Source organism: Symphalangus syndactylus, chromosome 8 (genome assembly GCF_028878055.3).
Source record: "Symphalangus syndactylus isolate Jambi chromosome 8, NHGRI_mSymSyn1-v2.1_pri, whole genome shotgun sequence".
Taxonomy (NCBI): Eukaryota; Metazoa; Chordata; class Mammalia; order Primates; family Hylobatidae; genus Symphalangus; species Symphalangus syndactylus.
The window spans coordinates 77,557,513-77,629,601 of record NC_072430.2 but is presented as its reverse complement, the minus strand read 5'-3'; the positions used below and the strand labels follow the sequence as shown (position 1 = coordinate 77,629,601).

General features: G+C 40.9%; 1 pseudogene; it reads left to right on the top strand.

Annotated features, from left to right (window-relative positions):
• Positions 1–17,619: 17,619 nt before the first annotated feature.
• LOC129488777 (heat shock protein HSP 90-beta-like) lies at positions 17,620–63,543 on the top strand (annotated as a pseudogene).
• The last annotated feature ends 8,546 nt before the right edge of the window (positions 63,544–72,089 follow it).

Here is a 72,089-nt window from a genome sequence, read left to right as displayed (position 1 = left end):
TCTATCAGCAGTATTTTGCAGTTTTTAGTGCACAGGTCTTTCGTATTTTTTGTCAGATTTACTTTTACATTATTCTAAATGGTATGCTTAAAATTTTCAATTTTCAATTGTGCTTTGTTGGTATATAGAAGTACTGATTTTTGTATATCGATCCTGTATCCTGCAACCATTATTATTACTTCTAGCAGCTTTCTTGTAAATTTAATTGTAGTCCATATAGAGAGTCAAGTTGTCTGCAAAGACAATTTCACTTCTATCTTTCTAATTTGGATCTCTTGTGTTTCTTTTTCTTGGCTTACTCCCCTGCCTAGAATCTCCAGTGCACTGTTAAATACCAACATTGAGGGTGGATATCCTTGTCTTGTTTCTGATATCAGGAGGAAAGCATTCAGTCTTTTATAGTTAGTTGTAGATTCTATATAGATGTGCTTTATCAAGTTGCAGAAGTTCACTTTAAAAAGTCTTTTAAATGGACAAATAATAATTGTACATATTCATGGGATACATAGTGATGTCTTGATATATATAATGTAGAGTTATCAGATCAGGGTAATCATATCCATTATCTCAATATTTATCCTTTCTTTGTATTGGGAACATTCAATATCCTCCTCCTATCTATTTGAAACTATATATTATTGTTAACTATAGTCATCCTCCAGTGATATAGAACACTAGAATGTATCCCTCCTATCTAGCTGTACTTTTATATCCTTTAACAAATCTCTCCCAATCTCTTCCTTTCTCCTACTTGTCCAAGCCTCTATTATCTTCTGTTCTACTTTTTACTTACATGAGACTAACTTTTTAAAAAAAGTTCGACATAGGAGTGAGAACACGTAGTGTTTAACTTTCTGTTCCTGGCTTATTTCACTTAACGTAATGTCCTCCAGTTTCATCCATGTTGCTGTCAATGGCAGGAATTCATTCCTTTTTATGACTGAATAGTATTTCATTGTGTATATATACTACATTTTCTTTATCCATTCATCTGTTGGAAGTTCAATTTTATTCCTAGTTTGTTGAGAGTTTTTTTTTCAGGAATGAATATTAGATTTCATTCAATGCTTTATCTACATTTTTTAGGTAATCTTAGGAATTTTCTTTTTATAGTTTGTTAATATTGTGAATTATTTTGACTGATTTTTATGCCTGAGTCATGCTATCTTAGCACATTTATATATTATTGAATTAGACTTGCTTTGTTTATACTTTTTGTATCTGTATTCATGAAGTCTATTTGTCCATAGATTTCTTGCAATGTCTTTGATTTTGGTATCAGGGTAAGTCTGGTTTCATACAATGTGTTTGGAAGTCTTATCTTCTTTTCAATTATTGGAAAGTTTGTATAGAATTGGCATTATTTTTTCCTTAAATATTTGGTAGGATTCTAGTAAAGCAATCTGGGCCCAGAGTTTTCTTTTTTGGAAGATTTTTAATTCCAAATTCAATGTCTTTAATAGATATAGGGCTATAAAAAATATGTATTTCCCAGCACTTTGGGAGGCCGAGGTGGGTGGATCACCTGAGGTTAGGAGTTCGAGACCAGCCTGGCCAACATGGTGAAATACAAAATTAGCTTGGCATGGTGGCAAGCGTCTGTAATCCCAGCTACTTGGGAGGCTGAGGCAGGAGAATCACTTGAACCCGGGAGGCAGAGGTTGCAGTGAGCCGAGACCATGCCACTGCACTCCAGCCTGGGTGACAGAGTGAAACTCTGTCTCAAAAAAAATATGTATTTCTTCTTGAGTTAACTTTGGTTGTTCATGTCTTCCAAGGAATTTGCCCATTTCTTCTTGGTTGTTGAATTTTTTGGCATGAAGTTGTTTATAATATTCCCTTATTGTCCTTGTAACAGGATAGGTCATGAATTCACTACTCTCGTTTCTCATTTTGGTAATTTGTATCAGCACTTTCTTTTTCCTGATCAGTCTGACTGGAGGTTATAAATTTCACTGATTTTTTTCAAACATCCATCTTTTTGTTTTATTGCTTTTTCTGTGTTTTGTTCTCTATGTCTTTTCTTTCCTGCTCTAATCTTCATTATTTTCTTTCTTCTTCTTATAAATTTGCTTTTCTTTGTATAGTTTCTTAAGCTGGAAGCTGAAGACATTGATTTGAGATCTTTTTTCTTTTCTAGAACAGGCATTTTACAAGTTCCCTCCAAGTACTGCCTCAGCAGCATCCTACAGATTCTATGATGTTGTGTTTTCATTTTCATTTGGTCCAAAATATTTTATAATTTCATTTTTGATTGCTTATTTTCCCCATAGATTATTTAGAAGTGTGCTATTAATTTCCGAATATTTAGAGATTTTCCAGAAATCTTTTTGTTATTGAATTTAATTCCACTGTAGTTAGAAAGCAAAACATGTATAACTTGTATCCCTTTAACTTTAATAAAGACTTGTCTTATGGCCCAGAATATGGTCTATGCTATAGTCTAAATATTTATGTTCTCCTCAAATTGTTACAGTGAAATTCTTACCCCAGGGTGATGATATTACAAGATAAGGCCTTTGGGAGTTGATTAGGTCATGATGGCAGAGCCCTTATGAATGGGATTAATGCCCTTATAAAAGAGATCCCAGAGAAGCCCTTCCATCTTCCACCATGTGAGAACACAGCAGGAAAGTGCTGCCTGTGTACCAAGAAGTGGGCTGTCACCAGATACTGAGTATGTCAACATCTTGATTTTGGACTTCCCAGCCTCTAGAACTGTGAGAAATAAATTTATGTTGTTCATAAACCACCCAGTTTACAGCATTTTCTTATGGCAGCCTGAATGAACTAAGACAGTCTATCTTTAGAACTGTTCTGTAAGTACTCTAAAAGAGTGCATATTCTCCTGCTGTTGAGTGGAGCGTTCTCTAATGTCAATTAGGTCTCATTGGTTGATAGTGTTCTTCAAACATTCTATATCCTTACTTTCTTGTCAACTTATCAATTGTTGAGACAAGGCAGTTGAAATCTCTGACTATAAATGCATATTTTTCTATTTCTCCTAGAAGTTCTTTCCATTTTTGCTCCCATGTATTTTACAGATATGTGATTATGGGCATAAACATTTAGAATTCGTAAGTCTTTTTAAAAAACCCTTTATCATGATAAAGTGCCTTTTTAAATCTCTGGTAATATTCTTTGCTCCAAAATCTACATTGTCTGATATTAAATATAGCCACTTCAGCTTTCATTTGAATGGTATTAACATGGTATATCTTTTCCCATTCTTTAGCTTTTAATACATGTGTTTTAATATTTTAAATGCCTTTTCTGTAGACAGCATATAGTTGAGTCTTGCTTTTAAAAATATATCCAGATAGTCTATTCCTTTTAATTGTAGAATTGAGACCACTGTATTTAATTTGATTGCTGATATGTTTCGTTTTAAATCTATCACCTTGCTATTTCTTCTCTATTTGTCTATTTTCTGTATTGCTCCATGCTTTCTTTGTTATCCTTTTTCTCTTTTTCTGTCTTCTTATGGATTTATTGATTTTTTTATGATTACATTTTATGACATTTGTTAGTTTATTAGATATAACTTTTTGGTTTGTTTTTTAAAAATAAACAGTCAAGTATCTTTTAAAGTTGCTTTATATAGATTTAAATAATAAGAAAAAATACCTTGTGTATTCTACTTACCATTTTTGACGCTTTTCATTGCTTTGTATAGATTCATATTTCCATGTATAATCATTTTCCCTTTGCCTGAAAAACTTAAAAATATTTTTTGTACTACAAGTCTGCTAGTAATAAATTCTTTCAGATTTTGTATGTTTGAAAATATCTTATTTTGTCTTCATTTTTGAAAGATATTATTGCTGCACATAGAATCTAAATTGACAATTTTTTTTCTTTCAGTATTTAAAGATGCTACTCCCGTCTTCTTGCTTGCATTCCTTCTGCAGGGAGCCTGCTGTCAACCTTATCTGTTCTTCTGTAGCATGCCTGTTTATTTATTTATTTATTTTTCTAGCTTCCTTTGAGATTTTCTTTCTATCACTGGTTTTGAACAAGTTGACTATAATGTGCCTTGGTGCAGTTTCCTTCTTGTTTCTATGTTTTGTTTTGTTTTGTTTTTTGAGACGGAGTCTCACTGTGTCACCCAGGCTGGGGTACAGTGGCGTGATCTCGGCTCACTGCAAGCTCCGTCTCCTGGGTTCACGCCATTCTCCTGTCTCAGCCTCCCGAGTAGCTGGGACTACAGGCGCCCGCCACCATGCCCGGCTAATCTTTTGTATTTTTAGTAGAGACGGGGTTTCACCGTATTAGCCAGGATGGTCTGGATCTCCTGACCTCATGATCCGCCCGCCTCAGCCTCCTAAAATGCTGGGATTACAGGCGTGAGCCACCGCGCCTGGCCCCTCCTTCTTGTTTCTTTGATTGCTGGGGGTTTGTTGAGTTTCTTGAATCTATGTGATTATAGTTTTCATCAAATTTGAAACCTTTTTGGCCATTATTTATTCAAATATTTTTTTCTTTACCCATCTGTGTCTCTTCTCTTTCAGGAACTCTTCACATGTATACTAGGCTTCTTAAAGTTGTCCCACAGTGCACCAAATCTCTGTTCATATTTTTTAAATTATCTTTTTACTCCATGTTTTATTTTTGACAGTTTTTATTGCTATGTCTTCAAATTTACTAATCCTTTATTCTTTATGTGAAATCTACCATTAATCCCATTCAGTGTAATTTTTTTATCTTAGATATTGTATATTTAATCCCCCAAAGTTTGACTGGGGCCTTCTTAAAAAATATTTCCATGTCTTTACTTAACTTTTAAAAATATAAATCACAATTACAACAACTCCTTTAGCATCCTTGTCTGACAGTTCTAACATCTGTGTCATGTTTTTTCTCCTCATTATGGATTGCATTTCACCTCTTCTTTGCATGTCTGGCAATTGTGATTAGATGTCAGCCATTCTGAACATTACTTGCTGTGTACTGGACATTTTTGTATTTCTATAAATATTATTGAGCTTTGTTTTTGACATAGTTAAGTTACTTCGAAAGAGTTTAATCTTTTTAAACCCACTTTTACCAGGCAGGATTGAAGTGGTGCTTGATCTAATTATTGTTAGATGGTTAGTGTTGCTAATTATTCTGCATTACTGAAGCAAGACTCGGTGTATACCCTACCCAAGCCCCAATGTATCTTGAAATTTTCCAGTCAGTCTGGGTAGGGGAGAGGGGAACTGGCACTATGCCTGGCCCTATTTGTGTGTCAGGCAGTGTTCTCTCACTCCTGTGAGTGGCCTCAGCTAATTTTCTCATATGCATGCACAGATCATTACTCAGCTGAATACTCAAAAATGACCCGCCGCGTATTTCCAGTTTTCTCTCTGTACAGCTCTCTCTTTTCAGATGCTCTGTCCTGCAAACCCAGGTAGAGACCAGTTGATTCTATGAGTTGCAGAGGTGGAAGAGAAAGTACTTTCTGCCTGGGTTTCTCCTCCTTGCAATGCAGTCCAGAAATTCTCAAAGCAGTAAGCCGGGAAGGTAGCAGGGCTCACCTCATTTATTTTCCATTTCTGGGAGATCACTGTCCTATGTTGACAGGTGTACACATAGCATCATAAAAATTATTATTACTATTTTTTTTTTGAGATGGAGTCTCGCTCTGTCGCCTAGGCTAGAGTGCAATGTCATGATCTCAGCTCACTGCAAGTGGTTCAAGTGATTCTCCTCCCTCAGCCTCCTGAGTAGCTGGGATTACGGGCATAAACCACTGCGCTTGGCCTGAAAATTATTTTTTATACATTTTGTCCATTTTTTGGTTGTTTCTGACAGGAGGATAAATCTGTTTGCTATTACTCCATATTGGCCAGAACCAGAATTTTCATCCATTAATTTTTTTTAATTTCAGTGTTTTACTTTAATATATTTAAAGAATTTATTTTGACATAAAAATGACTTTCACAGTACTATTTTAAATGGCTGTATAGTATTCTACCATTTGAACAGACCAGAACTTTCTAAGACAATTTCTTATTATTCTATATTTATATTAATTCCTTTTTTTCCTACCATTAAAAAGAATATTAGGATAAACATTCCTGAAGCTAAATATTTATAAACTTCCCTAATTACTTCCTTAAAAGGAATTCCTAGAAATTGACATCCTGGGTCAAAATTATATATATCTTTGAGGAATTTTGTGTGTTTTGTCAAAATTCTCTCTGGAAAGTTTATGTATTTTTTTTGGTTCGTTTTACTTATTTCCTCTCTAATTTGTTAATATATCTAATCTTTTCCTCCTTCCCTTGATTTTTTTATTGCCTACCACATGTTCTTACAAAATCCTACAATTTATGTTTTCCCAGAAAAGGAAGGGAAAGCCATGTTGATTGGAAATGTGATATTATTCAGGCTGCTTTCATGACCTCAGGAACCGCAGCAAGCTCGTTTCAAGATCCTGCTGTCCCCAGCTGGTGTTTGCTCAGTGGCGTCTACTCTCCCACGAATCTCCTTTCCAAGTTCAGGCTTTATGGCTCAGCTAAAGAAAAATGTCACCACTCTGGGAAAACAGCAGGATGACTGGTATTTCTAAAGTGAGCAAGACAGCGGAGCATGACAGGGACAGTGTTTGGTGCATCAGAAGACTCACTTGGAGGGATTTTTTTTTTCTGTGACTCTTTCTTGTCTCCCAAATGTGCTGTGTCTAAATTTCATATTTAACTCTCTGGGCGAGACAGAGAAAGCTTCAAGATGCTCATGCATCCCTCCCACTGGGGGAAAGACAATTCTTGGCAGCTTTACAAAAAGAGGAGATCAAGAGTCACTAATGGGAAAAAAAATGTGGAAAAATCCTGAAATGAAGGATTGATGATGGGGCCTCACAGGCAACTCCCCTTAAAAGAGAATTTTTAAGTCTCCGAACAAATGATAATATGACAACACAGACTAATTGCTGCTTTCTTTTTAAAAATTACAAAACTATCCTATACTTATGGGAGATATTTTGTAAGATTTGAAACTGCTGTAGATGGGCATTGTGGCACATGCCTGTAGTCCCAGCTACGCGGGAGGCTGAGGCAGGAGAATCGTTTGAACCCAGGAGGCAGAGGTTGCAGTGAGCTGAGATTGCGTCACTGTACTCCAGCCTGAATGACGGAGCAACACTCCATCTGAAAAAAACAAACAAAAAAAGAAGCTACTTTAGTGATTATAATCAAAAGAAAATAGGTTTTTATTTACCTCTATAACATTTGATGAAGAACTATCTGATGTGTTTTCCTTCTTCTTCTTCTTCTTTTTTTTTTTTTTTTTTTTTTGAGAGGGAGTCTCGCTCTTCTTGCCCAGGCTGGAGTGCAGTGGTGTGATCTTGGCTCACTGCAACCTCCGCCTCCCAAGTTCAAGTGATTCTCCTGCCTCAGCCTCCCAAGTAGCTGGAACTAGAGGCACGTGCCACCACGCCCGGCTAATTTTTTGTATTTTTAGTAGAGACGGGGTTTCACTGTGTTAGCCAGGATGGTCTTAATCTCCTGACCTCGTGATCCACCCTCCTTGGCCTCCCAAAGTGCTAGGATTACAGGCATGAGCCACTGAACCCAGCCGTATTTTCCTTATTCTTAACTGCAAGGCATGTGCACCTTTTGAGGGTGGGAGGTTCTAGAACAGTTGGTACAGGATCCAGTGGGGTTGTAGCTTGGAGTGGCCTGGGAGTTGAGAACAGGTAAGAGCTGTCTTTGGAATCAGATAGACATGGTTCTGAATCCCAGCTCTATCCCCAGAGTGGTGTGACCTTGCACCAGTCATTTCACTGTTTAAGCCTCAGTTCCATATCTGTAACATCAGATGATATTCTTATCAGAAGGTTTTGTGAAGAATAAGACAGATAATGCAGGGTGTCTATAATGACCAGAAACAGGCAGTGTTCTTTTTGCAGCTTGAAGACGCTGTTGATGATATCATATGCCCAAGATGATGGTCACCCTGTGCATGTGGGCACTTATCACTTAGCACAGAGCAAGCACTCAACAAAGTGCTACCTCTCATAAGTAAGGTGGCAAAATGAATGCATTGGTATTATGCCTCTTTTTAGTAGTGGGGATATAATTTGATTCTTTGAGGACTGCCAGTGGAATTATTGGTAGATGACTTGTATATTAATATAAGAGAGGGGAAAAGTGATGTAAATCTCCACTGTGTGGAATCTCCACTGTGAGCATCCTTGAAAGTGGATGCTCACTATGGCTGTTTAGTTCTGCAGGTCCCTCTGGAGAAGGCACTTTTGTTTCACTGAGCCTTGCAATGGATCTGGAGTTGAGTTTGCTGGTAGAATTAGAGCTGAAGTCCTCTGGGTGATGAAGGAAGAAGAGTCCTTGGGGAAAAGGCAATGGTGGTGGAAGAAGTGGAAGGAAAGAGGGGAAGAACAGTCAACACAAAGGTGCCTGCCTCTACACTCTGTGCAATAGTGCAGGCTGTGATAAATCTACTTGGCAGAGTGGCCAAAGGTCTTTTAAGAACAGAGGTACCTAATATTCTATGTCAAGCTGTGGTATAACTCCCCCATCACCTAACACCTTCAGGGAATTTCTGTCCTATTCACTGGTCCATGATTCTTCTCTGCTTAAACCCATCTGAGTCCATTTTCTCCCACTCATAGCCAGGCACACTGACCTCCTGTCTGTTCCTGACATGTGGCAAGCAAACTTCAGGTTTGCAGGCATTTGAAGATGCCATTCCACCTGCCTGGATGGCCACAGAGCTCACCCCTCACTTGTTTCGGGTTTAAGTTCAAAAGTCACTTTCTAAGCCAGGCACAGTGGCTCAAGCCTGTAATCCCAGCAATTTGGGAGGCTGAGGCAGGCAGATTGCTTGAGCCCAGGAGTTTGAGACTAGCCTGGCCAACATAGCGAAACCCTGTCTCCACTAAAGACACAAAAATTAGCCAGGCATGGTGGCGCAGCCTGCAGTCCCAGCTACTCGGGAGGCTAAGGTGGGAGGATGGCCTGAACCAAGGAGGTGGAGGCTGCAGTGAGCCGAGGTCATACCACTGCACTCCAGCCTGGGCAACAGAGTGAGACCCTGATTCAAAAAGAAAACAAAAGTCACTTTCTAAATAAAACCTTCCCTGACCACGTTGTATAAAATAGTTAAGTCCCAAAACAAATAATAATATGGCAACACAGACTAATTGCTGTTTTCTTTTGAAACCTCCCCCTATGTCTTATCTTGGTGGTAAGTTGGAACTAGCTCATATGGATATGTAAGAACTGATTGCTGAATTTTTAGGAATTTTGAAAGCTGGTTATTAAACATGGCATTTAAAAAATTGAATTATATAAATTTACAATTAACTAAATTATATATACTAAAAACAAAGATAGTAAATTCTCAAAAATTACTTCCTATTTTGTTACATTTTACTATTACCTATGCTTTTGATGTACTTGGCACAGTTGTTATTTTGGGCCAAATAATTCCTTGTTTGGGGGTCTCCTCTGCATTGTAGGATGTTTAGCAGCATCTCTGGCCTCCACCCACTGGATGCAAATAGCATCCCGCCCAACACAGTGTCTAGTGACAACCAAAAAAGTCTCTAGACATTGCCCATTTCCCCTGGGGTACAAAATTGCCTCCTGCTGAGCACCACTAATCTATATGGCTGAAATACCACACAATGATGTGCTACTGTGTCTCTCCCAATTCTTGGTGAGTAGCATCAAGCTGATGGTTTGAAATCAGTCACGGTAAGAGTATTTACACCATGGAAATCTGTAAGTGCAAAGTAGGGCTTAATTTTATTGTTTTGTTTATTGCCCACATTTAGCGTTAATGATGCAGATGTGTCATATCTATAGTAATTACATTAGGGAAAGTACAAAACATTAGAAAATATCCTTTTGATATTTAAATACTATTTTCCAATTCAGCAATGAAGCCATTCATGTCGTTGCTGAATGGGAGTAGTTTTGACATACCTCTTTATTATTTCATTTTTGTCTTCTCTTAAAATAAATAAAATTATCGGTTAGTATTCATGTTGGAATGACATTCATTTGTCCATTTCAACCAGAGCATAGGTATGGATGTAAAAGTTTGGCAAAAATCAGAGCATCAGTAAGCTATATGGAATTTAGAATGAAGAGTATCATGTATTTTGTTATTATTTGTAAACTGTGTGCTACAAATTCTTTATATAGTAAAATTCATAACAAATATAAAATATATAATCATGATATATAATACATATTTAAATAAAATGTACAATTTATAATGTACACATATACATCCACACACTTTTACCCAGATAGCCTGTAGTCAAACATTTACCATTATTCCCTTTCCCCTTTTATCCACCTAATAAATATTCACCACCATGTGCCAAGTCCTATTCTAGGTGTTGAAAACAGGTTAATGAACAAAACAACAAAACAAATTCCCCACCTTTATGGAGCTGACATTTTCATGAAATGTTCTCAGTCTCTGTAGCGCCAATACTATCAGACAGACCATGTATTTACTTGTTTATTGTCTTATTGCTTTATTGCACATCTTCCTTCAGTAAAATGTAAGCTCCATGAGAACATGCATGATTTATGAATGGATGGATCACTGAAGGAACTTGCACAGTACTTGCGTGTCAAGAAAAGAAGCTGAGTTTCACACCCAGGAGGGACAGTACCCATGAGTTGACAAAGCAAGCCATAAATTGAACTAATTTAGTGGTAGCAGAAGCTCATATAGAAGTGAGTATGAGAATTTAAGACCTCCGGGATTTGCAGAAATTTCAAAAAGCCCTTGCACTTTCCACACTGGTGTTTGGACTAAGTTTTACCATAAGGAGCAGTGTGACTTCAGCTGATACTGAGCCGCTATCTATCCAGGAGAGTCTGAACTGGAGGCAGTCCACAGGTACATCTCAGTGTCAACCCCTCCCTTACAACTGAGCCAGGGGCACACGCTCCTAGTGAGTGCCAAATTGTAGATCCGTGATACAAGGGACACAAATAGACCCAGCACAGGCTGTGATGGACCCTGGAATAGCATCTAGTGTGAGAATAAAGTTGTGGAAATGTCTTTGAAATCAGCTTCACTGTGATTGAGGGCAGCAGGAGGTTTGAGACTGGAGGTTCCTGATAGAAATCCATACAGAAAACCAAGCAAAAAGGTCCCTGGAGGTTGGCGGGTAAGCCAACATCAATAGGCTGTTTATTTAAATGTTGAAGTACTTCCTGAAAGGGCAACAGAGGGTATTGGCGAATTTGCATGGTCTAATCAGCGACTCGCACCCCCGTTCCATCTGCTCAAACAATATCTGTAAATGGCTAAGCTCGTTCAGGATACCAGCAATCAGTCAAGTGTTGGTTTTACCGGTAGAGGCCACAAGCTCCCAGAAATGGGTGTGCTTTCAGGAAATAGTGGACAGGGCCTGGGAGGGCATTTGAAATTCAGGCTGGACTGTGCCACAGAAACATTGCAGAAGAGGCTGCCCGAAGGAGGAAGAGCGATAGAGGGTGCCAGAGCCAGTGGAACATAGTGTTACAGGCAGCCTGGTCTCAAGCCCCTCAGAATCGATGGCCAAAGGCTTAACAAGACTAAAACAGATTCTCACTAATGAGTCCACATCTGACTATGATCCCTCGGATAGGGCCAAATAACATTGTACATGTAGTAAGATTGGAAAGATCTTTGCAGAGAGGCACAGAAAGTTGCCATTAAATGGAGAAAGGAAGCTGAGTTGGAGTAAGGGAGGGGTTCCTGGGTTTATTAGAAGAAAAATTATGTTCTAGAGCAAGCTTGTCTAACCCGCAGCCCAGGACGGCTTTGAATGTGGCCCCACACAAATTGGTAAACTTTCCTAAAACATTATGAGATTTTTTGCGATTTTTTTTTAGATCATCAGCTATTGTAGGTGTTACTATATTTTATGTCTAGCCCAAGACAATTCTTCTTCTTCAATGTGGCCCCGGGAAGCCAAAAGATTGGACACCCCTGCAAAGACTTGGGCTGCTTAAGGGACATGGAGGACCACAGTCTTCCTACTCTTGGAAAGGTTAACTGGGAAGGGGAAGGAGGAGATGGCGAAGTAGAAGGAAACAACACCTCTTCTCACAGAGTAACCCAGAATGAGCCTAAGACGCAGAGTTGTCGTGAGCTGCCTTGCTGTGGGGAAGAGTGGCCCAGCAGGCCACGCCTCCCGCCATCACCCGCTGGGGAACTTGGTCAGTGACTATGCCCACACGTTTGCTACTCATGTGGGATCACCAGCCTGACAGTCCCCATCACCGTTGTCTTCAGTGGGAGGGGATGGAGCTTGTTCCCGGATACCCAGGCTTGCCTGCCTCTCTGGCCAGGGTCCCACCCAGCTTTAGAAGGGAATGCTCACGGGTAATGCTGGTGGAATACCTTTGGACCCCATGACACAGAAACCCCAACCTTTTGTTTTTGTGTGTGTGGAAAAGAGACATTTTTCTTGGCAAACAGCATCCATGCTGAGAATCTAACACAGTTCATGAAAAAACAACAACGTCCTTAGAAAGGGTGAAGAAATGAGAACAAGGCCAGAGCCATTCTGACCCTCTGAAAAAATCGGCTCAACGACGAACTTTTCTCCTTGCTGAGAGGGCAGAGTACTCTGAGGACAAGACCGCCAAGGGCCTGGCATCCTGTTTTTTTCCTCACTACACCCCATGGGAGAGTCAGAGATGGAATATACACTGCAAGTGGAAGATAAGGACATTATCAGATTCTTATAAACAGTATCGTTCTTTCCCTTCTCTGGGTTTGCCATGGCCACAGGGTTCCAAAGTAACATGGAGATTCAAGAACAACAGTCTTGAGTAGCTTTTGATGAACATTCTCAACTCTGTGAAGCTAAGGAGAGCGGCTCAGGCAGGCCTGAGACTTTCAATTCTTCCTTCCCAGCTCACAGCTTTGTTGGGATGGGCGCTCCATCCCAGCAAACTCTGGCAGGACACTCCACTGGGGCCCGCGGCGCCTCTGCTCCAGCTTCAGTCTGTGGTGTTTGGGTTCCTGTTCTGGCTTGGTTTCCAGGCCGCCTCTTCCACGCCAGCTCTTCTTTCTCCAAAACCAACAAAGATAGACTGTCGTCAGGTGGGAGAGTGTGACCCCCATTGAAATAAAAGCTAGAGCTTTGATTCATCCAAATCAGTGATGCTTTGGAAAATCGTGGGGACAAATTTATCACTAAAATGAATGCAGGGATGGGGTGTATGTGTGCCACTGGCATTTACTGAGAGTGGGGAGCTGGATGTTTTAGCCCCTGTGCAATGAAAAATTGCTGCACCTTCTGCTCAACTTTCAAATATTCCCTACTAGACATTCACACTGGTAAAAAACCATCTATAATCACCTGAAACTATGATGGACAACCTTTTAAAAAATACATATACCCTCTTATGCATAAGCATGAAGTATTTTGTATAGATTTAGAAATGCTTTTTTTTTTTTTTTTTAGGAATATTGTGTAAACCAAGGGAGGCTGCATTTTGTTTCATTTGGAACTTGACCAGAAGTTGTTCCCAATTAGAAAATCGCACCACCAATTCCAACACAGCTGATAGTATTGAATGCACCAATACAATCCAGCACTCTAAGTCTGTTTGCAGCTCTCACATTCAGGGTGCTTCTACATGTAGTTGATAGGAGTCTCCAGGCCTGAGCATCTGTCTATTGAAATACATCTCATGTTATTATTCATTACTGCCTTTTATATGCCTTCATGTTATGGTTCATCCATTTTATGGGCTTTAAAAAATTCTTTGTCTAGATAGGTTGAATTTCATGTTAAGATAGTAAAGGGCGCATTATAAGAGATCCATCCTAGAACAGGCATTGGCGCTGGCTTGACAGGGCTGAGAGCCGCTGGCCTAGAAGCTCTAGAAGGCTCAGCAGGGCTCTTTACAGCTGTAAATGATTTGCCTTATCAGTGAGGCCAAGAGGGTCACAGAATGGCTTTTACCCTTTTTCCTGGGTTTCCTGCCTTTCCTCTTCTCGTCCCTCCCCACCCCGAATGTTCATTGCTGCCCACTGTTGCAAAATGGAACAAGAGCCTTGGCGACTCTGTAAATGGCCTTGTTGGAATCAATCAGCAGGCCTTGCTGGTTTCCTGCCTCGGTCCCTTCACGACAAGAAGCAATTTTCACGCTTTCCTAGTCTTTATTTCACCCTCTTGTGTTGTGGTGGCCATGTGGGGTCAGACAGCTGGAGTGCAGCTGAGGTTACAAAGTTCACTCATTTTGAAAAATGTAGAAAATCTATATATTTGACATGTAAGTACCACTGCTCCTGATTTCGTGTGGGCTGATATAGATAATGGTACATTAAGGGACCCCTGTATTTTGCTTTTCATCTGGAGCCTTTCAAACAAAACCATTCCTTCTTTTTAGTTTTTACCCACCTTGCCAGATTTAAATTTTATCTTCCACTTAAGCTAACATCCTACCTCATTTCTGCTAGTGATATGACTATTTTGTGAGTGTAAAGAAGTGCCTGGTGAGATAAATAGGAATGTATATCTACAATTTCGGTTTCATAGAAATTGGTGCTTTTCTCACGTTAAAACTGCCGCCACAGTATTTACTCAGTTTTCCAATTATAATTCTGATCTTCATGGTAGAAGTTTAAATCTTGCAGCTATAAAGGCAGTTCAACATCATTTCTCTTCATTTATGTCCATGTTGTATTATTTCAACATAATCACAGTGGAGTTGAATGATTTATGTTTATAGTATGCCATTTATATTTGAAAATGTGCATATGGATATTGCAATAATTCTAATAACTGCATTTCACTCTATTTTCAGTGGCAGGAAAGTGCAATATTCCACCACATTGAGTTACAAAAGCTACATAATGTAATCTTACTGGAACATTTATTCAGTGCCTAATCTGTGCACTGTCAAAAATTTTTCATTGTTATTGGAAAATTAAGACGATAACAAGCCTCACATTGGTATATATGTAACTGTTTTACATTTCTAGTAGTTAAAGCTAACATAATAAATAATTCATTTTTTTCCTCACAGCATGGTGACAGCAGGAGGTCCGTGTGTCAGTGTTGCAGGAATGAGGCAGAAGCTGCCTGCCTTTTCCAACCTGGCCTCAGAAATCACACAAAGTCACTTTCACCACATTCTCTTGGTTGCAACTAAGTCAAAGGTGACCCATGTTCAAGGGGAGGGGTGTGACCCACACAGTTCTGCATGGGAAACGAGTCAGTGACACAGGGCAAGAGAGGAAATGGGCTGTGTGCTTTGGCGCCATGGTCACACTCCTCCTCCACCCGTGAAGCCCTCTGGAGGCTGTGTTTTCACAAAGCTGCAAGTTTTGCTTCTGCTGCTCTAGCCCAACTGAAGTTTCATACACATCCAAAAAAAAAAAAGAAAGCAAACTTCTAAAGAAGAGGCCCTCAAGCAGCTGACAATCTTTGGTAAAAGACTATAACACTGTGCTAATATAAGTGATCACAGATGACACGGTGCAATGCCACGTTTTAATGGGGCTGAAATGTATTTTCAGTTATTTCCTGTAGGAATATTGGTACCAATTTCACAGCAGTGAATAGATGTAACTGTGTGGTAGGATTAGACAGAAATTTACTCATAAAGTATGTAAAAGTCAAATATGTTATATTTGTGTGCATATTTTTATTTTTTATTTTTAGAAACAGGATCTCGCTCTGTTGCCCAGGCTGGAGTGCAGGGACACGATCATAGCTCACTGCAGCTTTGACTGCCCAGGCTCAAGTGATTCTCCCACTTCAGCCCCCCGAGTAGCTAGGATTACAGGCCAGGGCCACCTAGGTAATTTAAAAAAATTTTTTTTTGTAGAAAAGGGGTCTCACTATGTTGATCAGGTTGGTATGAAACTCCTCCACTCAAGTTATCCTACCTCCTCAGCCTCCCAAAATGCTGGGATTACAGGTGTAAGCCATCATGTCTGGCCAACATGTCGTATTTGAAAACAATGAATATCAATACTCTGACACTTCCCCCTCTGTCCTGCATCATCCATCCATCCATCCATCCATCCATCCATCCATCCATCCATTTATCAAAAATACAGATGCATCTGTGTGCTAGTCACTGTGCTCAACACACCTGATGCCTAGGATAAAATTGTTACAGTAGTCTCCTGCCTGTGGGGTGGCCTCATTCCCATCTGACCTCCCGGCACTGAAGATGGCTCATATCTTCCACCTCTGTGGCTTAAATGCCAGATTTTCTCCTTACCCTGAAAATCCTATTGCGGCTTTAAAATCTAATGTAGGGCATGGCTGCCACTGTCTGGAGCACGAGGCTTGGGGAGCTCAGCGAGGCCGCTGGCGCCCATTTCTGCCCAGCGAGCAGGACAGGGTCTTTGGCCTGGTGAGCCCCTAGACGGGACGGCTGTCCCCTCCAGAATGAAGGTCTTCTTGCCAGCCCTGCTGGCTTCCTTTCTGGGTGTGGGTCGGGCCTGCTTGCTGGTGCACTGCTGCTGCACAGACCAGAACAGCAATCTGTGCTGCCTGAAGCCGACCATCTGCTCCCACGAGGACCGCCCCTACGTGAACATGTCCACTGCGGGCATTGGGAGCATCATGGACATTGGCCACATCCCGAACAAGGGCTGCTCCCACGACGGTCCAGGGCTTCCCGTGCAATCTGAGAGTGGCTGGCCAGCTGCTGGGGGCTACCCTGTGGGCCTCAGGCTGCTGCTGGGCTTACGGCTGGCCCGACTGCCCAGACCCTGACCCTCAGCCCCCAGCTCAGGAAGGAAAGCCCAGCCCCTCCCAGAACCCCTGAGCATATGGAACACCCCCTGCAAACTCCTCATGTGCTTGAGCAGGTCCTCGACCCCAGGGCCCCAGGTCAGGCCCACCCCCTGCACTCACACCTGCCCCAGACCCTGCCCCAAGTGGAGCCAGCTGCCCTCACTTCTGGGGTCAGTGATGTGACCTTCCTTGGAGGACTGGAGAAAGGATGAGGGTCCCCTGGAGTCTTAGGGTCTAGCATCAGGACTGAGTCCCATGGACACACTGAGAGGGACACCTAAGCCTGCAGCAGCCCCCGATGGGGGAGGGGTTGTGCCTATGAGTGTGTTAGGGGAATGGTCTGGAGGGGTGGGCACCCTGAGCTGCGTGGGTGGGTGTGCTGTGCAGGTTGTGTGAGGCCAGGTCCCGTGCTGTGTGTTGGGAAGGAGGAGTGCCAGCAGCCTGGACAGCCCTGAGGCCACCAGAGCCCCTTTCCCAGGCACTGCTGCACCCACGCTGCACTCAGTTCATGGGCAGCCTCGGGAACAGGGTTTCGCTGATTCCAGGTCTAGGCCCCCACCCCCAAATCCAGCCAGTCCACCCAACCTCCTCTAACCGCCACACTGAAGCCCTCCTGCTGCTTCAAATAAACACAGATGTTCCCTCCCAGCAACCCCAATCCTGAAAAAAAAAAAAAAAGAAAGAAAAAAGGTCTGTATTAATTTGGAGTCTTAAACTGCGAGTGTCAGAATGTATTGGCTTGCTTAACTTGGATAACTAGGTGGCACCACTGAACCCAGGACCCCACATGAGACTGATAGGTTGTCAGCCTTCTCCCTGTCCCCTGCACTTTTGGCTCTGCTCCTGCCTATGGGGTGGCCTCATTCCGATCTGACCTCCCAGCACTGAAGATGGCCCGTATCTTCCACCTCTGTGGCCTAAATGCCCAGGCTTCCTCCTGTTCTAGACTCAAAATTCAATTGGTTCTGCTTGTGTCCAATGCCATCACCCTGGAGCCAATCCCTGAGGCCATTGAAATGGGGATGGAAGCATCCATGCAGGAAGTGAGGGTGCTGTGCAAAGAACACACCTACAACAATGGCCCTCAGACTCACTTCTGTTCCAGTCACTATGGCCTTGATGCCTGGGTGAGCTTTTCTACCTCGGGTCTCTCCTAACTCTAGGTTCACACCATATCCCATCAGCGGATTCACCTCCTCAGAACTTCCCTTTGTCATGCTGCTACTCTTCTTAGAAATCGTCCAAGAACCCCCCAACCCCCATCTCTCCAGGACACAATCCCACCCACCTCGTGTGACATTCTAGGACCTCCACACCCTTCTCAAATCTGCCCCACCTCCCCTCCCACTCCTGTCCTAGAACCCCAACAATCTAGTTCTCGCTCACAAAACTATAATGTTTCTGGGCACGGTGGCTCATGCCTGTAATCCCAGAAATTTAGGAGGCTGAGGAGGGTGGATCACGAGGTCAGGAGTTCAAGGCCAGCCTGGTCAAGATGGTGAAACCCCCTCTCTACTAAAAATACAAAAATTAGCCGGGCGTGGTGGTGTGCACCTGTAATCCCAGCTACTCAGGAGGTTGAGGCAGGAGAATCGCTTGAACCCGGGAGGTGGAGGTTGCAGTGAGCCGAGATCGTACCACTGAACCCTAGCCTGGGCAACAGAGCAAGATTCCATCTAAAAAAAAAAAAAAGAAAGAAAAAACTATAATATTCCTGACCCTGTGCTCCCGTTTTCCTAACCTAGAAAGCTTAGTTTGCCTCTGCTTCTGATTCCTTTCCATCATTTAGAGACCCTTCTAAGCCCTGCCTTCGCAGGGAAGCCTCTCTGACCACCTCATGCCAAAGAAAAGGCAGATCCTTGGAACTACACAGTCACTTGGAGTTTTACCCTTTCCTGAAGATAGACCCTAAAATTCTGTAGATGCTTTTCTACAGAACCCATTTCCCCCACTCCAGTTTGTTCTTTTCTTATACTCACCAATTTGTGACTTTTTATATTTGAAAAGTCTAACAAAGAATCTGTGAGCACAGCAGGAGAGGCACATGGTGTCAGGCGCCCAGGGGATCACAGAGCAGAGCAAGCCCCCTCAAGTTCGTCACAGAGTCAGTGAGAAAATGAACGGATTCATGGGGGCCCTTACACACATCTGCTGCCCCTGCACGTGCTCTGGCAGGCTCCTAGGTGAAAGAAGATCTGGGTTGTGTAGATAGTTCCCACCCACGGTAAGCCCAAAATACAGAACTAAGTAAGACACTGGATCCAGAGGAGGGTAGCTCAGACAATTTTACCATAATTGCCTTTCAAAATGTGAAACAATGAAAGGTCAGGAAGGACATTTGACAAATGAAAGAGAATACGTTGTTAACAATTCTTCATTTAAGTTAGCAAACTTGGATAAGGGATGCTTTGATGGAATTAAGTACTCCTTTGGAACATTTTATTCTGCTATAACAATCCATTCCATTGTGTTCTAAAGTAATTATAATCACCACTCAGTGTCCCAAGTCAGAGCAGGAGAAGAGAAACATTAAGAGCAAGAAGTATCAGAAGAATCTTACATGCTCGCTTTCTGTTTTTCAAGAATTAGATGGCAGTGGCCAGGCGCGGTTGTTCACGCCTGTTATCCCAGCACTTTGGGAGGCCAAGGTGGGCAGATGACCTGAGGTTGGGAGCTCAAGACCAGCCTGACCATCATGGAGAAACCCTGTCTCTACTAAAAATACAAAATTAGCCAGGCATGGTAGTACATGCCTGTAATCCCAGCTACTCGGAAAGCTGAAGCAGGAGAATCACTTGAACCTGGGAGGTGGAGATTGAGGTGAGCTGAGATCGCACCATTGCACTGCACTCCAGCCTGGGCAACAAGTGTGAAACTCTGTCACACACACACAAAAAAGAATTAGATGGCAACGGCAACATCTTTTAATAGCATGATCAATGGGGCAAATGCTTACAGTACTTCTAATATGATTATACTAGCAAGATATGCTATAGAGAAGTGATGTAGGACTGAAAAGGAAAGACTCAGTGGAGAATCCATCTGGGGAAGGAAAGTGCCTCCCTGGTCAAGAGGAATTAGTGATGGGGCAAAACAAAAACCAGCCTGAGGCCGCCACTGAAAGCTCAAGTTTGACACTGGGGAGGTGTCCTGGGACTCTTGGACCAACTTCGTGCCTTTGGGGTGACTAGCAAAAGCCAGGGCCAAGCCAGTGGCTTTCACAGATCTGAAAGGACAAGAAACCATGGCTTGATATAACCAAAGGACAAATTCTGGAGCAACTTTACATTCTAGATATGAATGAAGTTCCACAGGCTGAGGACAAACACAGAGGCCCATGCACCCCAAGCTTTCACATTCATTTAGGAAAAGGGGAAAGGTGTCAATGGTTGTGGAATAAATGAACGAACTTTGCAGGCTGAAATTGCCCAGAATTTGCCAGATCCTACAGTGCAGCTCTCACATGGAGTGTTCAGTCTAGGTGTTTTCTCTAGCATAAACCTCTTGCATAAATTTTCTACAAGAGTATTTGCCCCATGTTATGCTTTTAATAAAACTGATAATTGGGAGAGTTAATGAAAGATGACATGGAAAATGGAGCACAGCAGCAATCCATTGTGAAACAGATATGATACATTCAGGATCTCGCCCAGGCAGGTCGGGAAGGCACAAGTAAATTACACGGAAAGGTAGCCCAGACTCCCACACTGCATACCTTGTTGCACCAAACCCTCACCCTCAGCCCACACCTAAGTGCTCTTGGGAACCTCCTTTGTCCAAATGAAGGAAAAGGAAACAACTTAGGCCAAATTTGCTGACATGTTGGCATTATATGTTTGTTCTGGCTGAGAGTGGACTTCCGCTGTATTGTGGGCTCACTCCAAGGTGGTTCTGAAGGACAGCAGTGAAGGGATATTCTCTCAGCCTGGAGAGATTCGAGCAGTACACATGGCTGTTCACTTCAAATGAGGGAAGTTTATGAAGGAACTCCTGGTCAGTGGCAATGACTGGGCTGGGTAGCAGATAGCCCATAAGGAATAAGACTGCAACATTGGAGAGAGTGAGTGCTGCAGAAGAGCTGCATGGCTGAGTCTATGGGATCTTTGTGCTCATTAAAAAGCACTCCTCACAAAAGAGGCTTTCAGCAACCAAGTGGACAGTATGACTCTTCATGTGAATATCAGCCAGCTCTATTCTCAGTCATGCTGGTGCCAGGGAGTGCAGTAAGGGCTCCGGGAAACTTGAAGTTGTACTGCCACCGGTTACTTCAGGCTTCTCAGGCCAGTAAAGCAGCAGGCAAAGAAAAGAGTTACTTACTGTATTGGAGGGGAGTTCAACTCTGACTAACAGATCATCCTTGTCTTCATCCACAAAGCATATGTTCTTGTGTGAAAAGGAATGGGGGAGGGGAGGTCAGTATAGCATAAAAACATGTAATGGCTCTGTACTTAAAATTATAGAACATAATTTTTGAACTGGATAGCCCTTGCTATAGTTTGAATGTTCCCTCCAAAACTCATGTTGAAATATAACTGCTAATATGACAGTAGTAAGAGGTGGGGCCTTTAGGAAGTCTTTGTCCTCATGAATGGATTAATGCTGTTATTGAGGGAGGGGGTTAGTTATCTCAGGAGTGGGTTCCTGATAAAAAGGGCAAGTTCAGCCCTATTTTCTCTCTCTGTCTCACACACTTACTTCCACCTTCTGCCCTTCTGCCATGAGACTCTCTCCAGATGCCAGTGCCATGTCTTGGACTTCCCAACCTCCAGAACCATGAGCTAAATAAAGTTCTGTTCTTTATAAATTACCTGGTCTGTGGTGTTCTGTTATAGCAGCAAAAAATGGACTAAGACAACCCTAGTCCATGTTTCTTAGTCTAGAATGCGTGGATAGGAAATCCATGGATGAGCTTTAAGGGATCCATGAATATCCTTATAGATTTTCTATACAAAATGCTGTATACATGTACATTGTAGGGGAGAGAAGATCCTTAGCTTTCACTGGGTTCTTGAAATTCAAAAAGTGAATAGGAGCTACTAATCTGATGTCATTTATATAAAATAACAATGAGGAAATATTTATGTATTTGTAAAGGAATGTACATGTTTGATAAAAATAATTGGAACTATGCACTGCAACATGTTGTTTACAGTAGTTAGCACTCACGGGATCGGAAGAATTGGATGGGAATCAATGAGGACTTTCTTGTCAGTCATGTTGTTTGGGTCTTTCAAATAATGAGAATATATTGGATATTATTGTGTTAAACATTTTAAACTATTGATCTAATCGATTCTTCTTCTTTTACAATTGACAAAATGAGTTTCAGAAATGTGACCTAATTGTCTGAATCACACATGTTATTGGCAGAGGTGAGATGAGAAGCAAGTCTTCTGCATCCTACCCCCATGCTTATTCTAGTTCCCTTGTGGCACTCACAGCTGGTTTAAAAGGATCTCTACCACCTTTCGGGTTGATCCCTCTGCTAGGCCCATTTTAAACTACTAAGTTGCATTATGTTTGCACATGCATATACAGTTACACAGACCAAATCATTTTACAAGTATCCTAACAAACCATCATCACTTCTTACATATGGTCAGAAAGAGATAGTAAAAGAAACTGATTTCCACAGGGTATCAAGGTCAGAAGCATTCCAGAGCTTTTTGATTTTTGAGCTCCTTTTGTTCAACGAAATCATGCTGCCAGTTCCAGTTGTATTTTGAGTAGTAGCTCTAAAATACGATTAATGAGGATCAGAAACTACTACTGGGCAACACTCCCTTGAGTAGTAGAGTAGGAACTCTGGAGTCAGACAACCAAGTTCAAATACTTTTACCACTTACCTACTGTGTGACTTCTGCCAAGTTGTTTAACCTACCCAAGTCTCAGCGTCTCATCTATAAAATGGGATTATAATCATAACAATTCCACTTCTTAGGAGTATTGTAATAATGTATGTAAAAGCACTTAGCTCTGTGCCTGGCACAATTCGATGTCAGCTGTTATTCTCCTTACTGGATGATTCTCAAAAGAGGGTCTCCTTTTTGGGTGTGGAGCTACTTATTCCAAAACAGGAATTCTCCATGAGGAAATGGAGAGTGCCAGGGAACATCTACTCAGATGAAGTTTCAGGCTGTGTTTTCCCAATTAAGGGCAAGACGTCAAAGAGGAACACATCAGGTAGAAACCCCTCACCACTCTCCGTGTCCCATGATGGTCAGTTCCCCTTGTGGATAGATCTCTTGTCACTCATTCACCTTATAATTTCATGGGGTGGTGGGGGTAGGGGAGCAAGGTACGATAGATGCTGAAAGCCCAAAGAGTAGCTGCAGGGATGAGGAAAACTTTAATTTAATCACAATTAAGGATTCTAAATTTATTGGAGGTCACATTCCAAAAAATCCTTCCAACTCCATCAGCCTCTTCACAGCTGTGACAATCACATGCCTCTCTAGCACAGAGGTTCTTTGACTCCAGGGTGCATGCGGGCCAGCAGGCATGCCTGTACAATGAAGATTCCTGGGTTGTATCCCTTGAAATTTTGAAATTCCCGGGTTGTATCCCTTGAAACTCAGTTAGCACGGCTTTTGCACACTGAGTATCCGAGTGTGCCTTTTGACTACCTGCTTCAGAATCGCCTGTGGCTTTGTTTAAAAGGGTAGCTTCCTGGCCAGGCACAGTGGCTTATGCCTGTAATCTCAGCACTTGGAGAGGCTGAGGCAGGCAGATCACTTGAGGTCAGGAGTTTGAGACCAGCCTGGCCAACATGGTGAAACCTCATCTCTACTAAAAGTACAAAAATTAGCTGGGCGTGGTGGTGCATGCCCAGCTACTGGGGAGACTGAGTCAGGAGAATCACTTGAGCCTGGGAGGTGGAGGCTGCAGTGAGCTGAGATCTTGCCACTGCACTCTAGCCTGGGCAACAGAGCAAGACTTCATCTCAAAACAAAACAAAACAAAACAAAACAAAAACTTGTAGCTTCCTAGACAATCCTGATAAACATTCATGTGTGAGAACCACTGGAAAAGACCTTGCAAACTTGGCCTCATCTGGGGGCAGATTAAATCGGTAACACGGTTACAAGGAGGCATCGTGCTGTAACGCCATAACAACCTGGATGCAGAGGGAACCCGATTCTAGCAATTCCTTGGCCAGCGGGGGTCAATTCTCAGAAGGTTGAAATGCTAGTCTATTTTTCACTGTTGGAGTCTGACTTAGTAACTCAGAGTTAGAATCTTTCTTTCCTCCTTGAACAATCAGACCACTGAGCCAAGAGTTTCTTTATGGTGTTGATTTATCAAATAAGTCACATCAATCTAAGATTAGCCCCGTCAAGAATTGTGTGTTATTTATTGATAACTTTAGTTAAGAAGAGCTCATAAAAATTTTGATACTTCCCTAACACAAGCAGAGGGTAACATTTTTATGATGCAATAAACTCTCATTCCTCAGCATGGCAGATAAGGTTGCATGAGTGCTAAGGGATCCTTGCAGTGATCAAATTTGTACTGTTGAACATTTCAAATAAAATTACCATAGTGAAAACCTTTTTGCACAGGCTAATGAGACTTTAAGTGAGATCAAGCAGGAGGCAGATCCAATCACTCACATAAGCCTTTGTATGTAACTCAGGGCTCTCTGGTTTAAGAAACAGACTGCTCAATGAGAAAAAGACCAACAACCCAATAGAAAAACGAGTATAGCACTTGGGAAAAAATGCTCAACTTCACTTATAATAAAATAAAAGTAAACTTCAAGAAACTATTTTTACCTGTCAGATTGATAAAGATCAAGAAGTTGTGATAGGCAAGAGTCTTGTATGTCGTTGCTGAGAATATAAATTGAAAGACAGGTTTTGGAAGGAAGGTTGGCAATGTCTATCAAAAATTTAAGTGTAATGAAATAGACTCAGCAATTTCACTTGTAGGAATTCTTTACTCTTTTAGAATGTATGCACAGTAGTACTAGCATTGTTTATAATAGTAAATGTCTGGACACAATCTAGATGTTCATCAGTGGGCTACTGGTTAAATACACTTTTGTATTTCCATATGATAGAGCAGTATTCAGCCACTAAAAACAAAGAGCTACATCTCAACAAACGAGTATAGAAAAAATTCCAAGATCTATAGTGTACAAAAAAAGCTACCATTTATGTTGCAGGCACTGTTCTAAATCCTTCACACTTGTTAATTAATTTAATCATCAAGTCATATGAAGTAGTACCATGCTAATGGTACATCTCAGTTTCTGTGATGAGGACACTAAGGCCCAGAGAGGTTAAGTAACTTGCCCCAGGTCACACAGCTACTATACAGCAGAACCGGGATTCCAACCCAAACTCCAGAGCCCAAAGCTTGTGCTTTAACCACTGAAATGTATATAGTATGCTGCTATTAGTGAAAAGAAAAACACCTCACTTATCTCAACATACATCATACATCACAAACTTATATATTCAGAGAATCTCTCCTGAAAGACAAATGTGAAAGCAATCACTGGGGTTGCCTTTAGGATAATGAATTCATGTCTGCAGGTCAGTCAGTGAGAAGGAAATACTTGAATTATGTTTCACTCTTCAGATTTTTTACTTGGTCATATATAATATTCCTCCATCTACCAGTTCCCACTAAGAAGCATACAGATAGCAACATTAACAGGTCACAATCTGTGCTGTGTAGGTCACAGAAATGGGTGTCTCTAAGGTGGGCTGCAGGGATTGAGGAATTCCATGTCTCCACAGTTGAAGTCCTGCTTTTTTAAAAATAAAAAATTTTATGCAGAGAACTAAAATTGTGTTTGTTGCAGATTGTGGACAGCTAGAGGACCCTGATTTTATCTGCTTCTTTTTTCCCCAGTGAGGGATTAAATCTTCCCCAAAACTGTTTATTTCCAAGCATAGAACATTTTCCTAATAGCCTTCCCCAGGCGGATCTGAGGTTCCAGGTGGAAATCCCAGAGGGTGATTTAGTGAAGGTCCAAGGACATTTATGGGAAATGTTAGAGGCCAATTTGGGGTGATTTTGGAAGCTCTGATTTTGTCCAATGTCCATTGTAACCATTTTAAGTTTTGGTGCTTGTATAAACAGAAATACTAGAGAGAGAGAGAGAGATGTAAGATTATAGAGCCATTGACCAAAGCAAATGCAAGCCGGTATGGAGTTTCCACAGCTACACAAAGAAAATGGTGGGGCAAACCAGATGAGTCAACAATCGTTGGAAAAGAAGGGCTGATTGTTTGAAACCTGTTGGGTTGTGAGGGAGTGCCAGTTTTCATTGGCCTCAGACATAAACACTGACGCTGTCAGCCTCCTCAAGGGTGTGCTGTGTGTGTAGCTCTCCGGTGTGTTTTCTACTTAAGCTGCAAGCCAAGAAGGGGCATTATCTCAGTTGCTGTCCCAAAATGTTGGACACCGCAGTGTGTGGCCCCAACCCTTATCCTGAAACCCAAGGCTCTGCCTGGAGCCTCTAAGTCCCTAAGAGAGGGAAAACCCCTGAGGCCTGAACTGGTTCTGAGTTTGTCTGACTCCAACAAAGAAAGAATGAAGCATTCTGGAGCTTCACCTCTCAAAGACCTTTTCAGAGCAAATTCTCAGAGATCATCAGAAACTCCATGGTGACCTGGAAATTTTCAGTTCCTTGGGGGGCTGCCTAAAGACATAGGGCCACTTGATTTGCCATGTCGGAGCCCTCCCTGGAGTCTGGGGATACATAGGTTATAAATATCTAGGATACTGGCTTTGGCACCTTCCCTCCTGCGAGTGACTACATGTATATTTGCATGGCAATCCACCAGCCATTGCTCCAGCACCTTCCGTCAGCCACTTGCTCACCCAACCTTATTCTAATTTCTGCCTCTTGTTTCTGGTATGGGTTCCATTTCTCTGGAGCTTCCCTGGTGGGTGTCACTAGCTGATCATATCTGAGACTGCTAGGTAGCATCTGGTGGTGAAGTGAATATAGACTCTGGAGTCAGATGATTGAGTTTAAAGCTGTCCCATGTATCAGTTGGGTGACTCAGATACATCGTCTTAATCTCTCTCTGCCTCTCCCTCACTGGGGAATCTGTAAAATGGGGATGTAATAGTAGCTACATCATAGGGTTGATTTAAGAATGTAAATGAGAGAATGTATATAGTCGACAGCATTTTTTTCACTTTGGATTTACATAAGAGAAAGTAAAGCGTAAGTAAAAGATTTAAAACAGGAGGAAGACATCGTTGGTAGTAAGAATTAACATTGGCTTAGATTACTAAAAGAAGGCATGGAATTAACTTGGAATATAATTCTTCTCTTGAGATAATTTAGGTGTTTTAACTTGGTGATAGTCAATGGAACAAATGACCTTGACCCAGAGGCTGCATCGCGGGGTCAGAAAAAACCCAGAGTCCTGCTCTCTTGGTAGTAGGAAGTCAGAGTTTTATGAGCTAATCTCCCAAATGTGCCATGTAAGTGCCGGCTGAAGGGTAGGTACAAGAAGACAGCTTGAGAACCGCACCCCTCTTCTGCTCCATCCTTATGTTTCTGTTGCACAAATGCAGCAAAATGAGTAGCAATATTTTCACTGAAAACATGCCTCATGCAAATCAGTTTGGTAAATATGGAATTTAGCCTTTATAAAAGAGCACCTGTTCTCCCCCCTCCCCAATTCCTCCATTTAATTTTTGCATTCAGATGTGCACTGCTCTTGCATAAGCCTAGTCCCATGCACTATTACAAGAACAGACTTGCTGGTTTTGAATCCAGCCGAACACACACCCCAATTTTTCAAGAAAAAATCTTCTCTAAAAATTAGAAGCACCTGCATATTGGTTTTCTAGTGGCCCTGAAGAATATTCCCATAGTAGTAAAATATATTGACATTTTTAAAACACAAGGGCATTGAGAGCTGATACAGACTCTCTGCAGAAGAGAGGGCAGCTGGATGGAGAGATGTGGTCTACACAGACCTCAGCGCCTGGAAGTGGTTCTAATCTCCCCTCTGGGATATGGTAATGGTTGAGTTAACTGCTCTTCTCTACTTAGGATCTGGGATTTTAACCCAGTTGTGCCTTGGTCTGGGTCCTTTTTCCCTCACCATCAGAGGGATATTTTAAAATCACAAACAGAACCTGGGGAGAGGAGGCCCAATTTGACATCTTTGAACCTTGATGGGGCCACTTTATAGATTCAGATTTACAGGGATTGTTGGGTGGGGATTTGCAACCCAGGAGAGCCTTTTAGTGCCTTTCATAGAGGGACACAGAATCAGAGTTTCCTGAAATGGCGTTTTTCTGTGTGAGACCTGTCAATAGAAATATCAAACTGTGAATATACAATTGAACTTTATTATCCCCTTTGATTTTGTAACTACATAGGTATGACAGACAGAAGCTGATTTTAAAAGAATCTCACAATTGCCAGCGTGTCCCTTGTATGAATCCCACGGCTGGAAGTTTTTCTGTAAATCGGCATCTTCAGGTAGGGGCTGTGCAGGTGCCTCCCACTGACTCTTGAGATACGTTTTAATTAAGGAACATGACATCTCTTAGCTTTCTGTTACAGAGAGGAAGTGCCCTTGTGTTCTGAAACGCGGCTCCAGAGACGGTATTGTGAGGCTCCATATTTACTCTCGGCACAACTTTCATTTCAAAGATTCTTACTTTGTAAGCCAAAGGGTTTTTTTTTTTCCTTTTCTTTCTTTCTTTCTTTCTTCTTTTCTTTCTGCTTATCCCTGAAATGGACTGAACCTGAAATTCAAGAGTCAAGCTGTGCTCTTTCTGCCTCTGACATCGTTAGAAAGCCAAAAGGTGGGAGCTGGCCTTCAAACGGTTGGCCTCAAAATGAAAATCTTACCCCACTGAGGGATTCAGAGAGTTGGAGCCAAGGTCTCCTGTCACCTGCAGTATGAGGAGGTCAAACCAAAGGACCACACTCTTCCTGGTGCTCAGATGCTTAAAGTCACAGGAAGTACGGCTCCTGACACAGCTCACGCTTGACATTAGTTGTCTAATTCTTTCCTCCCCAAAGCCTACATCTTGGTAAAAGAGAGAATTTCACAGACTCTTTGTGAATGAAGTTGTTACTAAGGATGCTTTCAATTTAAACCATTTGAGGGGAAGTCGCTAGGAGTAACACAGATTGGGAAAGGGAGGAACACACCTAGCTAAGGGTCACAAAAACCAAGGCCAAGGTAATAAGTGTGACCCGAGACCAGGCATTTGATCTATTTCTGCATCTATACAATAAAGGGGCTAGAGCAGATAATCTATAAAAATCCTTTTGGTTCTAAGAATCTATGACTGCAGGTAGATGTCAAAGAATTAGTGGAGAGACGGATGAGGTATAAAATATAGCCATTGCCTAGGATGCCCTCCAAAATGATGACAGGGCTTACCTCTGGAAAGAAGAGTGAACTAGTATTCAGATAGTGGACAAGTGGATTTTAGATGTATCTGCATTAAAAAAAAAATTAGAGTGGGCCCAAATGTGCATCCCTTCCTAGCAAGTTGCAAAATAATGCATACAGTCTGGTATTATTTATTTAAAATGTGCCCACACTTACCATTATCCCACACATTTGCATTACAAGCATACACATGGATGTATGTACACAGAAAAAGCTATGAAAGTATGCACACCAAGTTGACAGTGTTGATTACTTCAGGGAGTGCAAGGTATATGCTGGGTGATGATGGTGAAGGATAATTTTAGACTCACCTGCAATACTTTAATGTGGTAGAGGAAGAAATCCATTCATGTATTTCTTATCAAATGAAATCATACAATTTATACATACGAGATTTAAGGGCAAAGCCTACATATTTATCTGTGTGTATATATGTATGTGCAAACACACACACAGCAGCTTTGCCAAAATAGGAATTTGTGGTGTAATTGGAGAAATGTCAAACGTGTGAACACTCAACAACTGGAGAATAATCCTTAGGCAGGCTGGCACGGTCAGAAAGCTCGGCTGAACTCTTCCAGGGAGCCTTTTCTAACTATTACACTCCCATTGACCTTGCCCTTCTTGATGTCTACTTTCAATATCATCTCTCACTTCACCACACCTCTTCTTCCTCCCAGGGTGTCTTTGGGGTCCAGCTTTATAGATGTCTGAAACAGACACTGCCATAAGATTTCATTCAAAGTTTGTACCTTGGAGGCACAAGCCCAAGCACCTTACACAATTTGTTATTTCTCTCCCCCCACCACTCAGCCCAGCCCTCAAGGGCATCTCTCCTACCTCCTATTTCTCTGCCATAAGCATCCCTGGGGAGCCTACTCACTTACTAAGTTCTGAGACCCCATCTACAGCCACTGCATCAGAATCTCTAGGTGAGGGCACCAGGAAGCTGATTTGTAGCCAGCACCTGAGGTGATGGTTATGTCAGGCCCAGTTAGGAAACACAACTCTGAGATGTGATATGGCCCCTGCCTTACGCCAAAGAGAGAAAGAAACACATTTCTCTCCCATATGGGAGGTATTAATAACGGCTTAGATTCTCATACACTCATTGATCCAGAAAGGAAAGCAATTTGGCACTAGACATCAAAAACTTTTTTTTTTTTTTTTTTTTTTTTGAGACAGAGTCTCGCTCTGTCACCCAGGCTGGAGTGCAGTGGCGCAATCTCGGCTCACTGCAAGCTCCGCCTCCCGGGTTCATGCCATTCTCCTGCCTCAGCCTCTCCGAGTAGCTGGGACTACAGGCGCCCGCCACCACGCCCGGCTAATTTTTTGTATTTTTAGTAGAGACGGGGTTTCACCATGGTCTCGATCTCCTGACCTCGTGATCCACCCGCCTCGGCCTCCCAAAGTGCTGGGATTACAAGCGTGAGCTCAAAAACCTCTTAAAGGTGCATAGGCTTTCATTGAGCAATGCCCTTGTAGGCATCCTGATGAAAATAATAGAAAGTGAATGTAGACATTTATGTATAGGTATTCATCATGTGATTGTTCATGCTTAAGTATGAAAATAGTTAAATGAACTGTGATTCCTCCATATAGGAGTACTATACGGCCATCAAAAAAGGGAGTTTTTAAGTACATAGTTGTGCTTAAGGCCAAATGTTAAGGAAATAGTCAGGAGCCAGGGAGTCAGAACTGTCTGGTGAGCATGATCTTTCTATAACTAACAATAAAATGCTAAAATAATACAGGGGAGGGAAAGATGAGTAGAAAGAGAGTTCCTAAAGAGAGAGATCCCTGATAGATGCAGAGGTAAATGACAACAGCCAGTCCCCAGCCCTGCCATGGGATCCCTCCAGTACCAGTAATAAAGGAAAACTGAGCAGGCAATTTGGTTGGCGACGTGGGAGGCGGAATATCACACAGCTGCTTTACCCGCAGCTGTATTGGCTTTGCAGTGTTGACAGTTTGAAAAAAAGAGGAAGACAAATAGGAAATAAAACCTTGTCTTGGGCTGGGAAATAAGCAGCTGGGATGTGACCCACCCAGGGAGGCTTGCTTTGATTAGTAGAAGTTATTGATTTAACTTGAATTTCAGACCTATAATTTTTATCTTTTAATGAATTTTCCATTATTTGGAGTTTTTCTTCGCCCTGGGGCTTCTAAGTATTTTTTTAAACCTGTATTTATTTCTATATATTTTATTCCATGCTTTGAGAAATCTCCATAAACAAAATCACTGTAATATACATTTTCCATTGAGGATTCCATACCCTCTACCCCAACTACTCTCTTCTCACCACCTCCAAATGGTAAGTAAACTCTTCATGCTGTTGAAAAGCTAAGCTGATATACACAGAAAAAATGAAGTGGTAGATTAAGTAATTATTTAGTGAACTTCAGCTGGGTAGACAATTTGTCTAACTGATACCATAAAATGTTTTTTCATAATATAAAGTTTTTTTCTCAGTAGCTGTCCTTTTTCTTTCTTTATTTTGTGGCCAAAAATACGTTATTGACAGCCTCAACTCTCCCTTTCACTTCGGCCGAAATCATCTTGTTACCACTACTTAGGTCAGATGTCAAGTAATTAAGAGAATGATATTAACACATCAATTCTGAGAATTCTCTGTTGTGTGAAAGCATCTATTTTAGAACTCTTGCAGGTGGCTGCAGCTCACAAAGCCTGTCAGATGTTACTGGATGCAGAAAGGTTCAAGGGCTGCTTGTGTTTTTCAAATGTTATCTAAGGAATCTTTTCACAAATCCCTGCTATTGTTCAACATAATTTTCGTGGTTCTTGGGGACTTAAATGCAACTGAACAATTTTAAAGAAACCAAAATATGACAAAGGAAATAATGGCCCACTATTATAAGGCATTCTCTTCTTTTTCTTTCCGGCCCTCCTCCACCTTTCAGCCACTGCCCTAGGCTGGCTGATGCAACTTATGTCTGAGAATGCTTAAAATTTTAGAGTTTTGACTACATTGGTTTAATAGAACATTTGAAGCACTATGCACATATTAGATTACCATAAATTAAAGAGCTTTATTTTTCTTTTTTTTTTAAGAACTTGACATTGAAAAGCAATGTATGACTGTTGGGTCAGGCTCGTTTGATTGGTTTAATACCAGCTTGATGGTAATTACAATCTTTATAGAGTGAGACACTCAGTGAATGTGACAGTGCTCTATGCTTGGCCACGGAAAAGTACTTGAAATAATTTCAATCTCTGAAATTATTTGTTAATTTTTAAAAAGCAAATAAAAGTACATTTATTTCTTCCATTTTACTTTGTTGTTTTGCTCTTGTTAATCTACCTCAAAGCCTTCTTATTACTTTTTAAAGTCTTTTTCAGAGTTCCTGAGTTTCTACTCCAGTTCTTTTTCATCCTGCACATAATAATAATGATGATGATAGTTGATATTTATCAAGTAATTACTATATGCAGGGCATGGAACCAAGCACTTTACACATATTAATTCATTTAAAATGCACGACAGCCCCATGAGGTCAGTACTGCTATTATTTCCATTTTCCAGATAAGGATGTTTGCCCAAGGTCCACAGTTAATAAGTGGCAGAGCCAGGTTCAGGACCCAGGATTTTCAATTCCTAACATCATGCTGTTAACCACTACACTGGATTATAAATATACATTTTCCACACTGGGAGATACTGGTCTCTTTTCCTACGTATACAAACAGCAATTCACTTGCAAAAAAAAAGGAGAATTTCCTGCTAATACTCATTAGATTAAATTATGTTTATGATTTATAAGATTTGACACAATAGACAGTGTTGTTTATATATTTAACTGTAGCTTTGATAGCATAACATTTCTGTGCTTAAAATAAAGTGCTTTTTCATTGGTTTGTTAATTTATTTCTTTAGAACTATTTGACTTGACGTGACTCTAATCTTCGCTCATTTCACAGTAGAAAGAGCCAATGAAAATGCATTTATTAATTAAACCTAAATAGAGCACACTTACGAGATCTTCCTGAGGAAAACAGGCAATTCTCCTAGCAACTAAAACTCATCTAAGAAATTCGTTCCAGGGAAAACGAGACCAGGAAACCAAAACACAGTGTTTTGCCTCCAATATACCCTGCTACCACTACCACCACCATCCATGACTTGGGGAGAAAAGGCTGTCAATAGAGGAAAAATGGAGACTTTCTCCAGTTCTAGTGACTAGAGTACCACATGACAAGCAGGAAGTGATGAAAATCCAAACTAGTGATGGGCCAGTCTTGCAGGCTGGATAAGTTCAGTGGTTGATGCTAAAATTCAGTGTGTCAAGTAAAAAATGGAGTTAGAAACAGTCAATGCAAAACACAAGGTCAGCTCAGCAGCAGAAGTTAAGATGGAAGGAACAGGGGTTAATGCAAGAAACAGAATTTGCAAACAAGTCCAAGGATAAAGGACACAGGAGCTGACAGTGAGTTTAGGTCAGGAAATGAAGGTAAGGAAACCATGATTCTCCATCAACCCATGCAGACTTCCGCACCTAGAGCGGGACCTCTCCCAGCGACCTCAAGCTCTTTATTTTTCTAGTGCCCCCTTCCATTCATGAGGCCCAATCTGCTGAACCTGGTAGATGGCCCAGACCCTATTTCAAGAAAAGAAAAAAAAAAAGAAATGTTTAAGAATGTGAAAGAGCTTCAATAAAACAAATTAAACTTTTGCCAATTTATTTCTTCCATGAGAATTGCTAGAGAGGGATAATAAAATTTACAGCTCCATATTTATAAACTTCTGTGTCTAGGGTTGGCAAGAACTCTAAAGATGATCATTCTCTCTGCTCTGGATGACATCAGATCAATTGTGATGGAACCCACAGTTGGATCAAGGCATGGTCATACCTATGCAAGAGAGGGGCCAACACAGCATCCAAATAAAGTGCCAAAAGCCTCCAGTTCAGAAATCCATGACCTTAGGACAAAGTCAAATCCAAGAACTGAGACAAATGGTTAGTTCCCAGAGTGCGATTTGGTGGCAGGATTTACCGCCAAAGCTTTCCTTGTTGATACAGTTTTGCCAAACCATATCAGTAAGGATAGCTTTGGCTGTGTCCCCACCCAAATCTCATCTTGATTGTAGCTCCCACAATTCCCACGTGTTGTTGGGAGGGTTCTAATGGGAGATAATTGAATCATGGGGACAGTTTCCCCCATACTGTCCTCATGGTAGTAGATAAGTCTCATGAGATCTGATGGTTTTATAAGGTGAAACCCCTTTCACTTGATTCTCATTTTCTCCTTGCCTGCCACCATGTAAGACATGCCTTTCACCTTCCACCATGATTGTGAGGCCTCCCTAGCCACGTGGAAGTGTGAGTTCATTAGACCTCTTTTTCTTTATAAATTACCCAGTTTTTGAGTGTGTCTTTATCAGCAGCATGAAAACACTTGTCTTCTTGGAACAAAGTTGGGAGCTTTGGCAATAGCAACTCTCTGACAAAGCTCTTTCACACCTCCAGCCTATTTCCTTCTCTCTTTTTTTGACTGTAAAAATGTTATTTATTCATTGGCCAGTTACACAAATTAGCTATCAATTCCAGATCTGTCCCTTCACCTTCACCATAGTCTATCAGGTGAATTGGTCTATAAACATCATTATTTCTCATATAAACCAACAGAATCCCTGACAGTGCTCTAATATTTGACCAAAATCACCATAATCACCGTATTTCCTGTGGAAATTAGGGTTAATGGTTTCCTATTCTCCCAAGAGGTAAAGAAGCATAGAAATAAATATAAATACTATCTGCATGAAACATTGATCTAATCTTATATGTTTATATTTATAAGGCCATGTTCACAGTTAGTTTTTCATTATTTGGTCCTAGAGAACTGCCCAAATTATAGACAAAATCCCAGTAAGTGAACTTGGATTATTCCTGACTTCTCCCAGAAATAGAGCACAGTTTCAGAATTTACAGCACACAATCCTGCCAATGATGCCTTTATCTTGAAGAAGGTTTTATTAAAGCAGCAGCATAGATATTGATGTCTAATTTCAATGGCATAATATGCCATTTAGAGTATGACAAATGAATATAAATTCCTGGGGTCAGTGTGAAGTGTTTAAATATTAGGCCTTGGAAAATGAACCAGTCTCCTTAGAGGATTTATACTTTAACCACCTTAATTTAAATTTAAGGTAACAGAGGCTTGCAAAAGGTAGGTGGCTTGTCTAAGATTCATGACTCCTTAGGAAGAAAGCTGGGATTAGATTGGAGCTTAGGTTTCCTTTCACATTAAACTCAGAGCCTTAGTTTCCTCACATATAAAATTAAAGAGCTGAGCTAGGGAATCAATCCTTAGGGAGGTCCCACCCAGGTTTCAAATGCTCTGATTTTCCTAGGCCTCAGATGCTTACATTCAGTTCTGAGTTGCAAAGGCATAGCAGCTTGACCATCAAAGCCTTAACCTTATAGACTAGGCAGATCATTCACAAGTCTCTCAGAGCACAAACATCTCCGCATGGTCATGTTTGGCATTGGGTAAAGATCACTGAATCTCTACCCTATTCGCTACATCCAGTCCACCCTCTTGTTCAAATGGTTTCTCTTGGACAGGAAGGCTGGCCCCGTTGACTGAGGTCTGTGTCTACTTCCCTTTGATCCCAGCTCAGAATACCCTGGCATGCCAGCCTGCCCCCAAAATGCCAGTACTCACAGGCCTCTCAACCCACTTGGGTGCTTTGGAGGGACTCTGGGCTCAAGGATGCTGACATAATTTGCAGGTCCAAGTACAAAATGAAAATGCGGGGCTGCTTGTCCATAATTTGTGGGGCCCAGTTCAAAATGCAAATACTGTTAAATATACTACAGTGTAGTTTTTTTCTCTTCTTCCGTGATCTCTCTTTCTCTCTCTCAACTTCTTATAGTCTGTGTTTTTTAAAAAAATGTATCTAATGTCATTCTCAGAAACAGAATTTACATTTCAAATTATTGGCATAAATTTTACTATTCAACTTTATATTGTGTAATGCCACTTTTAAATGCAAATATAAGAACATTTAACTTGTATGCAGAATCACTGAAATTATACAATTTGTATTTTGTAGTTTATACATGCATATGTATTTTGTTCTTACCAGAACAGTGGAAATGCTACATGTACATACACAAAACTATCTCGACTCTTTTTATTTTGCATCTTGTTTGATACACACGCATTCTACCAACACTTTCTATCTTCAGCTTACTGATGAGTAAGAAAGAACTGAAAGGAAAAAGAATTATGGGTTGCTCTATCTTTCTCTTTCCTTTGATGTCATCTTTTTTAGCATAAGTGGTTGGCTAATATAGGAAAGTGATGTGAGTAGGTTAGAATCTAATAGTGTCCCTTGGCCATTCATGTTTCTTAGAACACTATTTCCTTCATTCTGTGTTGGATGCAAGTTCTGGTTCAAATAGAAAGTGTGGCCGGGCACAGTGACTCATACCTGTAATCCCAGCACTTTGAGATCCCGAGGTGGATGGATCACCTGAGGTCAGGAGTTTGAGACCAACCTGGCCAAAATGGCGAAACTGCATCTCTACCAAAAATACAAAAATTAGCTGGGTGTGGTGGCAGGTGCCTGTAGTCCCAACTGCTCAGGAGGCTGAGGCAAGAGAATCACTTGAACCCAGGAAGCGGAGGTTGCAGTGAGCCAAGATCACACCACTGCACTCCAGCCTGTAGGACAGAGCGAGACTCCATTTCAACAACAGCAAAAAAATAATAAAGAAAAGAAAGAAAGAAAGAAAGAAACAAAAAAAGTGTGACCTCTCAAGGGTTTTAGCATTTAGCACCCCCACTTACTCAGCCGTAGATGTAATGGGCTTACCGGGTAATTTCTTTTGGGTCTTGATGAACTCCCTCACATCATGGGTCCATAGGAATTCTATGCTGTTGAACATGGTGAATGCTATATGCAAATGGGGCATCAAGAAACAGTGCACATGTATATTGCAATATTGCCTCTGCTCACACACATGCTCCATTGGACTTCAATACAAAACACAGGTTCAATGGTAAAGTCATGAAGGATTCAAAGATGGCAAACAGCAGAGCATTAAACCAAGCATGGGACCCTTCTGAGTGCGAATCCTGTGCAACTGCCCAGGTGGTACACCCATAACATTGGCCCTGCCTGGCTGCATGCCCTTGTGCAACTAGGACATTACCTGGTGGTATTCTGGAATGTAGGAACCTACACTACTGTGACTAGAAGGTAGTAGACAAAGATCCCATAGTACAGGGACAGCAAGAATCCTACTGACAGAATGGGACAGAATTCCTGGTGAGTCTTCCCGGGCTTCAGTGCTGGGATGGATCCACTGGTCTGACTAGTGCTCTGGGAATGCTTGTCCAATGCTGTCTCAGCAATCTTTGAGTCCTAGCACATCCCAGACCATGTAACAACCCTAGAAAAGATTCCAATATGACTTAGACAGTCGGTGGACACAAAGTCCCTTCTTATACTTCTCCTTTCCCTCCTTTTTATTTTCTGAACTACACTCACATTCTGCTGCCTCTTTCTACAAGAATCGAATAGCACTCTTCCAATGTGGAGAAATAGGAATGCTTTTACATTGTTGGTGGGAGTGTATATTAGTTCAACCATTGTGGAAGACAGTGTGGCAATTCCTTAAGGATCTAGAACCAGAAATACCATTTGACCTAGCAATCCCATTACTGGGTATATACTCAAAGGATTATAAATTATTCTACTATAACGATACATGCACACGTATGTTTATTGCAGCACTATTTACAACAGCAAAGACTTGGAACCAACCCAAATGCCCATCAATGATAGACTGGATAAAGAAAATATGGCATATATACACCATGGAATACTATGCAGACATAAAAAAAGAATGAGTTCATGTCCTTTGCAGGGACATGGATGAAGCTGGAAACCATCATTTTCAGCAAACTAACACAGGAACAGAAAAACAAACACCACATGTTCTCACTCATAAGTGGGAGATGAACAATGAGGGCACATGGACACAGGGAGGGGAACATCACACACCAGGACCTGTCAGGGGGTAGGGGACAAGGGGAGGGACAGCATTAGGACAAATACCTAATGCATGTGGGGCTTAAAACCTAGATGACGGGTTGATGGGTGCAGCAAACCACCATGGCATATGTATACCTATATAACAAATCTGCACGTTCTGCACATGTATCCCAGAACTTAAAGTATAAAACAAACATAATTTTTTAAAAAAAGAATAGCTCTCTTCCCATAAGCAGGGCATAATAGAGGGGGTTAAATTATAAGTCCTCTAAGAAGACTGGTCCATTTCTAAGAGCCTCCGTGGCCTACAGGAAGGGCCTAGACCTTAGAAACCAAAAGTCCTATTCACTCTCCATTGCTGAGGGAGAGTAGGGGAAGATAGTCGGAATTTTTGGAAATACCTACCATTCCTCCCCAAAGGCTAAGCAGGAGGTGCTGACTGGTATCTTCTTATGATATCAAACTGGTATCAAAATGCCAAATAATAAATCACAAATTAAGTCTTTGGCAAGTCACCCCATTCTTTAAGTGCTTGGCAGATCACCCAGATACATGTAGGATCAGAGTTAAGGAAGGAGTGTTTCATCACAGGGAAAGTGGACACCAAAATCAAGAGAGGATACTGAGATAGAGCTGAATAGGAAACTAAGTACAGTATGTCTTAAGCCCTCTTCCCATACACAAGAAGTTTGGGGTTTTGCCCCCAGGGAAGTGGAATTCTAGAAGCTACAGCTTATCTTTCTACAGTGTAAAGTTGGAAATGTCTGATTTGAAATGTAAAACATGGACCAGAAGGGGAATAAAAAGGTAATGTCCTAAGTGAGGATAAGTTTGCAACTAAGGAAGCAAGCAGGATTAGGCGGGCATCCAGATAGTGGATCTTCATGACCCTTCCTCAGGTGCCAAGCAGGCTCCTCTTTTATAGGGATTGTGTAGCTTCATCCAGGGCAAAAACGTGGGTTTTTTTTTTTCTTCTTAAGGTCTTGAACACTTTTTGCCTTACCCTAACCCAGCACAACCACTAGCTTTAGGTGAATCTGGAAATTCCCCCGTGTTTTCTTAGCCAAAGCTACAAATGTTCCATGGCTACCAATCTGGGCCAAACTTTTGTGGGTAAATTAGGATCTGGAATTGGCAATTATCTTGTTGACAAATAAATAAGACATAGCAGAGAATCTAGAAATAAACTCACATATATGTGGTCAACTGCTTTTCAACAAAGGTTCCAAGGTAATTCAATGGGGAAGAGGATAATATTTCCAACAAATGGTGCTTTAAAAATCGCATATCTATGTGCATAAAAAGACCCTGAGCCATCACCTCATAACATATAAAATAATTCATTGAAATGTATCAGGGACCTAAATTTGTGGGCTAGAAATAAAAATTTTCTGATGAAAATATAGAAGAAAATATTAGCAATCTTGGGATTGACAAAGATGTGCTTTAAGTAGGATACAGAGAGCACAAACTACAAAATATAAAAGGATTAATTGGACTTTCTGCACTTTAAAAAATTCTGTTAAGAAAATAAAAAGACAAGCCTCAGGCTGGGAGATAATGTTTGCAAAACATAAATCTGACAAAGGACTAGTATCCAGGATATGTAAAGAACTCTTCCAACTCAATATGAAGATAAACTTTTTTCTCATGGGCAAAAGAATAAATACTTTACCAAAGAAAGCAAACAAATGGCAAATATGCACATGAAAAGATGCTCATTATCATTAGTTATTAGGGAAATCCAAACTAAAACCACATAAAGTTTCCACTATACACCCACAGGAATGACTGACATTTTTAAAAGATTGACAGTACTATGTGTTGACAAGGATGGGGAGTAACTGGGGCTCTCATCCATTGCTGATGGCAATCTAATACAGTATAGCCACTTTGGAATAGCTTTGGAATTTCTTTTAAAGTTAAACGTGTACTTACTATATGACTCAGCAATTCCCCCCCTATATATTTATCCAAGAGAAATGAAAACATATAGCCATGTAAGATTTGTACTTAAATGTTCATACCATCTTTACTCATAATAGCTGGAAAGAACCAAGACGTCTATCAATTGGTAAATGCACAAATTATGGTATATGCATACAGTGGAATACTACTCAGTAATAAAAAAGCCTGGGCTACTGATATACCCACCATTGTTGATGAATCTCAAAAGTGTTATCCTTAGTGAAAGAAACAGACCCAAAATACTGCACACAGTATGATTCCATTTATTTAAAGATTCTAGAAAAGCCAAAGCTGTAAGTTAGAAAGCAGATCAGTGGTTTCCAGGAACCAGTGGGGAGAGAAGGGGACTGATTACAAAGAAAATGGAAGAAAATGGTGGACATGATGAAAATACCTATATTATGATTGCAGTGGTGGTTACATGACCCACTCTATATTTTGTTGAAACTCACCAAATTTCATACTCAATATTGGTTAATTTTATTACAAGTTAATGTACCACAATAAAGCAGACTTTTTAAAAAGATAGCTATAGTTTTTGCTTCTAAGTTAATACATAAATTGTAGATCTTAAACTCAAATATGCACATGACTTTATATGTGATCATTCCTTCAAGTTCTCCCATACTGACCATAGCAATGTATGCGATAGCCATAGCTCCAACAACGCTAATGTCTTCTTGTCTTTTCAGGTAACAATCAGGAGAGCCTCTACTTTTGTGTGACTTTCTCAACAACTTCTGTATAAGGAAGTATTTTTATACTTATTTAACAGAAGATGTGAAGCAGAGGACTTGTGACTTACCAAAGTTAAAATCACATTGATCCTTTAGAACAAACTTTATGATGATACACCCATTTTTATAGAAATCAAACCAAAGCACAACCAATTATCTGACATACCTGGGCAACTTTTGACCAATGTCTTTTCCAGATCATTATCTAAAGAATTAACTCAATATTCTTATTACTTTGTACCAGAATTTTATATATAAAAATTGTTCATTATATACATCTATGTATTGGTATATAATACCATCTCTATGAGAAAATGTCTTATGGATATTACACTCTATATATCTCTATATATCCATGTAGAAAACCTATATCTATATTTATCTATATATCTATATGATAAAATGGTCTTGCGGTCCTAAGAACAATTTTGGCAGCTCAAATTGCTTCTTTGATTGGATAATAAATCCTGGGTGGCTTGATTTAAGTTGCCAATTTCAATCAGAGTTTTCCTTTGTGAGACAGGCAGTCATGTAAACTGATCTAGTTCAGCTGATAGTAACAGTTCCAGAAATCCAACAGAGTGTTTTTTAATAAAAATGTATACAGGATTGGAATGTTGATAAGACATTTGCAAATGTATATAGAAATATGATAATTTATACTATTTTGTGATAAGATTCCTGGTTGGCATTAGTGATGCGTCATATGATTGCATTAATTGCAAAGAAGAAACTCAAAATGGCATAATTGTGCCTGATGTTCAAGTAATAGAAATGGAATTTAAAGTGTTCTTAGAAAATGGAAAAATGTTACTGAGGTGAAAAGACTTTAAAAACATGAATTCAAAACCAAACCATTAGCACATGTAACCCTTTCAAGGTAATATAAATCCTGTAGTAGACCTTCTACTACCACCCATTAACCTGGACAAGGATAAAAGAAAGTGGGAAGATGAGCATCAGCCGCTAGTAGGTTATCTCCGAAAGCATTGAAGAGAGCCGTTGCATGTTGTAACATTCTCAGGTCATTAGGTCATAAGTAAACAGGCTGGTATCTCTGGTCTGAGGCAGCCTAGTGTAGTAGTTATGTGGGTCTTACTCCGAGCTGCAGCATAATGGAGTGGTCCTAGGCATGAACTCTGCAAGCCAAACTACCTGAATTCAAATCCTGGCTGTGCTGCTGACTAGCTGTTTGTCCTTGGACAAATCATCCTGCCTCTCTGTGCCTTGATTTCTTAATTTGTAAAATGCAGAAGACACTCATGTACCTTTCTTCAGCTGATTATAAGTACTGAATGAGTAAACATTTATAAAACTTTTGGGACAGTGTGGGCACATAGTCAATGATACATAGTTTTTTAAGTTAATAATACTTAATTGATTATAAGAATGTATATGTGGTACTTTTTTAGGGCCAACATTAGCTACTCTAGAGACTCATCTACTGAGAGGCCTCCTTAGTTACAGAGACTGGAATTAATCCTTTTGAATTACAGTGCTTGCACTGGAGAGCTCTATCCTGGCCAGCCACACCATTGACTAGGGCAATTTACTCTCGCTCATGTTTACAGCTCTGACCACAGCTGATTAGACCAGAGACAAAATCTTGACTAAATCTGGACAAAAATATTCTCCCTCCAAGAAATTTCAAACGGGAGAACTGAAACATTGGCTATGCTAACTTTAGTGCCTTTTTAAACATATGCAATGCATTGTTATTTATTATAGCCACCTTTCAGTGCAATAGATGATTAAAGCTATTCCTCCTGTCTAACTGAAATTTTGTGTCCTTTGACGAATATCTCCTCATTACTCCCTCCAACCCCAACCCCCAGCCTCTGGTAATCACCATTTTACTCCCTATTTCTATGGGGTCAACATTTTTAGATTCCACAAGTAAGTGAGATCACACAGTCTTTGCCTTTCTGTGTCTGGCTTATTTCGCTTAGCGTAATGTCCTCCAGGTTCATTCATATTGCCGCAAATGCCAGGATTTCCTTCTTTCTCATGGGTGAAAAATCTTTCATTGTGTATATACCACATTTTCCTTATCCATTCATCTGATGGTGGATGCTTAGGTTAATTCCATATCTTTGCTATTGCTAGTAACATTGCAATGAATATGATGGGAGTGCAGGTATCTCTTAACATACTGATGTCCTTTCTTTTGGATACCACCCTGAAGTGGGTTTGCTGGATCATATGGTAATTCTATTTTTAGTTTCTGAGGAACCTCCATACTCTTTTCCATAATAGCTGTACTAATTTATATTCCCACAAGGGTTCCCTTTCCTCCACATCCTTGCCAATAAAAGTTATCTTCCATCTTTTTACTAAAATAGCCATTCTAACAGGTATGAAGTGATATCTCATTGTGGTTTTAATTTGTGTTTCCCTGATAATTAGTGATGATGATGATTTTTCATATATCTGTTGACCATTTACATTTCTTTTTTTTTTTAAGAAATGTCTATTTAAGTCTTTTGCCCATTTTTTAAATTGGGTTCTTTATTTTCTTGCAGTTGAGTTGTTTGAGTTTCTTATATATTTTGGATAGTAGCCCCTTATCAGATATGTGGCTTGCAAATATTTTCTCCCAATCCATGAGTTGTCTCTTCATTCTATTGTTTCTTTTGCCATGCAGAAGCTTTTCAGTTTGATGACATACTTTTTGTTTATTTTTTGCTTTTGTTGCCTGTGCTTTGGGGGTCACATCCAAGAAATGTTTGCCCCCAGAACAATATTGTGGAGCATTCTCTTTATGTTTTCTTCTAGTAGTTTTACAGTTTCAAGTGTCACATTTAAGTCTTTAATCTATTTTGAGTTCATTTCTGTGTATCATGTGCGGTAAGGGTTCAATTTCATTCCTCTGCATGCGTATCCAGTGTTCCCTACATCATTTATTAAAGAGATTGTCCTTTCTCTATTGTGCATTCTTGGTAGCCTTGTTGAAAATCAATTGACCATAAACATGTGGGTTTATTTCTGGGCTCTCTATCCTGTTTCATCGGTTTTTGTCTGTTTTTATGCCAGTGTTTTGCTGTGTTGGTTTCTATAGCTTTGTAATACATTTTGGAGTTAGGTAGTGTGATGCCTTTAGCTTTGCTCTTTTTACCAAAGATTTCTTTGCCTATTCAGGGACCTTTGTGGTTTCACACAAATTTTAGGATTGGTTTTCCTATTATCTGTGAAAATGATCAGGCTAACTTTGGAGAGCTGAGGTGCAAGAGCATGTAACATCAGAGCTGGAGCGAGCACCATCGCAAGATGAAGTCACAGACAGGCCTCCCTTATGGGGGAAGAACAAACCAAGAGCCACACGCAGGAAGCCAATTCATGAGATTGTCCTGTGTCCTTATAAGAAATCCCCCTGTTAGTGTGTGCACCACCAGGCCAGATGCTAACTGTGAGGAAGGATTATAAAGAACTTGCATTTAGTGAGGTCCTCAAGAGTGGCAGGCAGTTCTAGGCACCTACGTGCATCATCTCACTTAAGCTTCATAGTAATCCTGTCACATCAATCTTATTATTTCATGTTCATGGGTAAAGACACTGATATGGTTTGGCTCTGTGCCCCCACCCAAATCTCATGATGAATTGTAATCCCCAGTGTTAGAGGAGGGGCTTGGTGGCAGGTGATTGCGTCATGGGGGCGGACTTCCCCCTTGCTGTTCTCATGATAGAGTTCTCACAAGATCTGGTTGTTTGAAAGTGTGTAGCACCTACCCCTTTGCTCTCTCTCTCCTGCCATCATGTGAAGACCGTGCCTGCCTCCCCTTCATCTTCTACCATGATTGTAAGTTTCCTCAGTACTCTTCAGAAGCAGAAGCCTGTACAGCCCACAGAATTGTAAGCCAATTAAACTTTTTTCTTTATAAATTACCCAGGCTCAGATATGTCTTTACAGCAGTGTGTGAATAGACTAATATAGACAATTGGTACCAGAGAAGTGGGGCATTGCTATAAAGACACTAGTAAATGTGGTATCTATAAAGATACCAGTAAATGTGGAAGCAGCTTTGGAACTGGGTAGTAGACAGAGGTTGAAACAGTTTGGAGGGTTCAGAAGAAAACAGGAAGATGAAGGAAAATTTGGAACTTCCTAGAGACTTGTTGAATGGTTGTGACCAAAATGCTGATAGTGATATGGATAACGAAGTCCAGGCTGAAGAGGTCTCAGATTGAGATGAGGAACTTATTGGGAACCGGAGTAAAGGTCACTCTTGCTATGCTTTAGCAAAGAGACTGGTGGCATTGTGCCCCTGGTCTAGGGATTTGTTGAACTTTGAACTTGAGAGAGATGATTTAGAGTATCTGGCAGAAGAAATTTCTCAGCAACAAAGTGTTCAAGTTGTGGTCTGGCTGTTTCTAACAGCATACACTCATATGTGTGCACAAAGAGATTATCTGAAACTTATATTTAGAAGGGAAGCAGAGCATAAAAGTTTGGAAAATTTTCAGCCTATGTGGTAGAAAAGAAAAATCCACTTTCTGAGGGAGGAATTCAAGCCTGCTGCATAAATTTGCATAAGTAAATAGAAGCCAAATGCTAATAGCCAAGACAATGGGGAAAATGCTTCCAAAGCATTTCAGGGACCTTCATGGTGGCCCCTCCTATCACAGGCCTGGAGGTCTAGGAGGGAAAAATGACTTCATATGCCAGGCCAAGGGCCCCACTGTTCTTTGCAGTTTGGGGGCATGGCACCCTGCATCCTGGCTGCTCCAGCTCCAGCCATGGCTAAAATGGGCCAAGGTATATCTCAGGCTGCTGCTTCAAAGTGTGTAAGCCTCAAGCCTTGGCAGCTTCCATGTGGTGTTAAGCCTGCAGGTACACAGAGGGTGAGAGTTGAGGCTTGGGAGCCTCTCTGCCTAGATTTCAGAGGATGTATGGAAAAAACATCCTGACTGAATGTCCAGGCAAAAGTCTGCTGCACTGACAGAGCCCTCATGGAGAACTTCTAGGCAATGCAGAGTGGAAATGTGGGGTTGGAGCCCTCACACAGAGTCCCCACTAGGGAGCTGTGAGATGACAGCCACCAACCTCCAGACCCCAAAATGGTAGATCCACCTACAGCTTTCACCATGCACCTGCAAAAGCTGTAGGCACTCAATGCCAGTCCATAAAAGTAGCCACAGGGGCTGTACCCTGCAAAGCCACAGGAGCAGAGCTGCCCAAGGCCTTGAGTGCCCACCCCTTGCATCGGTGTGGCCTGGATGTGAGACATGGAGTCAAAGGAGATTATTTTGGAGTTTTGAGAGTTAATGACTGCCCTACTGGATTTCAGACTTGCATGGGGCCTGTAGCCCCTTTGTTTTTGCCAATTTCTCCCTTTTGGAAGGGGAGCATTTACCCAATGCCTGTACCCCCATTATATCTTAAAAGTAACTAAGTAATTTGTTTTTTATTTTACAGGCTCATAGGCAGAAGGGACTTCCTTGTCTTAGATGAGACTTTGGACTTGGACTTTAGTTAATGATGGAATGAGTTAAGACTTTGGGGGTCTGTTGGGAAGGTATGATTGTGTTCTGAAATGTGACAAGAACATGAGGTTTGGGAGGGGCCAGGGGTAGAATAATATGGTTTGCCTCTGTGTCCCCACCCAAATCTCCTGTCAAATTGTAATCCCCAGTGTTGAAGGGGGGGGCCTGGTGGGAGGTGACTGAATCACAGGAGCAGACTTCCTCCTTGCTGTTCTCATGATAGAGTTCTCACAAGATCTGGTTGTGGGGAAGTGTGCAGCACCTCCGCCTTTGCTCTCTCTCTCTCCTGCCACCATGTGAATATGTGCTTGCTACCCTTCCACCATAGTTGTGAGTTTCCTGGGTTCTCCCCAGAAGCAGAAGCCTATATAGCTCACAGAACCATGAGCCAGTTAAACTTCTTTTCTTTTCTGGTGATGGTTGTTTGCAGCTTTAAGGGGCTATCTCTAACCAAATATGGAACGATTTGAGCATCAAAATAAATGATGGTGTAATGGATTATAGCCCACTGAGTAAAATGGAAATCCATGGATCTTGTTGATAAAAATAAATAAGTGAATAAATATATAAGTGAGGGAAAAGAGAAAGCACTTCCTTTCAGTAGGATGCCAACTAGTGAATGTCAAAGCAATGATGAAGTTAGAAAAATCAAAATTGGCAGCTATCATGGTAGTATTTTATTCAGGCAAGAATCATTCAAGGATGATAAAACAAGTTGAGATGTTTTATGGAATGAGATATCTACATGATTGCAAGGTAGCTCCTCACAAAATACTGATGAATTACAAAAGAAAAAAAATAATAACTCTACAGTAGAGAACCCTGGCAAACACCACCTTCCCCAAGTGATCAGAGTTAACATAACCAGGGATGGGACTTACTGGTATCATGTCCTTTCTACCATGATAGACTGAGAAGGATACAACACTACCTTATGTATTCCAGTCAAACACACACAACCTGAATCTAATCATGAGAAAGCATCAGACAAACTCAAATTGAGGGACACTCTACAAAATAACTGCTGAATATGCTTCAATAATATCAAGGTCACAAAAGACAAGAAAAGACTGAAGAAGTGTCCAAAAAGATGACAACAAAATGTAATATGTTATCCTGGATCAGATAATGACCTAAAAAGGGAATTTTTTCCCATTTTGAAGACATTATTGGAATGGTTAGTAAAATTTAAGTGGGATCCTGGGATTACAGAGTAATGTTTATAATGTTAATTTACTGATTTTAATGGTTGTTCTGTGATTAGGTGGGAGAGTGTCCTTGTCTTTTAGGAAATACACAGTGAAATGTTTAGAAGTTTTCAGCTTACTCTCAGTTGATTCAGATGGGAAAGAATATGTATATATAGTTTACAGGAAAATAATGATAAAGCAACTGTGGTAAAATCTTAACAACTGGAAATCTGTGTAAAAGATATACAAAGAGTACTCTTCTACTTTTTTCTCTATGTTTAAAATTATTTCAAAATAAAAAGTCTTAAATGATAAAAGAAATCACCATGGTACCTATTTTACTTTCATTCTTCCAGGGCAGAGACTTAGCTTTATGCACCTGCTTTTCCTTGTCTGGCCGATTTCCAGGCACGTAAGAGAAAACCAATGAACACTTGTTTGGATAATTGGTGATTATACTTGTCTTAGCTTCCTTACTAAATTGTAAGCTACTAGAGGGCTTGAACCATGTCTTGTTTCTCTGAATTCCCTGAAGACCCAGCTCCATGTCCTGTACATAATTGACACCATTGGTTATTTGTAGAACGGAATGGAATTATGTGGCCACTCAAATGTTATGATAATGATTAGGCTCTGACAAAGATCCCTTTTATGGGCCTGTGAAAACAATCACAGTACTTGAAACTAAAATTCCCCTCCTGGGCTTGTGAAAGCCAGGGTCCAGGTTAAGCAGCCCTTTGTGAAGCTGCATTCTCTGAGAGCGGCATCTGACTCTCCACTGAGTCACCTTTGGCAGGGAGCCTTCCCCTTAGTCTGCAGTCATTACCCTAATGAAGGACAGCTGGGGCTGCCAACAATGAACTTGCACTCTCAAGTGGCAGCCGCCCTTAAAAGAACAGTTCCCTCACCCCCTAGAACAGCCCTCCCAGGCCAGAAATTGGCTCACTGGTTTTATGCCTGGATGGGATGTGGATCCATAGGGAGTCAGAAATGGCAGCTGCAAAGCATGCTGTTGATATAGAAATGCTCAGTTTAAAGAAGAAACCCTGCCCAGAGTGAGAAGGAAAACTTGCCATGTATTTTAAAAACCACTGTCCTATGTTTTGAAAAACTGTATTGGCAGGGGAATCTGATACAGACTTTACTTCTGGACAGCTGTCCTGTTCATTCAGATGCAGGGTGAGCTGGAAGTCAGCCTTCAGGGCCGTGAATACAGGGCAGCTCCAAGCAAGCAACAGGCTCACCAGTGAAACCACCAGAAAATGTGCATTTTTCAAGACTGTTTCCCTGATGAAAAAATATTTTTTTCTACATAAGCCTGTATAGGCCACTCCTCTGATGCAGAAATCAACATTTCATGAGGTAGATAGCAAAATACTGTCTGGTAATAACCCGCATCACTGAGTGCTTACTCAGTGACAAATGTTACTCTAAGAGCTTTGCATGATTAGCTCATGTAATCCTCCTGATAGCCTGAGGGTAGATACTCATTGCACCTGGCTGGCAGAGAAGGTACCTAAGAAATTTGGCAAAAGCTACAGAACTAGTCAGCGGTGGAATCTGAACTCAGATACTCTAACAGCAAAGTCAACTGTTTAACACAGATCTTTCAAAGTTGGGTATTTTTCCAAGGAAACTTCGGATTGACACTTAACTGCAGAGACCATACTATGTTACGTGTGTTGAAACTTGTTTTGATCACACACACACAGTGCTTTGAACATGGAGCATAACCAAGCAATGCTAATGACTATACATCGGAGGAGAATAACATAGGAATGTCAGAAACGAAATGTTTAATTTGGCTGTTAGGGGCACTGGCACGGATCTGAAATCAGTTTTGAAAATGCAGAATGCGACAAAGTTGAAGTCATGCTGATTTGAAGGGTTAAAAGTTCTGCTAGGTAGCTGAGCCAGGAATATGTCCTCTGTCCGGAATGCTCACCTTACTGCGGGAGGTGGGGCAAAAGCCAGTGGCTGGTCCAGACTGCTAAAGAATTGCAGAGAGACCCATGATATTGAAGAGCATAACTGACAGGCCTCACAGTGTGTAAAAATGTATGCTTGACATGGGGCAGTGATGCGGCCCATGGAGCAGAGGCGCATGGGCCCATTAGCAGACATGATGAGGACAGGCAGGGTGGGCTGACGCACAGCTGAAGAAGATAGGGGAGCACAGGAAATGACATTTTTAAATGTCAGGAAAACGTTACACAATGAGTCAGAAAGAGATGGACGTTTCCTAGGCAGTAATGCTGCCTCATTATATAAAGTTTTCTGTTCTGTCAGTCATTAACTATACCAGAAAAGAAGGCAAAACATGCAGGTTTTTGTGAATCAAGCAATCTTTAACTTCTGTGACACATCTTCTCATAACTAGACCATGGCAGTAAGCTGCTCAGGAAAGGTCAGTTACACAAATGAAAAATAAAAATGGGATAGCACAGAATGCACAAGACAGGGCTCTGGGTGCCCGGCCCTACAGTGCCCTACTTACTTGGTTTACCCACGGCTCCAGGAACCATCCCACAACTATGTGGACAACCTTACACCTACGAAGAAAGTGATTGTTTTCATGTAGCTTTATTGATTCTTCACACAAATATTTGGTGGGATCACTTTTCTGCCATTAAAAGAATCACAATAAAGATCATGCAAAGAACACTAGGGCTGCATTACAGTAGCCTGGATGGTTGCCTGCTCTGCAGACCTTGCTTCTAGTATAGGGCTCTTCAACTTGGAAGGTGGGAAGTAGAAACTAGGAAGAGATTCTCAATGAAAGGAAGAGAAATGGTTTTTTAGAAGAATAGAAGCCTAAATAAGATGATGGGATCTGACACTATTACCTGGAATAGGCAAGCCTGAAGAAACGTAATTATTATCTTAGAATATATAAATAGTTTACTAACTAGAAAGTGAAAACCATAAACAGCCACCAAACACATATCAAAAGGAGAGAAATTGCAATATGAGAATTAGGAAACAATTTCAAATTGTAAGAATATTTTAACTTTCGAATGGGTTACCTAGAAATTCTTGTGATGTTTCTTTCTAGGTTGAAAAATAAAGATAATGATAGGGTTCAATTTACCCACTTGGAATAGTTTTAATAAGTAGTTATCAAAGTAAAGCCTATGGGATCTGGCAATTGTAGAAGAATTTAAAAATTTTATGTTTTCATTTTGATGATCGTTTCTAAAAATTATTTCGTACCCATCTGAGCATGACTCAAGTCTGGGAAACAACAGTTTGAATTTTTAAGCTCTCCTCTCTCACTCTGCTTCTCTTTTATATTATTCTACTATAAATTTTTCTTAGAATAAGCAATCACCACGTAACAGTAGTACAATGGAGCACATACTCAGTGCTACCTTTTGCTAAAGATGACATCAAATGTTAAAACTGCAGAAGATAAAGGGAGCATGTTTACTTCCTATCAATTGGGCCATTTGGTACTGTGACATTGGCATCGAAAATGTTAAATGTCGAAAAATGTAAGGAGGCAGGCTCCATTAAGAATACGACCGTGATTCTTCAGAGGAGATACTTTAGCTCCTCAGATACTTTCTTTTTTTAAAAAGACATAAAATTTGTTCTCACTCATAAGTGGGAGTTGAACAATGAGAACACATGGACATGGGGAGGGGAACATCACACACTGGAGCCTGTCGGGGGGTGGGGGGCAAGGGGAAGGAGAGCATTAGGACAAATACCTAATGCATGCAGGGCTTAAAACCTAGATGATGGGTTGATGGGTGCAGCAAACCACCATAGTACATGTATACCTATGTAACAAACCTGCACGTTCTGCACATGTATCCCAGAACTTAAAGCAAAAAAAAAAAAAAGATAAAATTTTATGTATCTATTTTTAGATATTCTATACATTTATTCTCCATAGACAAGAGGGAAAAAGGTTGATTTCAAAGATGAGATTGGACATGCAAAATCTCAAATAATTAATTAATGGTTTAAACAGTTTGATGTACTGTTTGTTTACCCCATATATTATTACTTGCAGGTAATGACAAGTATGTATTTATCTATAAGCCACTAATTTGCTGCCACTTTGCCAAGACGCCTTGATACTTTTCTGTATCTGATTAGGAGATGCTGACCAGAATTTTAAGAGCTGGGCTGGAGCAGTGCAATGGGCTCAATACTGTGGAAACTTTATTCTCTCTGAGGATACTAGGTGGCACATGTAAGTGTCCCACACAGCAAGTATGTTGTGGACCCCAACAAAAATACTCAATTGCAAATTCATTAAAAATCAATGAATGAGTTTTTTAAATCCTCAGCACTTTATAAATATAAGATAAGCACCAAGACACGCGTTCAAACTTAAATAACAAGTAAACATATTTTTCCTGTTTTTAGTTCTCTAAAACTACATATTGCAGTCCTGCCTTTCCCTAAATATAATAATGCAATTTACTAATTTAGAGAGATATTATGTAATATCAATTATAAAAAGCATTTCAAGTTAACAACACTTACTCTTTTTCTTTCTTTCTTTCTTTTTTTCATCAGAGCCTTTCTCTGTCACCCAGGCTGGATCTTGGCTCACTGCAACCTCTGCTTCCTGGGTTCAAGCAATTCTCCTGCCTCAGCCTCCCCAGTAGTTGGGATTACAGGCGCCTGCCACCATGCCTGGCTGATTTTTGTATTTTTAGTAGAGATGGGGTTTCACCATATTGGCCAGGGTGGTCTTGAACACCTGGCCTCAAGCGGTCCGCCCTCCTTGGCCTCCCCCAAAGTGCTGAGATTACAGGCATGAGCCACAGCGCTCAGCCTCTTAAAAATAAAAAAAAAAGAAGTTCTCCACTCATTGAGAACATTCAAGGATTGTTAAAAAAAAAAAAAATAGAGATTTGTAAAGTTCCTAGCCTGTTATTCCTGTAAATGAAGTAAGCAAGGATGCAAAATACATTTCTGAAGTTTGAGTTGTTTCAAATTTTGTAGGCATTACCTAATCCCCAAAAGGCAGGCTCTCTTAGTAGAGGACAGGGCACTTTGAGGCAAAAGGCTTATAACTGAGATGCATTAAGTCTATTCTGTTTTAAGATTCTAAAGAAATGTCAAGATTTGCATACACACGTGAGAACCAAAAGAGACCTGTATTCCCTAGTATCACACAAAGTAGTCCCAGTGTAAACATCTGAAGCTGTGTCCATTTGATTTGATAGATACATAGGTACCATTGTTTTGTTCAAAATCACAATTTAAATACTTTGTGATTTTAGAAATAATGGAGCCACGTTTTCACCATTAAGGTGAGTGATTGTTCAGGTACATTTGGCACTGTCCATAGGTTTATGGCTTCCAACTTGTTTAAGACCATTCCCAGAGTGAGTGCTGATTTGCCACGGTTATGAAGCTTTCGGGATATAAACTATAAGAATGACAAACTACAGCAGTTGAAAATGTGTCTTCAGATACTCACTTGCAACTCCCATTTATGTCTCTAGGAATTGAGAAATGAGGATCGAGGGACCAAATCTGGCCTGGTCAGTAAGAGTGTAGGTAACACATAAATATTAATGTTCATTGCAGTTAGTGTGGTATGCAGAAATATCACAATATAATTGTTAATTGCCAATATCTTTCACTCCAGTTGCACAAGAATAAGTGAAAATTATTTTACTGTAATTTTTAAATGATTTCATCATAATAATTATAAAATATCCTTTCCACTCCTTAGATGGTTAAAACTGAATTTTCTGAAAATGAATCATTTATACTTCATCTTTATTGCCATTTATTTCTATACAGGTGTATCTATGTATCTGTTATTCAGTTTAGTAGGAGAAACAGCCTTTGGTTGTGACCATTTATTGGTGTCTGTGCAGTTAGCATTCTTGGCATTCTTTATACAAAATAGAATGTTCAAATAATTAAAAAGCATTCACTACAGATTTCATGGTATTTTAGGGGTGGTCATGGTATCAGGGGAAGGAGGAGGTCTGTTATTTGCCCTGCCAAGCCACCTGTTGAATCCTTTTCTTTATTTATTTTCTCCTTCATTATTCATATTCCTTCTCAGCTCACTTCTGTTCCAATCTGACAACAACTATTGCTAAATATTTATCAAGCACCTACTGTGTGTGAGACATTGTGCTAAGCACTTTAAATTTATTACATCTTTAATCCTAAAAACGTCCTATGAAGTCCTATTTTTTAAAATTCCCATTTAAGTCTCTGAGGGGTTTTTTATTTGTTTTTTGTTTTTGTCTTCCTCTTTTTTCAAAGCAGCACTCCAATTTTCCTTTAAGTAGTTGCCTCTGCCCCAGTCCCTGTGGTTCTGGAGACTGTCAGTCAAAATCCCCTACCCCTCCTACCTACCAAAGTGGAGACACATGACTCAAGGTAGGCCAATCAAGCTTACCCTGTGAGAACCCAGGATGACAAATGGTTAGGGTAGAGTCATTCTGGTGTCAGAATGCTGAGGAGAATATATTTCTTCTGTCATCTCGATCCATGGAGTTGCCTAGTTTCTATTCTTTGTGAGGCCTTTTCCTTTGTTTCTGGGAGAGAACTAAGATCATTCCAATACATTACCCTTTTTGGCAAAAGTGAATCTCTTTCTGTTGCTTGCAATCAAAGAATCCTAACAGATGTGTTTCCATTCTTCAGATGAGGAAAAGGAAACTGAAGCTTAGAGAGGATAAGTAACTTGTGCAAAGTGGATGGAAGAGGCAGGACACCCACGCCAGTTAGACTCCAAAACATAGGATCTTACCCGTCATGCCATGCTGACCATTCCAGCCTGGTGAAGTAGGGAAGAAGTGCCTGGAGCTGGGAGAGAAAGTACATCCCACTTTTTTCTTTTCCAGCTTTCTAAAACCCTGTGTGCATCTCTTCAATCAGGTGTTATACACTCCAGGTTTGCTCACTCCAAGTAATGAGTCAAAACTGATGTACAGAATAGCAAAACCATTACTTTTAAGCATGTAACTTTATTACTGGTAACTAAGCCCACTGCATCACTCACTTAAGCCAATGATTTTATACATTAAAGACTCTTATGTCCCAGAACTATGAACATGCAATGTACGGACAAGGTTCTACAGTTATGCTACAGGCAAGGTAGCATGATGTGATGGAAGAATAAATAAAAATTGAAGTCAGAAGACAAGCTTCCAATTTCAGCTCTGCCATTTCCTAGGTATGTTCCTAAATATTGGGAAAATTGGCCTCTGTGGGTCTTGGTTCTCTCATCTGTGGAATGGTAGTGGTAATGATCTTTATGGGCTTATTGTGAGGATTTAGTGAGATCATGCACCTTTTGAATTCCCTAGGGAACTATAAAGCCCCACAAATATTAGTGCTGTGTTTAATTTCAGGATCTAAAGAACCGATGTGTTCAACGACAATTTCAAGAGCATTTTCCTTGTTCAATAGCCTCTTTCATTGGTGCCCAAGCCGGAGTCTTCTCTTTATCATTTTTTAGCCAGATGAATGGCAGAGTATTCATAACAAAATTCATGTTTCAGGCTTCCAATCAGCTGGTTTTTGTAATTCTGCCTTGAATTTGTCCTCCTAGTGACAATTCTGATTTCACTGAAGGAAATCTGATCTGAAGGGTTACATGTGGGATGGGGAGGACAAATCCCGCGGGTCACAGGAAGAGTTCTAGTTCTCATTGATAATGATCATAAATTGATACCATTCAACTGAAGGTCAGCAGCCTCTCTGAAAAGAATTGGTGCTGCAAACTCATTTCCCAGGGAACAGGTACAGCACAAAGCCTGCATTGACCTTGGCCCCAGCATTCACCTGCTCATTAGGGTCAGGGTGAGTTCAGGAGCAGCCCTCTGGACCCCGTATTGATCTCTTCCAGTAGTGATTGAATCATATTAGTGCCCTAACATGGAAACCTGGTGCTTCTGTTTCTTCCGCTTTGCTTTTTCTGGGGTTATATAGAAAATACCAGCTTTTTATTCATTCATTTAACACTGAGGCTGTACTACATACAAGGCATTGGGTTTAAACTCTGAGACGAATCACAGATGAACCTGCCCTGAGGGAAGCATACAACAGAAGGGGCTGTAAGACATAATCATAAATAACATCAATCAATGTAACTGGAAAAAAATATCTTAAAAGCTAGCAAATACATTTTAAAGAAGGAACCATTTTTCTTTAGGAAAAAAGACTACCAAAAGCCTTGACAAACCCTTCCAGGAGTGAAGGTGAGATGCTAAAACTGACATCTCTAAGGAGATGATGAAACAAAGAACGAGCTAGAGAATTTGGGGTTAAGAAACGGAAAGCAAAGAAGAGAGGGAAGGAGGAAGAAAGATGGGGAGTGGGGACAGGCCAGAAGGCAGAGGTTCTGGCCATGGGGAAGAATGGCCATGAGATATTCTTGTAACAGGGCAGCCAAAGAACTTTTAAGATGAAGGATGAATAAGATTTAATATTATGCATCCATGTTGTAGTGCAGTACTGGAAACCTCCCTTCACTGCGCCAACTTATTAGTAAACTTTATACACAAATGTCTCCTCCTCTGAGTGGTTTGTGTGGTAGGAATTACAAAAAAAGGTAGGTGGGGTGACTCCCATATCTGCCGAGAGAAGAAGGAGCCACAGAAGGTGAGACACAGAGAGTTTACAGTTTTAGAGAGAGCAGTAACTTGGAGCCTAAGTGCCCATGAGTCTGTAGTTCCCCAGAATGTGGAGAAATGGAGAGAGGGTGTGTTGCCCTTCCTGTGGGATTGGTTTGAGTCAATTTTATTTTAACCTCAGAGACAGGTGACTTCTGCTATAATCTAGGTGCCAAAGCAGAAGAGGAAGGTATTGTAAGCAGAGACGCTGTGAAAGAGTTAATGTGAATGACAGAGCTTGGGAAGGATTTCATGGGTCCAGGCAGAGGCTATGATGGAGCAGAGGCTACGATGGAGCGTGGCTGTGGGTGAGCACCGAGACATGTCTGGCCACAGCTAATGTCCAGCCAGTTGTCAGTGGAGAGAATGGTGAGAGAATAAACTAGAAGGCAGTTTGGACCACTGGGCAAAGAAAACCTTGAAAGACAAGCTGAAAAGGTTGTAGGTCGTTTCATTATTTGGAAAGTGATGGGGAGCCTACCTTTTTCAAAACACTTTAGCATTTAAAATTTCTTCTGATTTTAAATCTATTTGTTTATGAGAAATGAAATAGGTATTATTATGATTATTCCCATTCTACAGATAAGAAAACTGAGAAATACATTATTAAAGTTGTTCATAGTCAGCATAGTAATGAAAAAAACCCACTCCATATTTCTTAAATTTGAGTTCAGCACCCTTCTTGTGCTCTGTGGTGTCCATAAACACACTTTTAGAATAAACATGTCTCAAGAGCTCCAAAAGATTCCCTGGGGAAGGGCTGGGGGAGGGAGGGAGAACCACAAGGCACACTCCGACTGATTTTCTTGGGAGCAATTATGGAGGAGAATTTCTGATGAATAAAATTCTCCACCTCATTACACAAGTAACTAATCTAATCAACCAGTCCCATAAGTGGGCTAATTTCTGGTGTATGAGCTGCCGCCTCAGCCCACCCATTCTCCCTGATGCCCTTTCGTTCTTCCTCAGTATCAAATGACTGTCAGTAGTTCATTCATTCCACTAACACTCTGTGCCAGGCACTTGGGGAAGTGCTGGGAAATGGTCTTTTGGGGACAGTGATCCATCTTGTTGTCCAAAACCCGAATATTTATCTTTCTCACCAATAGGAATGACTCTATCATGCCACCCGCCAGACTGCCTGGAACCTAAGAATCCCTTGGAGAGTAGAGACCAAATAAATAGCTGTTTTTGAAACTTCTGTTTCCACTGCCTGCTCATATCCACTCATTTTCCAAGTTCCATATAAGCTGACTCCCAATCACAAAAGACATCATTACTCTTGATTTTCCTAATTTCCACTCCTAATTTTCACTGTATACTGCTGTTGCATTCATTTTCTCAAAGTTCAGTCCTAGTGGATCACATTCTCGCCAAAAAACAAAACAAAAGCAGTAGATTGCAGACCAACAATTCCATTCCTACGTATTTACTCCTACCCCCAAAGGAAAGCATATATCCACAAAGAGACATGCATGAGAAAGTTTACAGCTGCTTGGCTCACAAGTGTTCATAAACTGGAAACAACTCAAATGTCCATCGACAGAAATAGAGAGAAAATGTGGCACATTCATACTATTTAGCAACCAAAAAGAATGAACCACTGACACACAGAACATGAATGAATCTCCAAATATTATTCTGAGAAACAGAAGCCAGACACAAAAGAGTATATACTGTGTGCTTCCATTTATATAAAGTTTGAGAAAAAACAAAACTAATTTATGATGACAAAAATCAGGATAATGGTTGCCTATGGAGCATGAATTGGCTAGAAGGGCCCACAAGAGAACTTTCTAGGGTGAAGAAAATGTTCTTTATTTTGGAGAATCAGTAAGATGAGTGTATACGTTGTAAAAACTCATTGAATTCTACCCTTAAGATCTGTGCATTTAACTGTATGTAAATTTTACCTCAATTAAAATCATTAGTAGTTCCCTACTCCCTATTTAATTATATACAAATCATCTGCCCAATCCATGTAGTGAGAAAGTAGATTAGTGGTTACCAGGACCTAGGGGAGGGGAGAATGGGGAATGATTGCCAGTAGGGCTGGATTTGTTTTAGGGATCATAAAAATGTTCTGAATTAGTGTAGAAGGTTGCACAGTCTGTGAACACACCAAAATTACTGAATTGTACACTTTAAAAGGATGAGTTTTATAAATGAATTATATCCCAATAAAAAAAAGACCCTACCCAGCATTCCAGGCAGTCATGAGATAGTCCTGAACTAGCTCAAATTTTCTAATCTGTGGTTCCATACCTGTTCTCTCATCATTCTTTCTTCACATAACCGCTTGTGAAATTCTACCCATCATTGAAGGCCTGTCTCAAAAACCACAACTTTCCTAGTCTTCTCTGCAGAGTGCAACCCCTTTCTCTGAACTTCTGGTACTTGGCAGAGATCTCTCTTCTGAAAGGGCCCATCATTTTCTGCCTGGGATTGTGTTTATTACTGCATTTGTCTGATTCTTCTTCTTAGATTATAAGATTAGTAAGGACAAGAACTGGGCCCTACCTATTCTTGTATCCTTGACAGCACACAGATATTCCTCAATAAATGCTTGATGAATTGAATTAACTGAGATTAATGACTCTAACTCTATAAATTTCAGGACAGGAAGAAAGCATGAGCCCACTGGCAAGTTTTGTGAGGCATGAATGTTTGGGCTGTGAAGTGATCAACTACTCTAGGGGCGGTTCTCAAACTTGAAGATGTCCCCGGATCACCTGAGCCATCTATTACCTATCACTCTCCAGACTCTCAAGGGGGATTCAGATTCCCAACTGTGGTGAAGCCCAGAAGATTCACAAGGTGATTCTGATGCAGGAGGTCTGCAAACCACATTTCCAAAAACCCTGATTTTGAATCAAACATTTACAAATGAATAAAAAGAACGATTTTACTTGATTTATTTTCTCTAGATGTTTTATTGGCTGAATTTTAATCTCTTTATGAGAACAATTGTGCTCCTAGGAATTGACAAGGGCTACATTTTTGCTGGAAGTCTTCCAGGTGGCCCAAAAGAAAGGTTGCATTATTATGAAACTGGGTAGGAATGCTAAGGTAATTTCTCAACCATGCTAACATCACAATAGCTGGTGCCACCTGTAACCAAATCATACTGTGACTTCAAACTTTGAATCAAATGGTGATTTCTAATTTCCCTTGTTTCATAGCACACACTGCTTTCAACTTAGCTCTGGGCCATTTATTATTCTGCTGGAAAACTCACTGAGTGCTGTGTGATATGTGTGTTGACTAGTTTTTCACACTGAGTTCTAAACACAGGTTCTGAAAGTAGAAAATTTTCATAGCACATAGGCAGAAAGGATAATTCTACTCAAATACCCACTTTTAAATGGGCTTTTTCCAAAGCCAACATAATCTAAAGACCTAACAAATATTACGATTTGCTTGGATTTTAAAGCTAATGACCAAAAAGACAAAAAGACCCTCTCTCACAATAATCTTACCTGCAGCAGGAAATGAAGCATGAATTCAGCAACCTCTTGGCCTAGACAGGAGGCCTAGCACACCTGCCAGGCTACAGAGCTCTGAAAGGCTGCAAAGGAAGACACTAGATCTGAAATGCAAAGAGCTAAAGAACAGAGAAGCGCGCTCTGTCCTCAGATGCCCTGCATGCATTTCCTTTTCATGGCATCTCCCTTTTGATCCTTGCACCGATAACCTCCATTAGCACCTGCAGCACTCCCCAGAGTGGGCCTAAACTTCCTAAGCCCCGCGGTATCTTTGACCTCCTCTCAGGGTTTCCTAGGCCCTAGACTGCTTCTGAAACTCAGTCCTTGCAACTGCTACCCCAGTTCACCTTAGCAATGCTTATCAGAGATAGCATTCCCAACCCACCCTCTTCACTCTGGCAAAGTAAGTCTAGGGCTGTTTAGGGATAAGGGACAGAAGCAGGAAGCTGAGCAAATGGACAATGTCCCTGTGACGAATCATTTGGTTCCTGGGTAAACCTCTGGTTTTCCTTATATCTCTATGGCCGGACATCTCAGATCCTACTGTTCCTTTTTGCCAGTAACTCCGGGCAAGGACTCTATGTCTAAAGCCCTGGCAAGACAGCACTGCCTGCTTTTGTTCTGAAATTAATTGTTGTCACATTCTCCCCACTGGTGTCACTGAAACAGTAATACTAAAAGGGCGTGGGAGCAGACTTCACCTAATTGTACATCTTCCCACCTCTTCTTTTCACAGAAATACGTATTGCACAGGAATGTGCCAGAGGAGTGTGCCTTCACTAGCCGTGCATTGATTTGACATGCAATTGTGAATGGTTCCTGTCCTAGCCATTCAGAGCAAACCATTTTCTCCTAGAGGTCTAGGGTTGTGGACACCAGGCTATCTAGACATCTCATTGGATCACAGTTAAAGATGTGGAGAGAGATCGAAAGTAAAGAAGGACAAGAGGATTAAGAAGCAGTTCCTTACCACCCCTCCCATGCTCCCCATCCCTAAACAGCCCTGGACTTACATTGCGAGAGTGAAGAGGATGTGTTGGGAATGCTATGTCTGATGAGCATCACTAAGGTGAACTGGGGTAGCAGTTGCAAGAACTGAATTTCAGAAGCAGCCTATGGCCCAGGAAACCCTGAGATGAGGTCAAGGATACCTCAGGCTCAGGAAGTTTAGGCCCACTCTGAGGTGACTTTGGAGATACTGAGTGTCTAGAGCCACTGCTGTTCTGGAAGACACCTAACTAGACCTGGCGCATAGGAGCCAACTGCTTCATCCTCTGGGTTCACCCCAGCGACTTTCATCCTTTGGCAGCCATAGCTTCTGCTGGAGACCACAGTGCTTTTCAATAGGCATAAGAACCATCTCTCCAACCATATACTAACCATGTACTAGGTGTGGATCCTTGAACAGTTGTTAACCTTTCTGAGCTTCAGTTTTTTCATCTGGAAAATGGAAATAATAATATATCCCTGATGGACTAATGCAAGTCAAAAGCTTAGTGCCAGCACCATGCCTGGTTCTGAGAAAGCACTCTCTAAGTAGTTACTATTATTCTTGTTGTTATTCATATTACACAACATTAATATTATTAAAACCGTTGGACCAATTTTAGATGGATCCCCACTTGTCCCATGCCCCTTTGGCACTGATGCCAGAAGTGGATGGAGAAGCTTTGGCAAGGGAGTCTGGAATTTAGGAACTTGTGGTTCCTCTAGTGCTGTGCCATCAGAATCTTCAGGCCATGGAAGAAAAGCTTTCCTGTCCAGGCTACCTTAGAATGGAAAAGAAGGGAGAGGTGATGAGCAAATTTGTTTCCTCTTTCTCTGCTATAGAGAAAATGAGGTTTGCTGAACCAGGATGAGGTTGTTTTCAGAACTCTGACGGGTTTCCCAAGAATGAAGGTTTATGAGTGAAGGCAATTGTATTTCTTGTAGGCATTCTTTTTTCCCACTTGCAGACCTTGAACTTCCAGAGACAAGCTTTTCTGAGCCCTTGTCAACCAGCATCAGGACATGTGTCTCTCTCCCCCTGACCCAGCCCTCTGGCCGTGCCCCTGCCAACAGGCTGAGGACATGTTCACAGGACTCTGCTCCAAGAAATAAGGAAGTAACTCATAGCAGCCTCTGACTCAGATTTGGTCATTCCAAGTTAAGTTCTTGTTAGATAGTGACTGTTTGTAAAAAAGGAAAATAGCTAACAATCTTATTCCTTATTGAAATATTGCAATGAGAATGCAAGGAATGTATGAACAAGGTATTTGTAGACCTTCACTTGGGATCACAGTAGTTATGAAAGCCAAAGTTGATGATACTGTGATGAAAACCCTCAATGATACCTAAACATCTCATAGAATAGAGCTCAGACTCCTGAGCCGAGCATGCAGAGTGCCCCATCAAGCACCTCCTCCCTCCCCTCCTGTCTTAGGAAGGCATCCAGATAGTGACTGAGAACATCAGGGATGGTCGGTCTAGTAGTATTCATCAGCCTCAAGTTTTCAAGCAAAACTCAGGCATGTTGAAGCCTTAGCCCCAGGGAAGGGGTGGACACTGGTGGACTCTGCTGCAAGATCCCATGGCTCAGCTTGTAGGCATAACAGGCTGATCCATGATGAGGTCAATCAAAAATCTGGAACCTTATGGCTTGGGAATTAACAATTATCCTTGCTCAGGCTTGATGCCATGTGCAAGTCGGACAGTCCCAGCCCACTCTGCTCTCTAGTAGAGCAGCCCTTTCCTTTCAAGATGCCTGAGGAGTGTACCATGGAAAGGAGGAGGTGGAGACTTTTGCTTTTCAGGCAGAAGTTGCCCAATTCATGTATCTCAACATCAATACCTTCTATTCCAACCAGAAAATTTTTCTTCAGGAGTTGATCTCTAATAGATTTAACACATTAAACAGAATTTGCTGAGAGCCTGACAGACTCTTCGGAGTTGAACAGCAGTAAAGAGATGAAAATTGACATCATCTTCAACTCTCAGGAATGCACCCTGACTTCGGTGGACACAGGCATTGCCATGACCAAGGATGACCTCATAAATAATTTTGGAACCATTGCCAAGTCTCCAAGATTGAGCAGTTTGGTTTTTAGTCTGCCTACCTGGTGGCACAGAAAGTGACTGTGATCACACATCACAATGCTGATGAACAGTATGCCTCAGAGTCTTCCTCCACCGTATGTGCTGACCACGGTGAGCCCACCGGCAGGGATACCAAAGTGATCCTCCACCTTAAGGAAGACCAGATAGAGTACTTAGAAGAGAGACAAGTCAAAGAAGTAGTGAAGAAGTACTCATAGTTCATAAGCTATCCCATCACTCTTTATTTGGGGGAAGGAATGAGAGAAGGAAACTGGTGACAATGAGGCAAAAGAAGAGAAAGGTGAGAAAGAAGAGGAAAATAAAGATGCTGAGGAAAGGCTCAAGATTGAAGATGTAGGCTCAGATAACAGCAGTAAGGGTAAGAAAAAGAAGACCAGAAAATTAAAGAGAAATACATTGATCAGGAAGAGCAAAACAAGGCCAAATTCATTTGGACCAGAAACCCTCATAATGTCACCCAGGAGGAATATGGAGAATTTTACAAGAGTCTCACCAATAACTGGGAAGACTACTTGGCAGTCAAGCATTTCTCTGTAGAAGGTCAGTTGGAATTTAGAGCATTGCCACTCATCCCCTCAGCAGGCTCCCTTTGACCTCTTTGAGAACAAGAAGAAAAAGACCAACATCAAGCTGTCCATCGTATGTTCATCATGGACAGCTGTGATGAGTTGACACAAGAGTTTCTTAACTTTATTCATGGTTTGGTTGACTCTCAGTATCTGTTCCTCAACATCTCTCGATAAATGCTTAAGCAGAGCAAAATCTTAAAAGTCATTCAAACAAACATTGTTGAGAAGTGCCTTCAGCTATTCTCTGAGCTGGCAGAAGACAAGGAGAACTACAAGAAATTCCATGAGGCAGTCTGTAAAAATCTAGTCTACCGATTTAAATGTTAATCACATCTGCAAAATGTCTTCATGCCAACATGTAGACTGGTGTTTGGCCAATCTAATATATGGGTAGCATGGCCTAGCTAGGTTGACACATAAAGTTTGCCATCACACCAAGTAATCCAGCACTGCCATTCAAAAGGGTAGTTTTGCAAATTAATAAAAAACTCTAGCAGTTTGGAAGCCAATTAGTCGGGAAACAAGCTGAGTCATCTTAGGGCTTCATGGAGAGCCGAAGGGCAAATGGAAATGTATAAAATGGAGGAAATTAAGCCAGGGTACTCAAGATGTTTATAAAGAAATAGAAGAGTGTATAATGGGAATGAAGAGTACTACTGCTGAAAGGAGGGTGGAACTGGCAAGGAATGCAGAAGGTACCAAAACAAACAAAAACATCCTTCAAACCCAGACCTTAATATTCTGAGCCCCAATGCCTTTGCCCATCTCCTTGGGCCTCTTGCCTCTTGGGGTACAAGTGCTACAGAAGCTGCTTCAGCAGCAGCACAGCAAGACCTGGACCCAGCACTGGTGGAGGGGGAGGCCTAAGCCAATTTCCACGACAGGAAGGAATGCTCCAGAGGACAATAAAAGTGAGGTTATCATGTGTCTACAAGTCTCTCCAGAAAAATATCAGACGTGAACTGTAAAACAATCAACATTCAGTTGTATAGGAAAAGTTAAAGCCATACTAGAGCAGGGGCCAAAAGCTTACAGAGAATCTGTGAAAGCCAGTTGCATGTAAGGGAGCCAGCCCTAATAGCATGCGGGTAGAACACGAGCTTATGGAATTTTTCTTTTAAACTATGAAGGACAGAAGTTCCTTTTCAGTCAAAAAGTGAACAAATGTTATACCCATCTTTTAAAAAAATGGGCACTGGCATTAGGGAAAGCATTTGGGAGATTTCTCAAAGAGCTTAAAAACAGAACTACCATTCTACCCAGCAATCCCATTAGTTGGTATAAACCCAAAGGAATATAAATCATTCTACCATAAAGACACAGGCATATGAATGTTTATTGCAGCCCTATTCACAATAACAAAGACATGGAATCAACCTGAATGCCTATCAGTGGTAGACAGGATAAAGAAAATGTGGTACGTATACAACATGGAATACTACACAGCCGTTAGAAAGAACAAAGTCATGTCCTTTGCAGCAACATGGATGGAACTGGAGGCCATTATCCTAAGCAAACTAACACAGGAACAGAAAACCAAATACCACATGTTCTCACTAATAAGTGGTAGCTAAACATTGAGGACATATGCACACAAAGAAGAGGATAGCAGACACTGGGGCTACTTGAGGGTGGGAGGGTGGGAGGAGGGTGAAGATTGAAAAACTACCTATATACCCCTGAACCTAAAATAAAAGTTTTAAAAAAAGGGGAGAATGGGAGGTAGGGTTGAATTAATATAGTAATTATAGACCAGACAGCATTGAAAACCAGGAAAATTTGATTGAAGCATTCATTAGTCACTGTATCAAAGAGCATAAAACACTAGTGGGTAAACTGTCTCAGTCTGTTTGGACTACTGTAACAAAATACCATAAACCAGACGGCTTATAAACAGTAGAAACTTATTTCTCACAGTCTGGAGACTGGGAAGTCCAAACTCAAGGCTCCAGAAGATCTGGTGTTTGGTGAGGGCCTGGTTCCTGGCTTGCAGATGGCTGTCTTCTCGTGCCATCCTCATATGCGCAGAAAGCAGAGAGAGAGAGTGGAAGCAAGTTCTCTCATGTCTTCTTATAAGGGCACTAATTCCATTCATAGAGGCTCCAATGTCATGACCTAATTACCTCCCAAAGGCCCCACCTGCTACTACCATCACCTTGGGGATTAGCATTCTAACATGTCAGTTTTGAGGTGACACAAACACTCAGGCCATAGCACAAACTATAGGGCTTTTTGAAAGTCTTAGGGAAAAGAAAGTTGAAGTGCAACTTCCTTTCCAAATGTGGGCACATACACCATAGCCACACCGCCTGTTAGCCCAGAACTGTATTTATGTCATCCTCCAGCCTGAGCCTCCAGGGGGCTAGGACTGCAGGAACCATGCTCTTAGCAAGAAATGTGCTATCAGTGTTTTTCTTTCTGCCCACATAGTTACAAACAACTGAATTCAATCCAAAGTGCATTTCTTGAGTGTTTACTATGTACTGCCTTACCAGGAAGTGACTTAAAGAATATAAAAATGCATAGGACATGGCTTCTGCCCCTCAAGATCACTACATGAAGGAGACCCACATACATATTAATAAATGAAAAAGATTATTTTAATTAAAACAGAAGGGAGAATTCAGACTTAAGCAATAACTCTTGACCATCAGAATGATAACACTGGAATTTCCTCTGAAAGGTGAGCTGAAGAGTTTCCTCCTCTAGACATAAAGTGAGACTAAACAGCCAGCCATCTTTGGATGGTTAGACAACCACCTGACCCAGAACAGAGCTTGGGGCAGGTAATATCGCCAGGCCCCTCCCACTGTATAATTCTAAGACACTCTCATTTCTAGGTTGCTAAAATTAGAAGCATGGCGTCTGGTATGTAACAATATACAGTATTGCAGCTGTGTCTTTATGATGAATAATAATACTTTGGAGTTATATGATGAGGCAATCACCTTGCAAGTGCGATCTCATTAACCCTCACAACATTCTGATTAGGTAGGCAGGTGGCAAGTGATCTGAACTCAGTTTGCAATTGAAGGAACCAAGACACAGAGAATCTGAGAAACTTCCCAAGGAGCACCCACTTTCAGTCACAGGTGAGAATGTGGCCCAGGTCTCCTTTTTCCAAATTTGTTGCTCTGAGCGGTAGTCCACACTGCTTCCAAGGTTTAGCAGCAGAACAAACTCAAAATTGGCATTGTCCTGGATCTACCCCTTGGGAAATATTGCTGACTTCTCTTAAGTGAATGCCAGAACCACCCCAAGATTAAGTTCAGTACTTCCTTGTTCTATCCTTTCCCTCTGGCGATTAACCTCTTCCTCCTTCAAAACTCCAACCTGTCTTGAAATAAACTGAAGAAATATTTAAACCATGCCAAAACTTCACTATGACTTCTGTTAATCTTTCCCGAGTTTTTGTTCTGGTGTGTGGGTGCAATTTAATTAAAGGTCATTTGTTTTCAGACAGTCACTGTTCTAAAAGTCTTTAAACACTCGTTCAGGCACCCTGTGTAAATAGCTTTCTTCTCTCAGTCCCGATTTTATTCATGTCTTTGATAATAGAAAAAAATACTTGTTTGCTTTCCTAAACATGCTGTGTGATTTTGCTCAGACTAGAGGAACAGGTTTGGTGGTGCTGATATAAAATCACAGGAAAATGACACCATGAGCCAGGAGACATTTGCCAGCCCAGAGCAAAGGCATCTTCTGAACCCCTGGGGAAACACTGATGTTCGTTTATAGGGAAATAGTAAGATTAATAGGCGAACTCGGGTTGTGCTTTTGGGGGCAGGATTCCCTGGCTCCTTTTGAGACAATGACACGCGGCCACATCTTCAAATTGTTAATTATGTACTGCCCCCTAGGGATTTTTGTTTTGCTGGTGGCAACCTGCTTCAAATCCTACAGGAAATACTTATCAGCCGGCTTCAGCCAGTATTTGTCTCATCGAAGGCTGCACCTTTTTGTGACCTTGTTGTACTGAGTCTACCCCTTTCTCTAGCAAGTCAGATGCATACACTTTACTTTTTGAATTGTTGATTTTTTCCCTCCCTCTTTTGTCTTTATTTGGTTTTATTTCCCCAGGATGGCTGCATTTGAATAGTGTGGGGAGGACTGACATCTCTGCTCTTTAAAGCGCTGCTCTTACCAACCTCCACATTTCCCCTGTGGCTTTGTAAACATCTTTGGATTTGGGGAACAGAGGAAGAGCAAACTGTTAATTATAGACACTTACACATATGCACTTACATGTTTATCTGCACTTACTGATGGAGGATTTCTTTATACTCTGAAATGTTCTCTATGAAATTCCATTTAAATCAAAAACTTTTATCAGAAAAATGAAATTGCTTCATGATTGAATAGCACTTTGCTTCTAAGTACCAGCCATCGAGGCTGATGAAATGGCCCAGATGACGCTCTTCCCCAGAAAGACATCCTTTACCCTTTATTTTAAAGTCGGAGTAAAAAATGTTGGCCCTATATTTCTTCGCACACTTTCTTTCAATACAGGAACGGTCTTAAGCTATAATTAATGACACGGTATCTGATATGAACGTTGTAAATATGCGTTGTTTTTACTGTTTGTGTAGTTTGTTCCTTTTTTTTAATAATGCATAAGGCAGCCCTGGCAGGAATCTTTCTTCATGGATTGTATATTTTTTTAAACACACACACACACACACACACAAATCCTGTACACAACAACTTTAGCAAATATATGCACGATCCAAACAGTTCAGAAATATAAGATCTGAAAATGAGCAAAGGGCAGCAGATTTTTGAATAGGCTTCATCAGCCGAGGGGAGAGGTCAGTTGTAGAGATTAGTTATAGGAGCTATTAAGTCTCCTCTGACACCCACAGTACAAGCTGCTTAACATAATCAGCCGCAATCAGCAAAACTGCTGTTTATTACAAAACGTTTTTCCCTTTTAATATTTCATATTGTTATGTAAAATGGTGCAGTGTAGGGACACACACATTTCACCAGGGACAAATTGTACAAATTGTCAGCAATAATAATTTGTGGCTCTTCTCATGACATCTTTTGAAGTTAAAATGGTTGAGCGATACCTCTCCAGGACTACTTTCTTTAATGTGGTTAATAATTTGCCCTGGAGTTGACCAGGCACCCTCTGGGTGATGTCGACGTTTACTAGTATGAGAAAATGTTTGTGTGACCACACATCAGCCAGACGAGTCTGTAATTCCAGACCATGAAGCTTGCTTCTGCTTTCTCTTACCCATTCGGTCAGTGCCCTCGGTTATAGGTGTGTCTCACACGGGGATAAAAATTAGCAGAGGCATTCCTTCGTCTGTCCTAATCACCAAGGTAATTCCTCTTTCAAAACATTTTAATTTAAATGGAAGTGATTATGAAGCACACAGTAGGAGCCTATGTAGAATGAATTTCATACACTGAGTACTGGGATAAGAGAAATTTCCTAACTGTCCAATAGGACAGGTTGCCATGGCCTAGATTAGAGGACCCTTGATTTTTTTTTTTTTCACAGTGCAAGTTCATGGTTTTTTTGTTTTTTTTTTTTTTCAATTATACTTTAAGTTTTAGGGTACATGTGCACAACGTGCAGGTTTGTTACATATGTATACATGTGCCATGTTGGTGTGCTGCACCCATTAACTCGTCATTTAGCATTAGGTATATCTCCTAATGCTGTCCCTCTCCCCTCCCCCCACCCCACAACAGTCCCCGGTGTGTGTTGTTCCCCTTCCTGTGTCCATGTGTTCTCATTGTTCAATTCCCACCTATGAGTGAGAACATGTGGTGTTTGGTTTTTTGAGAGGACCCTTGGATATTATTCCCACATTTCTCTAAGAGAATACGAAAGTACAGAGGCAGATGTTGCTAGTTCCCCTTCCAGTCCACTAAGCATCTTGTACAAGATGTCCTAATCCCTGACAGCTGTCTCCTAAGGTTCCATCCCTGGTCATCCCTCCCATTCACCCAGAGCCAGCATAGCTGGTTCATGGGAACACTGGGCTGAGCTGGAGGGACTGGAGCAGAACAAAGGTGTAGGGTTTTATTTGTACAAATATGGGAATACTTAAAAGCTAAAATAAGCATTGTCCCTTTCCAAGTGAGCACCTTAGCAGGCTAAATGACACACTTATTCGAACACTGGAGCTGCCATTTCTCACAATTTTGGTCCATCTTGTTTAGAAGCTGTGAAAGACAGTCAGTGTCATTCCTGTAAAGTCACTCATACCTTCCTTTGAACATTAATTCAATCATCTATTTCATTCATCAATCATCTATTTCATTCATCAGGTCTGACTCCAAGTGAATGGACATTCCTCATTCTTTGTACACCCTCCTACTTGGATAATTCTTGTGGATATTTATTCCTGTATCTATATCCCCAGTGCAATAAACTTCTTGAGATGAGGAGATTTTCATTTTCCCCTCTACATGCATCACCATCTAGCTGCATCAGACACATAGTAAGTGCTCTATAGATGTTTGTTGAATAAATGAGCAAAGACTTTAGGAAATTAAACTCACTCTTAGCAAACAAAGATGTTCCCCTATGAGGGCTCTGGACTTGGAAGACTATTCGAATGTAGGGTTTTCATTCCTTGAACATTTCTTGAACAATGGAAACGTCTCAGGAATTAGTGTTCACGGACAACATATCGTTGAAATTTTAAAACGCTGTTAGATTTCTTAAAACCCCAATTATCGGACTTTCTAGACCAGTGCTCTTTAATAGAAATACACCGCAAGCTGCTTATGTAATTTTAAATTTTCTAGTAGCCACGTTTAAAAAGATGAAGCAGGGTGAAATTAATTTTGATAAAATGCTAACAACATTTAATTTAACCCATTTATGCAAAAACTTTTTTCAACATATAATCAACTTAAAAATTATTGATGTTTTTACATTATTTTTTGCTGTTGTCCTAAGTCTTTGAAATTTGGCGTACATTTTATGTTTATAACACATCTCCATTTGGAGTAGCTGCATTCCATGTGCTCAGTAACCATGCATGACTACTAGCTACCAATACTAGCAGCACAGTTCTAGGTTCTAGGCCTGCCTCATTGCCCTCTTGGCCAGTATCTTCTTGTGATTGACACCTCTGAGGGTGGACTACAGGGGGCAGCAACAAGCAATGACTGGATGTGCCATGAGTGGTCACTTCTCTACTTATTTGCCCTTTCTTCCCTAGCTGGAGCAAAGGGACCAGTGGTACAATGGGATTTTGTGCAAATTAGGACATGAAAGCATGTGAAACACCCCAGATTTCATGTTATCAGTGCCAACCACATTTTTATTTCTTGGGCTGGTTGTTTCCTTGATTTTTCTTATATTCAGCCTAATGCAGCTCATGAAAAGGCTCAGACAAGAGACAAGTGTGGTTTCCCCTCCTGAAGTCAATAGTAGAGCCGATGGGACCTAATGAACCCTGATATAAGAAAAAGAGAGAAGTCAGGGTGATTCCTGGGTTTTTTCCTTGTTCAGCCATGTTAGAGAGTGGCATTGGTACAGTCACCTAGGGAGGGAGTGTGGCTGGAGAAGCCGGTATTGCTAATTTCAGTGCCTTGGGGCCTTCCAACACAATGTAGCTGGGAAGAGGAGGAGGAGCAAAGGAGCTGGTTAGAGAGACAGAGACCAAACACCGGGGAGTGAAGTCTCAGACTCTTAGGAAAGAAGCTGTCCCCAAAAGCAGGGAGTGCCCAGCTCCCAGAGGCCAAATAAGCCTTCTCTATGCAAACATGTGAGGCACAAGAAGTAGATTGAGAAGACAGGCTTGAGCAGTGAGCCGAGCAGCATCAGATGGTCTGAGGAGAGAGTTGGCAGGTCACACTGATGCAACAGGTCCAGGCAAGTGGAGGGCTGCGTCAGAGAACCGGTGCTAGAACCCAATTAAGCAAGCTGTAGAGAGGGAGCATAGACAGAATAAGGCTACATAGAAGCCTTGAGTGCTTCTATGTCCCTCATTAGCCAGGGAAGAGCTGGCCCTCCACCATGTTTTCCTCCTGCACAGAGAAGGACGAGGGACTTCTCCCTCACAAGGATCCTATGGAGGTGAAGGGTATGGTGATTTGAGCTCACTGAAACTGAGCATAACCTGAGACCTGGTTTCTCAGAATCAAATTTGCTTAGGAATTTTAGGAAAGAAATTCTTGTTTGTATAACTGATCTAAATATTCTTCAGCAGAGAATTAGTCAAACAAATGATGGAACATTCAGACAATGCAATAGTAATCACTCATAATAAGGAGAATTGTGCATATTGATGTAGGTATGTGGACAAGATTCATTTAGAGTGAATAAAGCAAGATTCAGAACAGCATAGAGAGAAGGTTCACTTGTGAGGGAAAAAAGACAATCATATACATATACATATTCACCTATATATATGCACCTTATATATGCATAGAAATTTTCTGGAATGATGAACAAGAAGCTGTTAAAAGTAACTGTCTCTGGGGGAGGAACTAGAAAGGACTTCAGAAGGAGGGAGAGATTTGCCTTTTGCATCTCATTTTTGTATTGCTCAGTTTTGAATGGCCAGGTGCAGGAATTATTTTTCAAATTAAAATAACAGTTTAAAGTGTTTTAAACAATGTTTTACTTGTAATGTCTATATTAAACACTATGAAATCTCTTAGAGAAAAGATTGCCTACTTTTATGTTGTGACCAGTGAACTGTATTCATTCATTTCATCCTTCTTTCGAATTTCAAATTTGGAGGCACTGGAAGACTGCATTGATTAGGGGTCCATTCTCCTGATGTCAAATCTTTTCCTTTGAGTAATTCCACTCAGTATCCAAATAT